The sequence below is a fragment of the Daktulosphaira vitifoliae genome, unplaced genomic scaffold (genome assembly GCF_025091365.1).
Source record: "Daktulosphaira vitifoliae isolate Bord-2020 unplaced genomic scaffold, ASM2509136v1 Scaffold_4, whole genome shotgun sequence".
Classification (NCBI taxonomy): Eukaryota; Metazoa; Arthropoda; class Insecta; order Hemiptera; family Phylloxeridae; genus Daktulosphaira; species Daktulosphaira vitifoliae.
The window spans coordinates 13,750,419-13,822,507 of record NW_026099575.1 but is presented as its reverse complement, the minus strand read 5'-3'; the positions used below and the strand labels follow the sequence as shown (position 1 = coordinate 13,822,507).

The following is a 72,089-nucleotide window of genomic DNA, read 5'->3' as shown; positions in this document are numbered from 1 at the left end:
GTCTATATTAATAAACAGGTATTAATTTTAGGTCCTGTGCTGGTTTATTTTTGTTATTTACCTTATGTGTTGGTGTCGCAACGTTTTAATCAAGTAAGTGACAAATATTATGATACTTAAAATTAAGTAACGGTAATTTTCAACTGCTTAAGTGTTTTTAGTAATAATATAAAATGTTTAAAAAAATTGCTTTTAGTTTTGATGGTAAATATAAGAAATTAATTAATTAATAAAAAAAATTATTCTTTATATGAAAATTATAAATAATTACTTAATAATTTTAATTAAAAATGTATTCTTTTTTTTAATAATAATTAGTAATTTAACTTATTATAAAGATCAAGTAATTTATAATTTATTTTTTTATTATTTAGTTAAATTCATTTGATAAGTTAAAAAAATCATTCACTTATGTGTTATAATAATTTATATTAATTTTTTCAACAAATTTTTTAAATTAAATTTTATTATCTGCATAATTTTAATTTATAGAATTTGTGGTAACATTCTACTTAAAAAAAACCTTTATTAGGCGGAAATTAAATTTAAGAAATTTAGTTTCAAAAAATGAATATTATATTTTTTTCCTAAAGTAAATAGATTTTTGATTAATATTCTAGTGAATTGAGTTATTTTATTTATTTTATCCTCAAATAGAACTTCGTGAAAGTACAAAAATTTTATATTTTCATTTCTTAAAAAAATGTATAAAATGTAATGTTAATTATTAATTACTATACAGAGTGATTGAATTATCATTAACCAATAGTACAGAATCATCGGAATCAGTATCACTAAAACAACTGTTCGACCCTCAAAAAATGTAGGTAGTTAATTTTCTATGCAAAAACACATTATACGTAATTAAAATATTAATCATTGTGTACTGAAGTCTTTGTAAATTTGAAGACTTAGTAATCTATTTCAGTTTGAAAAATATATCTGCAAAATTCTGCATAATAAGTTCTATTCAATAGAATTTGTGATAATAATTATCAAAAATTTACTGAGCATAATATACGATTCTCGCCGAATTATTTACTAAAAAAAGTCATGTCAAATATACAAAATATTTGCAAATACTATAATAAAAAAAAGGTAAACTAAAATTTATGAAATGCGATTTTAAAATTAAAACATTTTTTGCCCAACCTAAACATTTTATAATTTCCGAAATATTGGTAAAAAAATTGTTATTGACTAACATAATTTTCTAACATTAAAGTATATATACATATATGATATATGTTACCTTTAAAAAAAGTTAGTATTATTTTAAGAGATAAAAAAGTTAGGACTTAAACTGTATTTATTTAAAAGTCTAAAAAATGAATAATACAACGCAAAAAAAAAAATTATTTTTATTATTATTAGAAAAATCTAGTGTTATCGATAAATTAATTTTCTGTGAATAAATATTCAATAATTAGTAACTAAAAAGCACAAGTACCATAATAATTTCGTTTTATTTAACGAACTATGTCATATGTACACTATGCAACATTTATACAAGTGTTTAAAACTTCTATAAGAGTTTTTTTAGTTAAAAATAATTATTTATACAAAGCACATCACAGTCATAGATCATACTGAACATTTTAAATTCAGAGGGTTTTCTTTCATAAAAAACTAAACATTATATATTCAGTCATTTTTTCTTTTAAAACTGTGTAGTTTACTTTTATTGTTTTATTTGATGTATACCTATAAATTATATTTATTCAAAAAAAAAAAAATAATATAAGTAATTTATTTTTTGTCAACGACAAAAAATAAGGAGTATTCGCCTTTAAAACAATATTTGTAATGCGAGACAGTCATGTTTTATTTTTGCATACTCTGTTTGCCGTCTAAATTGTAAGTTTTAGTGATGCATCTAATGCGTTTTTATTTAAATAAAAACAGACTGTACATCCGGTACAAATTCGCGGTATAAATGATAAGAATTTTAGAAATATTTCTTACTGAATATAATGAAATGCGACACGCATAAGTAATTCATTGTGATTTTGTTGTTTATGTGTATACCGGAATCAGAATTACAATTCAGTAAGATTTGTTACAATAAAATACGTTTGTACATCGTTAGCAATCTTTATATTTTCAAGTAATATTTCCGTTAGAAACTTTCTTAGTTATTACTGTACGAAGGTCGTAGCGTACTTTGAAAGTAATAATGGAAGTGATGTTATTAATAAAATTCCAGGCAGGTCTAATTTACGTAACCTTTTTTTTTACAATAAATCCTCTTTTTATAATCATTATTTAAACAAATGACTGAATATAATATTGCTGGAAGTATTTTTTTAATACTTAAGTAACTTAACATCTTTAATTTTTTTGTACATAAAAACCTACATCATAATTTTCAAAATCATGTTAAGTGCCCTTCTAACTCAGTTATGGGCGCACTATGCATAGATATCGAAGTTCGACCCCGTTGGACTGTTGTTTGCAAGATTAACTATGTTCATTAACACAAGCACAGCTTTACAAAAAGTACGTTAAAGATAACTTAATAATAACTATAATAATAATAGTAAGATGTACGTAATTACTTAAATATAATTGTTTTTCAAAAAGTTTGATAAGACTTAAAATATCTATTTGTGTTAAAGAGTTATAAAGTCGAGCAACCCCTCTCTAAATATTCTTTGTTTCTTTTGTTCACTTCTCATATAATTTCAAAGTTTCATTTTTGTAGCACTTAGATAATCTTGTGTTATATTTTAATAATAAATTACCAAATTTATTCAAATTTTTTTCTCAATGAAAAATAATTAAATTTGCCTGCAGTTACAATCGGGACAACCTTGATTGTCACATTAGTCATTAGTTCACATTAGTCAATATTTAATTGCTGTAATCGGGAACATTTCGATATGTAGGGTTGTTAGAAAAAAAAATTAAAGTTAGGGTATTAAAAATATATTATTCAGTTGGCAAAATAATTTTGTTACCTCATTTTTTTTACTTAGGAACGCTCATGGAGGCACTTTAAAAGAAATTTCTTATAGTGCCGTTATTGGTTAGTGGCAATCGGTAGAAATTGTTAAGTCCGACACGAGTTTCATTTGAGGATTTCTTGTTGACTACAAAATAAAATAGAGTATTAAAATGTATAATGATATAATTTCATAAATTTTTAAATTAGATCATTTAAACAAAAAATTCTATTTATGGCTACGCTTAATAAAAAAAAACTTGTTTGTGCTAGGACTATATAATGGATGATTAAGATTATTAAAATAGGTAACCTCAATTATAAATAATTAAATAAATTTTCTAAATAATATTCAACAAAACAAAATTCTAACATTTCTGTGAAGTACAGATAAGCTTTGGTTCATTCAATGGTCAGTACAGTGTTAATTTTTGAAAAACTAAACTTCTCTTTGCTCAATACTATTTTTAGACAAGTTTTAAATTTGATTGCTCTAATAAAACCTAAAATGAGAGTAGTATGAGTTGTGTAATAATCCGGGAGAATGCCAATTCTGTTAGAAAAAAGTTTTTCCGTAGCTTCAGGAATTTAGTTCATCTTTTTCGCATATCATACTTTTGCAGAACCTATTAAGGCAGTCGTTATGATTCAAGAATTGTTCTACAAAAGAATTTAATTTTTGAGGCGTCGAGCAATTGGTAATTGCAGAAAATTTACTCAAAATCATTTTTTATCGTATGATCACTGGAGTTTTTAGTTTTTTAGTAATTAATAAATGTTTCCATAATACATGCTGATAATTAAAAATAATTAATATACAATTTTTATTATTATGATATCGAAAAGATTATGTAAACACTATTTGATAATTATTTTCATTATTAGCTCTAGAAATTGAATCAATCGAGTTGATTTTATTTTTTAATATTTTACAATGTACAACTTTTAATTGGAGTTAAAAATGTAGAAGAAATGTATTTAATATGCAAAGTAGAGCCGGACTGGGTGGCCATTGGCACAATAATAATGGCAGTCCAGCTCGCTTCAAAATATATTTGTATTCATCCATAACATGGAATGATGAGTAAACAAAAAAAGGTAAAAATATATTTTACAAACCGGATGACACTAATCATTGCGGCCCTCATCGTTCTATAGACAGCGGTGCAGGAGCAGATGCCCCTTACCCCCATAGACAGTCCGCCACTGATGTAAAGTAGTTAAGAAATTTAAGTTTCCTTGATGCTATCATACTGGGAAAAGTCGAACTTATAGTCCAAGATCGTTTGACATAACTACCAGACACTGGAAATAACAGATTTGTTTATTGGATGACACAATAGATAACCTATATAATGAAACGAATGATGTCTTTACCTATCATATGGTATATTTTTTTGATTAACCTGACTCTTTACCTGCCCAAAGAGGAAGATTTAAAATGACAACTTTTTCACTAAAGATTAACTTTTTTAACTTAATTTTTGAATGTGTTCCGGAAAGTCTGACACTTTTATATATATCTTAAAGTAAAGCTAAAGTAATATACTTTATCACGAAAAAAAAAATTCGGAATTTATTTTGTCTACCGGATGAAAATTGCTACCAAATTCTATTTTTGTGTGAAAATTCTCAATTTTATATGTATTATGCCATAACTTTTTGAAAAATGTATGAATCAATACAATTTTTTCATGACAGGTAGTATTTATATACATTTTTCATTCGACATACTTTTTTTTAAATTAACACGATTTTCCTTTATATATTTATATATTATAAAAAAAAAAATATATATATATATATATATGTATGTATATTCATATATTACACTTATAAATCATAAAACTTGTTATCTGGATATAAATAAGGAAATAGGAGATCATGTAGCTTTTGGAATAATCCACCAATTTTTTTTAATTAAACACTATCTACAGATTTGCATCGAAGCGTTTTTTGTGATAGTGATTTTAATCACTGTCAGATATTTTTATACTTGACCCAGCTATGCCACATCCCCACTGTGCCTCAACATCACTGTGTTAGGTTTATTTGTTTTTATATCTAAATTTTTGTTATTAATTTTAATATTAATGGACTAATGTTATACAACTATGTTATTATTATTTAAGTTTTTCAAGATACAATTTATTTCATTTTGCTTATTACTACAATATCAAATTATTTAATTTTTCCCTCCACCTGAATGATTATACATTAATTATCAATATCTTATTACAGTATACAATAATTAATGAATTCTTGTTATTTTATTTGTTTGTAAATAAATTTATTATATTAAAATAAAAATTATTATTATATTAAAGTTTACTAAATATTTGTAGTAATTATTACTTATAAGTAGTAAATATAAATTAATACCACTTACCTTCAAGTTATAAAGTGAGCAAATTATTTATACTATTTAAAGTGAGTATTGTAAAATATTAAAAGTATACTTTGCTATATTAATGTACATTACCTATTTATTAATATCATGCTCTTATCATATCTAATATTGAGTTGTTAATTTTGTTTTGTCTACAAAATGACGTATAAAATTATATTTAAATACATAAAACCAGTAGTCTTAATGTAAGAATAAATAATGTTAACAATTTTTTGTTAAAAAAAAAATTGAAATAATAAATACAAAGTTCGAGTCAAAAATCAAGATAGCTCCAACAATTTTAGCTTACATCTCAAATAAAAAACAATAATCAAATCACGTACTACGACATCTTAAAAAAAATGGTGTTGTCTCGTTTTTGTACGTACCCTTTCAATTACAAAAATTAAAAAGAACTTTATTAATAAACAAATTGATTCTATATTTGCATTTTTCGTAGATTTCTACTGATATTTTGTTTTATGCCAATTATAATTTTTAAATTCAACATCAGTTGCATTAAGATAATGAGTACAAATCTTTTTAGATAATCTGTTTTTTTTATAGACTCAAGTGAATCTAAAATCATTTAATCATTTACCTTTTCTATATATGTCAGATATTTTGAGTATTTTTAACGTAAAATCTTGAAGACAAAGAAAAAAAAAATCAAAATTATTTACAGATTTTTATTTAACCTTATATACTATTTGTTAATGTAATTATGATCATTTGTCATAAAATATTTATGTAAGTGAGTGATTTTTCATGGATTTAAGGTTGAAAATTACAATTTAATAATCATTTATTTTTAAACATACAATTATACAATATAAAGCACATTTAATGTTTGGGTGACTAAAAGCCAATTTTTTCTTAATAGAATGAGAATTTCTTTTTTTTATGAAGTTATTTAGTTTAAAAAATCCTGTATAAAATATTGGTTCAATTTTATTAAAATCACTCGTGTTAAAAAATAACTGTTTTCGCACACAACTTTTGTTATGCGCGAAATAATATAAGCCAACTATTTTGTATAGAACACATTAGCAATGAAAAAACTTTAAATTTGACGCCAGGAAACTGTTTAAATACCTTTCGGTATTAAATTCATATTAATCTCGTGACATTAATTAAGTAAGTTCTAATTAGCAAAGTATTAACCGTCAAAACATGAGTGACTGACACACGACTGAACTCGTTCACGAATAGCAACACTGACTAAACATCAAGTACATATGTACTTGAAATATTGTGAAGTATTATTATAAAATTAATCTTATAATAATATTTCACAACAAAATTGTATCGTTATTACAATGTTGTTTTAATATTATTTTTCTCTCTAGGATTATGTCGCATTCGCTGGTTTGTATTAAGTGTTATTGGTTTCTGATCATTATTATTTTTAAATTATGTTTTAGATGGCATAACTAGTAATGCCATGGACACCCCTAAAATTTCTAATTTTTAAAGTATTTTTAAGTATATACTAAAGTTTAAAGAGAGATAAGATCACGAAAAACTACTTTAACAATTCTTACTTTTAAAATGTAGAAAATAAATAGAATTAAAATATGGAAATTTAGCTAAAAGTGAAAATTAATAGAACTGTTTGTATTTTATGTGAATTCATTTTTTACGTCATAATAATTACATAAGTGATTTAAAATGAAAATGTTTTGCCACGTTTGTAAACCATTGATAGAATATAAACATACTTACATAGATTATTTCTTAACTTAAATATTTAGGTGAGTATAAAATGACATATTTTAATGATGTAATTTTTATATTTAAAAAAATCATAATAACTTTTTGAACTTCTTCTTTACTTTTAAAAATTGTTTTAACATATACATCAAAATAAAACGTTTATATTTAATATTTATTAGATTATCTTTTATTAATAATTGTTGATAGTTTTATTTACTAATAATAAATACAATATGACACTGAACTTATATTGTCTTGAATTAGTTGGGTCAAAAAAATGTTTTGTGAAATGAATGAGTTTTAATATTACTTATTGTCTTTTTTAATTAAGTTCGCTTGATGTATAGTACTTCTATTAACCTTCAATCAACACCCAATTAAATGTTATTTGTTTACAATATAAATAAAAATACATAAGAAGAGTAACGTCATTTTCTTTTCTAATTGTATTTTAATGTAGGCAATTTTTTTTTTTTTTTGTAATCAGGCAAATAGTGAATCTGCTATAAATGTCTAAGATGTATTTTTAAATAAATTTTTGGATTATTATCCATATCTTCTCTTTCCTCACCTTAATCCCAATTACTTGGGATCAGCATTTATTATTCATATAAATTATAAAATAATAAAATTCATTTAGACGATTAATATTTATCTTAAAATATCTCTTAAAGAAAACCTAGTGCACAAATATAATTGAATTAAAAATTATCTTTTAATATTATTTATGTACGTGGTTCAAATTAACTTTAAGTTGAAGTTAGTTGAGAATAAATAGTTTTGTATTCAGATTATAAAAAATACGCTTTGTTTATCATTGATTAATAAAAAACATTCCAATATATTTGCGACTTTCAAATGATTTGATTTAAATGGCATATTTAATACGAAGTTATTAAATCATTCTATCGTTAGCAAACGGCAGTTTTATAACTGAGAATACTGAGATTTTTTATGGATAAGGTATATCAAAATCACATTAACTATATTATAAAATTCAGATTGTCGTCATTTTTTTATTACATGCCATGTTTTAAAATTAAATGAATTTCAATTTCATGGAGTTAAACATATCTCACAATAGTAAGCATAGTATTAGCTATTTGAACAATATTATACTTAAATAATATTCAAGTATACAGTATTTAATTGTTCACGCAACGAAATCTAGTTTATGAAATCAAACCATTACAAAATAAATATTAAAATACTATAGTAATATACTATATAATTACTGTAGCATGAGCTTGTTGAATAGAAAATATTTTTATTTAAGAAACAAACGCAGACATTTTCAAAGTTATATTAATTTTGTAGTACTATCATTGCGTGTTTCATACCTACTTTAATACTATATACAACATTGTTAACTATAAATAAAAGGATTATACTAGTTATATTTTTTTAAACTTATGATATTTTAATTAAAACTGAAAAAGTAAAAAAAAAAGGTTTAGAAGGTTGGTGTGGCTTACAGATATGGATTACGGCGGTGTCTAGTGAGTACTATTAACGGTTTATCATTCCTAGGCCATAAGATGTTAAAAGTCATGGGCCAAACAAATTATTCATGAAAATTTCTACATAATAATATATTTTTTATATTATTTATTTGATATTTTCTGAATTTGTATCGGTTTTATACACTGTAATATTGTATGTATACAAGCCTAGAATATATTTATTTGATACTCTGGCCTCAAATGTTCTAACGGTCCTCAAAAAAAGTTTCTTCATAAAAATTTTATTTTTTTATAAAACAATATTTTTTACCATAACACGAATAAAAAAAAATACAGACGTTAAAAAATTAGTAACAATAATATAGCTTTGAGCTTATTAAAGTTATTTTACCAGTTACCAGTTAAGACTTTAAGATAAGGTTATTTTTCTATATAGACACGCATTGGTCGTGAGCCGGACGTCATGAACTCATTGCCACCTGGGCCTGCACTTGTAATTATTTACTTTACAAAATATTATTAAAAAAAAAAAATTTAATTTAGACAACATTCGAATTAAACAATTTAAAATTTTAATACATTTTTACTTAATTAAAAACATTTCTTTGTTGTTTTTCTTTAATTTATTTAAATTTTACATATTTTCATTGTTTGGTTGTTGTTTTTTAAACCGCCGATAGAAGGTTTTATACATTAATATTGTTTGTTATTTTATAATATAAAAATCAGTTTACAAGTAAAATCGTTAATTTTTAATAAAAAAATTATTTGTTATTTTTAATGTAATTATGATTTTATTCTTTCAATGACAAGCATGTATTTAATTTTCTGTAAGGATTGTAATGTTATTTCATTCTATTCCGTAAATATTTTCTTATGAAGTAATTAAAAATAAAAACAAAAAAAAAAGTACAACTTAGTATAGATCATTACCTGCAATTGTTTACACGGCCAAGTAGGTGTAAACTTTGGTGTGGTCCGCCTGCATCGAAATTCAACGATGGATAAATGATAAACGTTTAATTGGAAACATAATCGGTAGCGAACTGTCAACGGTCGTGATACTATACTATGACCGGCCGTATACTAAACGGCGTGTAGCCACAGGCCACGACAGTTGAGGTGCGCCCGCGCTGTTCACGCGATTTGGCGCATGCTGTGCTTACAATGTATGTGATGACTGTGATACGAGCAAAGGAGCAACTTTTTCGGCTACTGTTAAACATTTAAGTCATAGTTTGTCAAGCACAATTTTCACCACTATAACAATGTGTTCCTACAAAAGTGCAGAATAAAGAAAAATATTTAACACGAGTTAATTCTCTATGTTAGCCTAATAAATCACATGCTAGTAAATATCGCTTACAATATGATAAAAGAAATGTATAAGATAAAAGAAAAACGATTTCATCTAACGTCAACGGCTGTATGTCTATTATTTACTAGCGAGTGGGTCTAACTATAGAAAAAAGATAAAATGATTACATGTTATAAAGGTAAACATATATGTGTTTGAACGAGTTTAACTGTTAATATCCATCGATTTTAAAACAATAAAATACACACAATAAAATCTTTAACGATATTGAGAATAAAAATGTTGGATTTTTATATATTTTATTGGATACACTTTTCTACAATAATATTTTTTTTTAATAATGCAAAAAATCATTTTTCCAGTTAGTGATAACAAAATTTGACGTTTAATTATTGAAACTTACATCCTCAAATTATAATAGTTGTTATTTGACTTTTTTTTAATTATCTTAGACTAAGAATTGTTTGATCAAACTTATTAATAGACACAGTCATTCGTTATAAGCTTAAATAGCAGTTTTAACCTGACCAATTGTAATTACTCACTTTGCCTAAACCAATTTTATTTTTATTTTTCCATTTATAACTATAAACACATTTGATCGATTACACTTAGATCATTGGATATATAATGCAACACTTTTATGTATTCGAAAAACAATCCTATCAATTATTTTAGATAAAAGAAGTCTCTTTCTCACAATGACAATTATTAAAAAACTGTTTAATTTTGAAAAATGATAACTGCATATTATTACCACACACGATTACTGTTAAATGGTGTACTGACGTCGTTATCTCACTGTACTTTCAGTCTACTTTTACAAAAATTATGACATTTAGATTTTAAATTATAATAATTTATTATTCACTTTGAATAAATTTAATCTAGTTTAAAGTTAAATAACCCAATTTGTAATTTCTTTATACTTTGATTACAAAATTATTTTACTTATAAGTAAAATAATTTTATTTTATAAATTTTATAAATAAAATTTGAACTTAAATTAAAAATCTGAAAGGCAATAATTTAAAACTTGCGTTGAGTTGTAATTTACATAAATTACTACTTACATAACCATTTAATAGGTAAAAAGCTAATTTGTGTGATATTTCTAATTTTATTTTACAGAGACATAAATGAATTATAGTAAAAAAATTATGATTATTAACATATGAGAAAATTTTGCGGAAGGCATGATAGAATTTGTTGATTTTGATACAACATTTCATTGAGTACGTGTAAAGCTTTCGTTCTAGTGAGTAATCATTATTTTAAAATTAATCTTAAGTGATGAAGTAGTACAACATTTATTTATAAAAGTAATTAAATATTTTACTTATGGAAAGAGTTAAGTTTTAATTTTAAAACTGTATTATTGCACTTTCCATAAAATAATTTGATTATAAAGAAAAATGACTGAATAATTCCTATTAGATTAAACAAATAAATTTCATTTAATGAAAACTGCTAGAAATGTACATATTCATGAATTTATGTTGTTAATCCTGATCTTGCATGGATTAAATCATTTCTTTTTATTTTGTTTTCATAATTTTACCTTATATTTAAAAAACTAGTATAAAATATGAACATTTATTTGGGCCAAGAATTGAAATGTAAAATAATAAATATCGATCCGTACGAATTGTACTGGCAAAAACCAAATCACCTAGAAAATCAGTAAGTGAACAATTATGTAAAAATAAATTATACTTCAAATTAAAAATATTTCTTTTTATTATTCTACTGAAAAGAAAAATACTAACTTTTATCAGCAAATTTGTTCATTATCTAGTATTAAATAAAACTTTCAGAGTAGAACTTTAAAAAAAAATTAGAAAATATATATTTTTATCTTTTGATACCCATGAGAGATAATAATCTAAAATTTAGTACAAGTTTACGAAAATTTTGACATTTTAAAAGTATTTATTATTTAAGTAATGCCGTCTTTGATTGAAAGAAATGGTTTATTTAAGTAGAGGGTTTTAATTATTCCAATTACTTCTATTAAAGTTCAAAAAACATTCTAATAGTATAAGTAAACTTTTATCGCGATGGATTTCTGGAGTCAATACAAAGATTAGTAATGGAGTCAGTTATGTTTGCAATATCGAGGTTTTTCATTACACAAATCTTTTTAAGTAAAGATCATTTTTTTATTTAATTTTATTTTTAAGACAATTAATTTGGAAGAAATCGTATAGTAAATATGTAAAAACTTTACTATATATGAATCTATATATTTTTTGCATTTTATTTAGGCATATAGTAAAAATTATTATTTTTTTATATGCTAATCTCATAAGTTTGTTTGACCGTGACACTTTTAAATTTCTTTATATAAATTAAACAGAGAATTTCGACGTAAAAAGTAAAAGTAAAATTATTCAGAAATTAAAAATGAAAAATTCTTATACAATTTATGTTTATTAATGAAAGTGGCTAATTAATTAATAAAAAAAAAACTTTTAAATTTTATCTAGAGTATTATTAGTATACCTTTCTCATTTTTTAACTAAATATTTTATCCTCGAGTAGCTTGGAATTATAATGATAAATATTACAAGTGGAAATTTATTTTAGTTAGTACAAAATTATAATCGAGTATAATATTTTAAATAAAAATAGTTACATTATTTTACTTGGTTACTAAAATATTTATCAAAATTTTTAAATAGTTCTATTTAGTATACATGATATAAATAAAATACATGTCTTCAGTATTTCCTTTAAAAATTGTGCCCGTAAAATCTGAAAAACTTTTTTATATATTTGTCCTGAAGATTTTCAAACTAATCGGATCATAGAAACCATTCAATAGGTTTTCAGCTATACGTAAGAAAAAAAATGTCGTAAAACAAATACCTTTCCTATTTTATATCAAAATGAAATTGTATAAAAAATATTCGAGAACTTACTTGATAAAAAACAAGACAACATTCATAGTTTCTTGTATAATTTGATCATTATGTTTTTGAATAGATACTTTAAGATATAAATTATTGAAAATTTATGTTAAATTTTACTGTATATTACATTGACAATATATTTCAATACTCAACACATTTAATGTGTTTATAGTCTAATCGTGTAATAGGTACTTTTATTACTGCTACAAAGGATATTTAAAAGAAAAATATTAAATCATTTTACAGAACGTATAATTTTTCTATTACATAGAACTCTACAGACACATAAAATAAACTATATTTGAAAGTTATTCGTGCATTGAAGATTAAATTCAGAAAACCAAACACTAAATCTGAATTTATGTAATTTTAAACGTTTTATTGGATTTTTTTTAATTTTACCCAAGACGAATTGGTACCAGATAGTGTACTTACATCGATCTAGTAATACGATACAATTATTAAATATACTGATGTTAGAACTGAGTGTAATCGGTTAGAGTCACCTGAACCTCAAATGGACCATTCAGAGTCATCAGATAAATAAAATTTGTACGAGTAGTGATTTAATGCACACAACGTGTATAAAGAAATACCATAGAGTTCATCGACACGTAATGTAAGCGAGAAAGGATCCCGGTAGAGGGGAATAACAAAAAAGGGATTAATCTATTATGCCACCCAATGACGTCATTATGCTTCGGCCTATGACGTCATTATCAAATACTGTTGTACACAACAACCGTATACTTTATGTATATACATATAAATTTATTTAGCACAAAAGCTTCCGTGCATTGTATCGACTAACTCTGACCCACTGTAGCAAACTACGTTCTCGTTCATTGCCCTCGAAGATGCAATGGTCCAATACAAATAGACATCTAAAGTTTTCAACTGAAATATTGTACTGAACGATTTTTATCCCACTGTTATAAATATTCTACTATTAAAAGATTACTTAATTGTAATTTAATTAATTAACCAAGTAAGTTGATATAATTTGGGAGTGAATATTCTTTTGAATCACAAAACAAATGATTACCGTATACTATGTATAATATTTTAACTATTAATTTTAGCTTTTCTAAAAAGCTGAGAAGAGAATTTAGAATTTTTTTATGAGGTGCTAAGAAATTTTTTTTGAGACGAAAACTTAATTGAGTTTTTGACCTAAAAGACGTTTTTTTACTTATAAGTAAAATAATCCACTAAATTCGCCATTGTCTGAGAAGGTATTAATTAAACTATAAAGTTTTTTTAGTGTAACTGTCACCATAAATACTTTGTTACCATTGGACCAATTTTTCTTAACGAATCGCCAAGAAGATCACATGTTTAATTTAATTTAAGACGTTTCCCTTCAATTAAAAAATTTCCCCTCCTTTCCCAAAAATGTGAAAATCCCATATATTTACAATTTTGAAGTCGGGAAATTTCAATACTATTTTATACTTTTTTGGTTTACAGTAACTATAATTTTTTACACCAAAAACAGATTTTACCAGGATTAATGGCAATGGATAAAAAAAAAATATTATTTTCTTTGATTCTTTTGTCGAAATTAAAAATTTGAATTAACAAACAAATTTACAAAGCTCAAGCCAAAAATAGGTTCTCAACATTATTTTTATTTTTAAATTTTACGAGGTACAACTATTAATCACCTCGGCACAAGCCATATTAATATACTATTAGGTAAAACTAATGTCACTCACTTAGAATGTTAAAATATACGCTGCTGTAAACTTTATTTAACAGTATAAGTAAGCAGTAATATTAGGTTATTGTTTCACGTCTAAAGTTATAACTATTTTTTACAAGGAAACACATGTAAGAATTTATATTTAATTGTTTAAACATTAATTCAGATAAATGTAAAAAAAGTTTATGATAAAAATTCTTTTTTTGAAAGTACTGGTAAAACTATTAGATAAATATTTTTTTCTAACATTTTCTTCAGTTTAATAATATTAAAAAATGATAATTAAATTTTTTTCAAAGTTTTTCTTGAAGTGACTTTGTTTTAAGTGATAATTAGCAGATTAGTAACTAATTTAACAAATATAAGCTTTATTATATAAAGGTATCTATTTTGATAAAAAAATTTTTAGTGAACCGTTTTCTTAAGAAACAGTATTAAGAAAACTTAAGATCTATGGAAGACTCAGTTTTTTATTTTTTGGAATATTTCAACATATATAATTACGATGATAGCATATCTCAAGGACTATTAAATTTATATTTATATTTAATTAATGTTTTTGGTAAATTAATGTTAAGAACTTATGATGGAGTAAAGAATAATTATTACACAGATGTTAATGGAAAAAATATTTTAGTTTCAGAATTTAAAAAAGCACATAAAAAATTAGTTAAAAGTGTCATTTTTAGTAAGAATAACTGTTCTGAAATAAAAATATTATACACGATAATATATAATGTATTTTTTTGTGAACCTTTGAATTTTTATAATTATTGGAATAATTTGTTACCTGAATCATGATGTAACGAAATTTATTTTTTTTAAATCAGATTTTGACATATTTGATAGTTTAGACAACATTGTAATTGATTTTTATTAATTCATACACTTAACACTTAATGGCTTAATTCCATTAAAATTATACAGAAATAAACCTTAAGATATTTAATTTTACAATTTAAAAGTATCAACATTTTTTAGCATTAAGAAATATTATAGAAATGGAAAAATTAGTAAGCACAAAAGTAACAAACATGACAATATTATTTAATATCGTTCAACAAGTTTTTAATTCTACTTATGTTAAATTTTATCATCAACAAGTTTAACTATTATTCATACCGTTTATTAGTGTACTTATTCATGTGTACAAATGGTCTAAAAAAAATTTTACATAATATGATATAAAATTTTATATATTTTTTATTTTTTATTGAAAATATTAAGAATAATAATAATTAAAATTTTTAAATTAAATGTGAACTTCACAATAAATGTTTATGAATAATAAAATATTTTTACTCCTAAAAATTTACAACTACCCTACTTGACACAACATCTAACTTGAAAAATCGTAAATATTTGTAATTTTTAGAATGTCTTTAAATGTCTTTAGAAGTTATGCTCTTTTGGTCATCTTCAAATAGAGCCTGTTATAATTAATACTAATTTTAATTTTAAAACTTTCCATAAAACAACGAGCCTGCACAAGTCAAACTACGCAAGGAAACTTTTATTTTACTACATATAAATTATTCATATAAAAACACAGTTCAAATTATAAAAAAATTACTACAGTATTTGAACCTAAATTTTTGTCCCGAGCTCATTTGAGAAAAATGTTTTTTTCAAATTTGATACTCAACAGTTTACTGTATAATAATCAGTGACGATTTTCTGTATTTTTAGTGTGAATAATCTCTTTGATTAATAAACACAAACATAATTCATATATGTTTTATTCTAGATAGGTAATCTTATAAAAAATAACAACATACTATTTATATACTGGACATATTTTATTACTTGCATTTACGCATTAAGTATATAATACAACGGTAAAACGACATAACTTTTATTTTATAAATGATTCATATAAAACTAAATTTTGATACATCAAACCTTAAAACAAATCACATAAATCACGTATCGTAGCAATAATAATAATAATAATATTCTTGAGCACAACTAAAAGAAAATGTTAATAATAATAATTAAGTACATATTATAACAAAACGATAAAATTTTAGAATTCACGAGCGATTTCATCGGCGTGACCATGCAAAGGTACCGCGCGAGTTGTGTAAAATCGTGGCATAAATAATGTACAGATAAAACAATTTTTCTTTTTTAATAAAAAATTGATTATTATCAATCGTGTTAATAATATGATACACACGAGACACAAAATCGACAATGGTTGGCCGAAGGAACATGTTCGTAGAAATAAAATATAATAATAATAATAATAATAATACAATAATAGTTAGGGTTGGACGGAGTATTATACAGAAATTGATAAAATATTTTTAAAAATTCATAAACATTTTTTGAATGCATATGGCAACTTGCTATTTTTATGTTAAAATACTTCTATTTAACGACTAAAAATATTATGCAACTACAATAATGACCTCATACAAAATAAGACATAGCATATTGAGTAATAACTAAATATGCATCTAAAAAAGTTAACAGTTAATTTATGATAAAACAATATTATGATTATAAGGAAGCCGTTATGTTCAAAATATTTTAAGCTATGTATAACAACAAAAATTTCTTGGATTACACAAAGCTTTTTAACAGTGAATAAATCATTATTAAGCTTTTCCCGACATTATTGTATATTCAATCCATTGAACAGAATCAAAAATTGTATTATAAATTAATGGTTTTGACAATCGACCGCGATTATCATTGTAACTAAGAGTTCCTTGTAATTGCCATAAACCATTTTCAGCCAAACACATTAATGGACCACCAATTTCCATCTATAAAATGAAAAAATATATTTATTAATATACTAATTTTTATAAGCGTTAATATTCATCAAGAACAACAGTTTTTAATTTAATGCGAACATAAAAAAACTATCAATTAATAAAATTTAACGTAAAAATTAAATATTTTTAATAAATTAATATTGTTTATAAATTAATAATCAAATTTCTTTTAAAAAACTATATAGGCTAATTTAAGTCATTTAAGATCTTCAGGCGCTTAAACTTTAGATCTTTAAAATTTGATGTTTTTATTATAACCAACCTAATTAATCACAAAATAAATTCGTATTGAAAAAAAAATTACAGGTCGGTAACAACTTTTGAACCAGTACTTTGGAAGTTACTAACAGTCTTTTACCTTAACGGGAGGAGTACTGCTGAACATTGTCGGATGATATAAATAGTCATATTCTACCCCAGTATATTTTTAAATTGTTATAATTTCCGAGGCTATAAGAGATGAAAAAAAAAATTGCTTAACTAAAAAACCGAGAAATATATATAAACTAAAAAAATATATATATTCCTGAAATTTATACTTAAATAATTGAGTGGATTATGAGAAACGAATCTAAAGGATAAATGGTCATCTTCGAAGATGTATTCACAAATAATTAATAACAATGTCATTGTATTTATGAAAGTAATTGAACGATTATTTGATTGACATGTTCAGATACAAAAATAATTAAATGAGCATGTGATAAGCATAGTTTTGAAATATGAAAATTGTAGTTGAATAAAAAAAAATGATTTTGTTAAAACTTTATATCATTTAATTAAGTACATTTACGTCATTATTTTGAGTTTTGTTTATAACACTTAAAATAGACACACTGAAAATATATGGATTTGGAAAAAAGTATTTTGAACATAGTTCAATCTTTATATAAAATAAACTTACATGAGTAGATTCTGTTTCCTTAGAGTCAACACAAATTTCTCGATCTGTCAAAAAGCCATTGAAATATTTTGATGTATTACATACAGAAGAAGACATCAGGGGTTCAACTAAATTCCTCGAAAATTGTTTGAATACTAGATAAAAAAAAATTAAATATATATTATTACTATGTCTTTAATGAGATTTTAGTTAAATACTAACCACCCGGAGATTCGTAAGCCCAGCTAGCTGTGACACATGGTTGTTTATCATCGGCCATTTTATCAGGTAGACAAACAGTGTTTACTTCATCACTTAGATTATATGGACTAACCAGTTTAACTAACACAGTATCGTTTAAGAATCGCAATTTCTCGAATTTTACACCAGGGTGGCTTACAATATTCACCACAGCCCTCTTAATCGTATTTGAATCACTAGATAAACGTGTTTTACTGGCAACCGCTTCCCATTGGTCCACCGATAATGATTGATCACTGAAAATAAATAATTAATATTATTGAAAAAAATTCACATAAATCAAATAATTATACTTACATAGAATGCAAACAACTATAAGATGATAATAACCAATCTCTTTTAACTAAGCTAGCTGTACATGCTTTATGATTTTTGATATTATGCAAATAAGTGACGGATGGCCATATTTCCATAGAATGGGGATCTTTACCGCCAAAATCACCACAAACTATACAAAAAATACATAAATTATCTAGTATACGTTAATAAAATAAATAATATATTTTACTTACGATGTTTAGTAGAACATTTGATTTCGACAATACCGTCACATGGTGTCTCAGTTTGTTCTAGGAAATCAGTAAGTTTTTTGGTAGAATCTAAGGAAATGCCGTCTTTTAATTTTAAACGTAAACTAAGAGTTTCAGATGGTTTATTTTGACTATTTATCTGTTTAGATTCGGAGAATCCTAAGCTATGACAAACAAAATCGCTCCATTCATTTGACCAATTCGTGTTGCACACTTCTAAAGCAATTTCGCTTTCTTTTCTATAAATTAGATATATTTTATACTTCCACAATTGAAGAGATTGTTAACACGTTAAAAACACTTACTTAGCCATCAGTTTTGATTCATCTAACTGAATACATTGCCATTCATCACTTTGATCAGAGCACTGAGCTATGCCATCACATACTTGAGTTTTTGAAATACAATTCGATCCTGAATTACATTTAAATTGATCAGCAAAACACACTAAAACAAAACATCCAAAAAATTGTTTTATTTGAAAAATAACTAAAATAAAATAAAATATACGAAGCAGCACAGATTTTTAAGAATATTCAATTAAATTTAAAAATCACCTACCACACATTTGTTCATCCTCCCCATTTGGACACTCACTCACTCCGTTGCACCGTAATTCTTCTTTAATACAATAACCATTTGAGCATTGATAACCATTACATGTGTCTGAAAATATTTCACATGTTAGTTTAAACTTAAATTAATATAAGTGTAACTAATTAGATCATTACTATTGCAGTCTAGTTCATCAGAGTGATCATTACAATGTGACTTTCCATCACAGAAATACGATTTAGGTAAACATTGACCTCCAGTACATTGATTTTCTCCTTCTCTACATTTCCATGTTTCTATAATAGTTATAAAATTTATCAGTTGAAAAAAATTAAGAATACAGATTCATTGAATTAATTTGAAAAAAAACAAACCACATGTCTCTTCGTCGCTTCCATCTTCACAATCATTTATACCATCACAGACCAAACTTCTTTTTAAGCACTCTCCACTTTTGCACTTTAAAATAAAAATATTTAATATACACGATTAAAAATATTAACAAAATAATGATTTTACTTGAAAATTTTGGAAACAATAGTTTTCGAGACAATCTTCCTCGTCAGAATAGTCTGAGCAATCATTGTTAGAATCGCATTTTAAAGACTCGCTTATACAATAAGATCCATCGAGAGTAGTACCATTTGTACACTGCAATTGTCCTTCAGAACATTTTCCAGACTTTGACATCATTTCAAGCATATAATCGATTTTGGCCTTTTTATTTTCTTTTTCAGTTTTTGTTTTATTTCTTTTCATAAAACCATTTTCAGATGTATAAAACTCTGGATTTTTAGATGTCTTCTTATCTTTTTTTTTTGAATCTGACTTTTGCATTAATGAATCATCTAAATTTTGATCTTTTATTTCTTCAGCGGAATTGTCTTCATTATCCATAGTACTTTGTAAGGACATATTAATATTTACATTTTCGGGCACTGTTTGATCATTAGAAGTATTTTTATCAATTGAAAGAGGTTGAATTTTTTCAGAAGGTATACTTGATAACTCTGTGTCAATTATAGTTGTAGAAGCATTTATTTCACCCAATTTTGTGACCGATTCTTCTTGTAAGTTTTTACCAATTTCTGATTCTGATTTAATTTCTTCTTTGGTTGGCTCATTTTCTCTTTCTGAAAGTTCTAAGTCTTGCGGTAGCTTTGGAAGACTTAAAATACTAGATTGAGAACTGGTTAACCAGTTGTCAGTAATTGAAGATATTGTAGTCGTTTCTTCGCTTTCATGCGATAAAGATTCTTCAGAAGATGGCCATTTAGATTCATTGTTTTTGTTATTTTCATTATTCATTGATTCTGTTTTAGTTTCTAATTCAGATTCCGTAGATATGGTATAAGTGATCTCGGGTTTAATTTCATGGTGAAATTCATTATTCGAATGAGCTTTGCCTTCTCTATCAAATGAACCAATATCTGATACTTGTGGATTCTTTAAAGTAGATTTATCATTATCATCGCTAGGATTATTGTCTGAGCTTATATCAACGTCTGATAGTGATTCAAAATTTTCTGAGACTTTATTTGGTGTTTGTTGAATTTTCACATCTGAAATTGAACTTGAAACGAAAGTAGATGTAATACTTGGTACAGGTTCAGCATTTACTTCAGATAAAGAACTAAGTTCTGGCTCTGCTTTTGATTCTGAAGTAGAACTAGGCTCTGGTTCGACTTTAACATATGATGACGAATTTGGTTCTGGTTTTTTTTCGATTTCTTGCGTCAAGCTTGTCTCTGGTTTTGAACTTGTTTCAGGCTCAGAATTAGGTTCTGGTTCTGCGTTAGAGTTGGGTTCTATATTCGCTTTAGGCGCTGGTTCAGGTTCAATTTTCACATCAGACGAAGAACTAGTTCGTTCTGGTCCAGCATTCACTTCTGGTGAAGAACTGGGTTCTGGTTCTGTTTTTGTTTCTGGGGTAGAACCTGGTTCAGGTTCAGCATTCACTTCTGGTGAAGAACTGGGTTCTGGTTCTGCTTTTGTTTCTGGGGTAGAACTTGGTTCAGGTTCAGCATTCACTTCTGGTGAAGAACTGGGTTCTGGTTCTGCTTTTGTTTCTGGGGTAGAACTTGGTTCAGGTTCAGCATTCACTTCTAGTGAAGAACTGGGTTCTGGTTCTGCTTTCGTTTCTGGGATAGAACTGGGTTCTGGTTCTGCTTTTGTTTCTGGGGTAGAACTTGGTTCAGGTTCAGCATTCACTTCTGGTGAAGAACTTGGTTCTGGTTCTGGTTTCGTTTCTGTGGTAGAACTTGGTTCAGGTTCAGCATTCACTTCTGGTGATGAATAAGGTTCTTCTTCAAGATTTTGCTCAACATTAGGTTCTGGTTCTGATTTTGTTTCGGGTTCAGGTTCAGCATTTACTTCTGATAAAGAACTGGGTTCAGGTTCTGCTTTCGTTTCTGGGGTAGCACTTGGTTCAGGTTCAGCATTCACTTCTGGTAATGAATGAAGTTCTTCTTCTAGTTTATGCTCATCATTAGATTCTGGTTCTGATTTTGTTTCAGGTTCTGGCTCTGATTTTGTTTCAGGTTCAGGTTCAGATTTAGGCTCTGGTTTTGGTTCAGAACTAGAATGATTGTCTTGGTCAGAACTTACATCAACTTTTGTATCGGATAAATTAACATCATCCATATCACCGACAAAATCAGTTGCACCTTATCAATTTCGTCAAAATTAAAAATAAAACAAAATTTATTTTAAAATTGAACTTACTTTTTCTTCTACAATCCCTTAAATTTTCAGCTAAGATAAGTTCAGAAGGACAAGAACATACAAAATCTAATTTCAAATAATCATATGTACAGTAATGAGAACATTTTGCGTTATCAGTTTTGCATCTATCCGTAACATCTGTGAGACCATTTAAACATATATATTGTATAAATAAATAACTCAATATTAAGTAATTGGTTTTTAATAATTATTTTTAACATTTTAGTGATAACAACTTAATTTTTATTGTAAAGTGTTCATAGATATATAGTTTAATAGTATTAGTAAATAACTCAAATTTAAGATTATACTCACGTTCTGAATGTAATCTATGTACAGGTATTCTATAGTTGTACAAAAATCCATCACTTTCTCGTAAGTGGCTATCTAAACGATCTTTTAGTGATTCAACAGTGATAGGGTCAGGCATATCACCATCGTTATTTTCCCATCCTATTCTGTATATTGCTACTACACTTCCACGTCTAAAATAATATTTTTTTAATTTAATTAGCACATGGTGAAAACTTAAATTTACTTACGCAAATTCAATAACTTTTACATGAATAGCATCAGAATCTGTATTAAAAATTTCTTTTTCAAACAAAGCTCTTTTAAGCTAAAAAATGTTAAAATTAAAATTGCAATGCATACAAAAATAATTTTCAATTTTAATTTTAAATTATAAAATAAAATAAGTACCTCACTTTCTATTGAACTAGCTAATGTTTTAAATTCTGGTGAAGATTTATTAGCTAAACTAGGAGTAAAATCCATATTATCTATGGCAATTACACCTTGTATAGCTCTTGGAACGTACAATGTAGACATATCTGTGGTTGGAGGACTAAAAGGAATATGGCCATTGGAATTAGGTGGTGGACTAACTGAAGAAAATTGAATGGGATGATTTCCAATTCCAGCAATTCTTTCGTTGTCAGGGAAATTGCGACTTTCCACAGCAGTTTCGTTGTTAAAGATAACTCCAGCTGTTAATATTTTTGATAAAATATATTTTAAAAAGCTTATAAATTAATTCTTATTATTCTAATAACTGTATTTGATTGATTATCTATTTAAAAAATATTATATACGTAATAACTCCAAAGGGATATAAAAACAAATTAAATTTGTTTAGAATTTTTTAATAATACAAAAATGTATTAAACAATAAATTTTTATTATAATCGAAATTTTTTTTTCATTTATTATAAAATACTTGTGTTGTTTTGGATAAAAATGAATACTTAGCAATTTTTTTTATTTTTTAATTTAAGTTTAATAAAAAATATTCAACTTAAATTAAAAAATTATTTTGTAAGTATATTATATTTATCTTACTTGAAGCTAAAATTGCTACAATGACTGCTGCGGCCAATAAAATTAATCCAAAAACCCAACAAATAAATGGTTTTTTAGATTGATTAAGGTCTCTCTTATCTTTGGTTACATATAATTTTTCTCCACCCCTAAAATGTAAAAATAAATATATAAATATTAAATTAAATAAAAGTTCGCATGAAAACCTACCTTATGTATTTTTTATGCTCGTTGACGGGAATGAAATAGTCATCGTAAGAATCATTCATGTTAACTGCAGTCTCTTTTTTCTTTTTAGAGGGGACGCTAATGCCATTGCCGTTCATATTTTTACCAAACGGTTTCATATTAATCAGTTCTAAATTTACGGCTTCAGCCATTTTTTCTTTATCTAATTTTCCGTTCTCTTGTTGAACGGTACCATTATGTCCATTAACTCCATTAGTATGAGGTTTTGGTAAATCGGACTTGTCAGTCTCAAAGCTTGGGTTATCAATACCCGTACGAGGTGATTCCAAATCTTATTTAATAATTAGAATAAAATGTTTATTAAATAAAAGGAATAAAATTAATTAAAAATATTACCTTTGGAAAAGTCTGGTACATCTATGATAAGTTTTGCGTCACCAGCGGACGATGAGGTATTTGAGTTGTCTAAACCACTATCACCATTGGAGGACGTAGAAGGTGATAACCTGAGATGATCGTTCATGGTTTGGTCACCGTTGTACACAGTGGTTACAGAGTTTTCTTGCATAGTATTTTGATTATTGGCGTCACCGCCACTGGTCGTACACATGACCTTTTGATGGTCCTCGATGTTACTCAGTTTTCTGTTTTAATTATTACCATATCATAAACACCTGCGCAGAACATGTTCAAGGTTAATTAGATTTACATCTTCAATTAGTATGCTATTGCTCTACAAAGGTGGCAATATGATTTAAACGTGGATTGAATTAAAGATTTTTTTAATGTCCACCGACCGACATGTAATTAATCAAATCAAGTTGATAAATTTATGTCTATATAGTAATCAATAAAAACATTTGATCATAAAAATAAAACTAATAAACATAATTTATATTGTCATTGTGTGGTATCAATATAAAAAAGGGCAAAACAACAACCAGATTATTTATTTAAAGTTAATAATTAACCGTTTATTTTTAAAAGATAACATAGCTTGAACATTTGATTTGTACAAACGGTCAAAAATTAAACAACTGCATCGTATTAAATAACTACTGTTGCAGTGAAAGGCATTTAATATCGTACATTTATCAATTGGTATTTGAAATAAAAGAGAAAGCCAAGAAACGAAAAAGGGACCATGTCGTGAGCACTTTTGGACACTTGATTAAAAAGATACTTTAGCGCACTAATACGTGTTTTAGCTCTCACAAACTGCGTTTTGAATGTTAGAAATTTTAAGGCTGCAATTTTCACGCTTAAGTAAAAGTATATATTAGTATACTACAGAAACTACATATCAAACTATCAAACTATAATAACAAATCAATTTTTTCTTTGAAAAATTAAAAAAAAAAAAATTTACTGAAATATTCAAGCTTATATATTAATGTACGTCATGAGACATATATGAAACAAAACAATTTTAAATAAAAAATATATAATTTAGTAAAAAAATCTTTAATATTTTAGAGCATTTAATTCATTAATATATATTCAAATATTTAAATATAAACTCAAATTTGTTATAACCTGTGTAATTTATCGAAAAATTTTTAATATTTTAACAACTTATAAATGATACTGTTTCAAGGATTGTTTATGTAAATTAAAAATTTTTACTCTGTAGGGCATCATCAATCCATAAACAGCATTTCGTCAACGCATGAAATAATTTTTTTTCGAGAAGCCATTAAACTTCAATAAATATACGTACCAATACATTAGTTAAAAATAACAAGTGGTCAATTCCAGTCGGGCCATTAATAGCCATGATATTTATTTTTTATGGTAAGATAACTTGAAAAAACGTAATAAAAGTTTATTTATTTGTTGAAAATATTTTATCATCTATAGAAAGCAAAATAATTATTATAAACGCTAATAATTTCTAAATTGTTATTAACATAAATTATTACATAAATATAAGAACCAGTTATGAAGAATTTTTTTTGTAATTAAATTAGACAAGTTATTTTTGAAAAAAAAAATTATCTTGATATTATAAAAATAAAATAACATGTTATAAACTGTATCTAAACAACCAAATACATTTAAATAATTTTTTGTATTACTAGTAAAAAAACTTGATAACTCTTTATCCTTCCAACGTATATAAATTTTTTCCGTATTTCAGTGAAAAAATTTACATTAATAAACATAATGTATATGATATTAATAGTAATAGTACATTGTCATTTTTAGTCATTAATATTTATTGTTAAGTAACTTCAGAATGATGTAAATTTATGTTTATTGAAATATCTACTTTATTACAATCAAAGAGATATTACTATAACATTATCATTTGTTTTGTTTTTAACTAGGTCAGTATCATCAAAATGTTTACCGAAACATTGATTAGAGTAAATTAGAGGATGGCATGAGTAAAATCATTCAAAATCTAATTTAATCATTTTTTATTTTTTGTTAGATGTTCTGAACATAGATAGAAAACCATATTATAATAGGTTGCAAAATTAACACATCAACATTGACAGTAAATGCGTATAAAGTTAATTCTTTTAATATATTAAATTATGCAGTATACCCAGCGCACGCAAATGTTTGTCTTATTAAGGTGCAATTATGGAAGAAATTGGTAAAATAACTGCATACCCTCTCAATATTTTGTGTGCTACAATGATACTGACTTACGAAAGAAATTATTAAACTCATTTTGTTCGTGTCGAATCTCATTTCTTAAGAATTTCTGCAATCATTGCATTGACATAAATTGTCGAGAAAGACGCAAATAATAATCAGTTGATGTGATTTATGAGAAGAAAATTGGTGTAATCTTAAGGTTCAAGCCAAATAAACGTGCGAGTTACCGTTTGATAGTATCCAATACAATTAAAAGTTATCGTTGAAAGAAACTATGTAAATGTTCTTTTTACGTTATGACTTGTGTGTGAAGAAAATGAACACACTATTTAACATACTTATTACCTGCACAATGGTAGTAAACTCACAAAAACAATGCCCAATTAATATACTTATTTTACAGTCGTAAAGAATTTGAATCCAAAATCATTTAATTGTTTACAACCATATCTAAATGTTGAGATAGTAGATACTTAATACCTATAACATATTACCGGCCATAAAGAAAATACAACTCAAGCGTTACAAATAATAACAACAAAAGTGTTTCATTAACAATATAATTATGGCGCACACTACGAAGAGTAGTCTTTCTGATAATTAAATACAATGACACAACGAGATTTAAACTAAGCCGATATCAATTGCTACCTGATTAATAACATGTGTTCATCTCCGAAGAAGTTTAAAAGACTACACATCTTTAACATCATTTTGTGCATATCAGCGTCCCGTTATGTACATAATAGTTTAATGAAATCTTTAATACAAAATAGTATTATGTACCAAATAGTTAATTTTAAGTACTCGTGGTATAGATAAAATACTGATGGAGGTTATCATAGTTAACATAAAAATCAAATAATGATTGTATTCAAATATTAATCTTTGAAGAACGGATACAGTGATCGATTAGTTATAATATTTGTATTCAAAATTATTCATGTTGGTAAATCGACGAGAAACAATTTTTTTATTACAAGTACCATAAAGTACGTTCGAGTAGTAATTTATTTTGCTAACTATTACAATAACAGCGTTCATTATTTTAATAAAACGCGAATCACTAATAAATTGGAATTACATCGAGGACAGCTGTCCTTGATGGCAAAAACATTTTATTTATTTCACACGAGAACATTTTTTAAAAATTATAAAATAATATCTAAATTTTAATGCATATTTCTTTAGTTTTTGACAAAACCCAATATAGTACAATCTTTTAAAATTAAATATATTTTTATCCGACTATGGCTTAAGCTCTTCAGGTATGATATTTCGTTAATAATTTTTTTTTATTAAAAATATATATATAACTTAGAGGTAAATATAAACAGAATAGTTTTATATTGTTACTTTTTAACAAAAAAAAGTACCCATAATAACTTTTCAACTATTTTTCTCTGTTCAAAATTTCTGGCAAATTTCCAAGCAGATCAAATGAAGTTTGCTAATAATTTTGTCAAAATTCCATATTCCCCAAAAAAGGTGCTTATTCTAATTACTTTTTGGATGTTATGATAACAAAACAGACACGACCATTGAATGAGCAAATCAATTTTTTAAATTATTTGTCAAATAACTCGAAATAAATGAATTATTTTTTACATGAAAAAAGTATTTAATCATCTTCATAAATAAAATATTGAATTACACACTTTGAAAATTAATTAAAATTTCGATGTTTAAATGTCCAACATGACAATGAGGTCAAATAACAGAACAATGTAGAATAAAAATCAAACTTTGACCGTGGACTATTAAACCTCTGGAAAATGACCCCAAGAAGTCTTTGACGATACAGTTAATGAATTTTAAACTTGAATAATATTAACAGCTTTAATACACGACTTTTAAACTAATTTGATCCAAATCAACGAGAAAAGAAATAAGGATTTAGCATGTAACAACCAATATTATAATAATACAAAATAATAAAATATATTCAACAACACGACTTTATTGTATACCGCACGAAAAACCAATATCGTTGAAATTGTTAATACTTGGCACGAGTGGAAAAGCACTCGAGCGTTTTATTGTGCTACTATATACGTAAACGCAACGCTGTTTATAAAAAAGTACACATCGTAGATGACTTTCGTGGAGAATGCTACTCTTATTGCCATTTATATATAATAACACAATTTTCCACGAGTAGAGTTGGTTATGTCAAATCCGAGTTGATTAGTTATGATTACAAGACGGCTAAGAAATAATAGACACTTGAAAAAAAAACTATCATTCACGTATTTAAAATACATGAAAATAGTTCAGTTGCTCGAAAAACTATCCCCGAAATGAATACCGGTGTCATTTTAAGTGTCATTCTCGTCTCTTTATGCAGCAGTACGAAAGATATTAGTTTACTTGGCCGAGAAGCGACACGATACAAAACACTGGTATTGTTACTGATTACGGAAACCGAGCTGTGTCCCAAAGCGGATGTTAATGGCAGTTACACAATATTACTTTGTGTTAAATACGAAAAAGGGAAAAATGTCACGCGAGTTTGTGTATTATATATACATGTAAAAGTTTTAACGTTTCAAAATACATTTGTAACACGCCACAACCACATTTCTGTTATCTTGTCGTTCAATAGCTCTCTTATACGCGTTTTTGTGGTCAATATGTTATTATCCACAATGTTTTCATTATTTTCCAAAATTAATTTTTCAATTTAACACATTTTTCCTACCAACATTATTCTAACGCGCGGTGGTTATTATTTCCGTGAGACTAATTGTCACCTGTTTAATGGTTTAGTAGGTACAATACTCGTTGCATAAAAAACAACATGGACCATATGTCGTCCGACCGAATTCGATATGAGGAAATGAACTGTTTCCCGGCCGAAATTTGAGACTCGGCCGGTTTTGCTAACATTGCGCGGGTTGTTTCGAGTTTGCCTTGGTAACCCATAAAGGTTGTGGGCTTGTGCGTTTCTCGGATTAAAACGATGCGGTTGAGTTCACACATATTCGTATAGGATAATATACATAATCACGAAACAAATATCTTTTACGCTCAAGGTGTGGGAAATTTTTTTACAACGCACAACGTTTTTTAATTAGGCGTAGACTGCCAACTATCGAGTTATAAAAATAAAACCAAATTTAATAACCTACTATGCTGGCGCTCGCCGATTTTATTTTGTTAAAATTAAGATTTATTTAATATTTTATTGTATTTAATACTGAACCGGCAGGATATTATGGAATATCTACACGTTTTCGTCCTTCCCCATCGCGCTCATCCTCCCAATCATTTCATTATTTTGTCACGACGTCAATGTCGAAAACAAAATTATGTAAATAAGTATTAGTGCAGTGTACATGCACATATTCTAGTACAATATAAATACATACAAATAACAATAATGCAGTGTATAGAAACGCATATTTCGATGTTTTGTGTGGCAGAGAAAAAATTACTAACCTGGTGGTAATACAGTGGCGTTGGTGGTATGTACTTTGTATAGGATATGAGCTGAAGCGAAACCGCAGTACAAATAAATAAAATCCAATTGAAATGCTCAGACAGTCGTAAATGCAAATTAGACAAAAGAAGCGAAAAATGATTCAATCGGTTCTTTTACCCCGCAAGAGTCTTACTCGATATATTTTATTTATTTATTCATGTTTTAACAGTACCGTACAATACCTCTAAATTAGATATAATAATTTAAAACCTTGATTATTATTCATCGGGACGACACGGGCCGCATAATATTTAGCGTTGTAGGAAAATATGATTCTTCCCCCAAGCTGTCACAAAACGTTGATTGTAAAATACCGAATTAAGTTGACAGTGTTAAAATTTATTATTCCAGAAAGTTCCTCGCCACACTTGAAACCGCCGCGTATTGCGTCGACAGTTTAATTAGTCGGTTGACTACGGTGAGATAGTGTAGAAAAGTACAAGTTCTATGCGTCCAATAGCTTATCACGCTTCGTACTATTGGAGAATTGCATTTCTTTTTTGCATTATAGTTTTTAGTTGGCGCGGGCGGCATAACGCACGATATTAGAAAATAAAAAAATAGTCCATTTTTTTCTGTTCATTGAGCTGTGCAACGTGCATGATAAACGCCAAAGAGGTGGACGGTGTGTTGACGACCTCTCTGGTTAATGTATAGGACACATCCGGTCGAGTACCATTTTCAGACCGATTTGCTTTGTTGTCGATTGCTACACTTGTACCGCTACAACACTACCCGAAAACGCAATCAACAGCCGCGTAGTTTTTAATTATTGACACGATTTGTTTATTTTTGAAAAATAATTTCCGATTGTTGAACGTTAATAAAGAAACTAAACGCTCAATTTTCTAATCATCTGAATCAATAGCGAAAATGTGTGTCGATTGAAATAATTCCAGGACTTTTTAAAGTCTCGAGTAACGTCTAAGTAAATTGCTTTATATCGACCGAGAATTATCTGAGATTACAGTTTATTGGACACAAAACATGATTGTTCGTTTTGCGTTGAACGTGTACTCGAAACGTCAGGTTTTCCCATTGGAAATCAGACTAAACGGAGTAACAAGAGTCAATAAATCAAACACGTGATACCTCAGTTATCGAAGGCAGGAAAACATCCGGCAGAGAACATTTCAGAAGCAGAAACTTTACCGTACAGCCGCCATTACACAACTGTTGATTGTAACAGCCAAATACTATACGAATCGCGATAAAAGATTTAATAATTGATATTACACACTACTGCTGCCCCTTTCTAATTAAACGAGTAATTTTTTTTGTTATTAGAGTGTGAACGAATATTGTATTACTAGTAATTATTTTTTCATCGGCAAAAGAAACCTACTTGTTATTATCGGCGGTACACCGTCATAATTAAATATCGTATTAATTAATACTGTACGACGATATTAGTGTATGAATCGGTTGTGTGCACTCGCATTGCGTCGTACGAAACGTACATTTAAAACAACTGTCAAAGTGTATGCAATTGCTGTTAATTAAAATGGTAACAAGAATGTCAATTGACTTCAGTAGTCAATGGCGTAACGACTATCGGATTCGTAAAGTTTAATAGAGAGTCAGGGTTATTATGGAAAAAAATTCAATACAGTAACTATTATTCGGATTCAATCTCGTATTATTAATTTATTTTCTGTTTGCAGTACTTAATAGGAAAGTAATCCATCGAGATTCGTGGAAATCTTTATAATACAAGCGAAATAATATCCACTGGCATTGCAGTATTGTTGTACATTTGCCATTCTCTATTCAATCTAATTATTTTCTCAGTTTTCATTGTAGTGAGTTTTTTTCCAATGAAAGAGGTGAAGTCAGATTTTACCGCGTTCCGAGATTTATCGATATCGTACTCGCAGTTACCTTTCACTTTCGATATGAAAAACAAAATTGATTATCGGCTGGTTGGCAAAATGCCTTCGTTGTAAATAGCGAAACAGGTTTGCGTCCGTGTAATATATGCAAAATAAAGGAATAAAACCGGCGACGTGCAATTGTTCTAGCTATTGGTAAATATTACATAGGGTTTGCAGTACCACCAAAAACATATTATGTAGAAAAAACCGAAAGTAATTTCATTTTGACAGAGCAAAAACCCGTCGTCCTTGGTCGTACTTGGCCATAAAAAAATTCTATTTGACTTTGAAAAAGATGCGCTATACTTCAAACGCGGTCTTCTCGGAATGTTTTACGACTTCGAAGTCGTAACCGCGAATCCAATTTTGACGTATAGAAAAATTCCTTTAGCACAGTTTTTACTGCAGCCATTATCTAATATCATGTGTTTAATATAATTAACGGAAGACGACCGTACAACACGAATACATGTTATTATATGATATTATTTACATGCATGGCGAATACCTGTAAAACCGTTTTGCCAAGCGGATCGGACACATATTTTCAGAGTTATCGTCGTAATGTTATTACATGTGTATACACAATATTATTGTAGGTCGCGTGTTCATTTACACATTCTTTGGTTGTGGTTGCACAATTTACGCGAGGAAAATTATTTGTCTAGCTCAGCCAGGTGTTTGTATATACGTAAGCACGTGAGACTGTCTAGTCACGGAAAATGTTGTCGTAGCAAAACTGTGAAAAGAAACGCGGAAAATCATACGCGAACAGATCACCTGAGTAAACAGTCTCCGAAAGATGCTAACAGCAAACAGTTCATTACTTGGCGAAAACGGTTAATTAAAAAATAGCAGCTGATAAAACTTTTATGATGACACATGATCTACTATAGCGTTAAAATGTTAACAAAACCACCACTAGAGTCGCAAAATAACTTTTTCTTGATAAATTAGCTTATAAACTACAATGGAAAAAGTCAAATNAACTTTTATGATGACACATGATCTACTATAGCGTTAAAATGTTAACAAAACCACCACTAGAGTCGCAAAATAACTTTTTCTTGGTAAATTAGCTTATAAACTACAATGGAAAAAGTCAAAAAAAAAAAAAAAACACAAAAAAGATACGTAGTAATTCTCAGCGATAAACCACTTAACATTGCATTTGCTTTCAACTTGCGTTCTTATATATTGGTTTTGAGTTTTTCTCGGCTGGAAGAGATTGAAAAATCATGATAAATATATATTTTGTTACTTTTGACTCATATTCACCTACACACGAATTAATAATGAAAGGTGTCCTTTAAGGTGAACATGTTCTAATCGCTGTTTCTCTTTTAATGTCAATTTCCACTGACTGAGGATGTGTCGTGTCTGAACGTGATAAAACCCACGAAAAATCTGTTCGGTCAGGTTATGAACGATGTAAATTTAAATTGAATAGATAACAGCTATTTGATGTCTTGTGTAGTGCAAGCGAATAAAATCTATTCATTTAGCTAATCACGAACTATTAAAGAGTTTAAAAAGCAAAAAAAAAAAAATGAAAACATGATTTTTTGTGTAGTCTTCTTCAGAGACTATAAGATATGTGATTAGGTGTGGTCACGAAATTCTCATTTGTATTGGCCGGAATTCATTAAAACGGCATCGGCGACAAAAGCACATCGCACAATGCTTATATTAGGCACAAAATTAATAAAAGTATAATTAGAGTGCACTTCCCACGAGAGTCGTGAGGCAAAACAGTAAGAGTATTATGGTAATGATGATTTAAAACAATAATTCGGAAACAGTAGGTACGACTTAATGGCTGCTGAGGGACTTCAGTTGTGAAATAGAGAGCCGTTTCACACACTTCTCGTTCATGTTTTAATTTTGTATTACTTGTATTAATTAAATTTCATACTGTAAATATTTTTGAATTCGAACGTTCTAATCGTAAATGTTCAACGGTAATTTAACAATGTTGTTGAAAAACTTTTACACAATATTAATCATTTAAGATTTTACAAACTTCACTAATAGATTACTCATATTTTAACTAGCTTACGAATAAGTGTTGAGATTTATATATTTCTGTGTCTGCGATTTGATGATATAAAATATTATCCAACAACTGTGCAATATAAATTGATAGATATTTGAGTGGGTTATGATAAAAAAATCAGCCTATATATTCCATTAAAATATATAAGCAACAAAATTAAACACCAATAAAAAATATATATCATAAATACCGAGAAAAACTTGCATGATATTTTTTTTCCTGTGATAAATTATCTCAAAAGTTGTAAAACAGATCATATTTATTGATGTTTTATTTATATAAAAAAAAAATTAACGCAAATTCAACTCAATTTAACTGAAACTGCTTACGTATACTAAAAAAATAAGCGTTTATTACTATGTTGACAAGTATAATGAACGGACCGGCAATTCCATTTTGAATAAAGGTCATCATTTTGGGTATAATATTGTAATTTTTTTAACAAAACCTTTGTCCACAACAATCAACAGTTTACTTTGTGTAGATATACCTGGCAGCGTAAATGTTGTATGTACCTGAGGATGCGTCAAACGTGCTTTTGTCCATTCTAGACATACTAACGGTGTTATTATTTTCTCGAAACTACTTCAAATGTGAAACGAATTTCTATTAAACGTGAGAATAAACACAATTTAACACACACTCCGAAGAGTTCCCTATAAATTACCGTAAATGTGTTACTGGAAATCGGTGTACCCAAATGAAAAACTTGACTGACGCGACGATAGTTCTACAGGTTGAATCAAAAAACGCATCGGGCACAAAAAAATTATTATCGTCCACAAATGTAAATTAGACAACTGGGTGTAGGATTTATTTAATTTTACATTGTGCGTAAACGCGTACAGTTGAGCTCATTCATAGAGAACCGAATAAAAAACGTAACTGTGATAATCTCCTTTGGACGTGTAATTTAAATAAAGTCATTTAGACGCAAGAGATTTACAACATGATAACGTCCGCAGTGGTTTTCCCGTATATTCCACGCACACGTCTATTTGTCCGTTGCCTATTATTATTCACAAAATGATTACACGAGACGTCGTCGTCTGGGTATCCCGTTAGAGTGTACAACAATGTTGTGACCGCAGCCAGTCCGGTCGGGGGGAGAGATCGAGAAAAAAAATAAACGAGCATAATCATAATGTACAATGAGTGACGTGCGTGAACAGGCGACGGCGGGCCAGTTCCTTTGGAGTTCAGAAAGGCGCACTCGTGTCGGGCGACTCGGACCAGCATCACCTATCCGCCCGTACGCGATCTGCCACCTCCACTCATTAACCCTCGGGCAACTCGCGTCTAAGCGCACCGTCCGTTGAACTCGGGTGCAATAGCACGGAACGCGGGAGATGCTCTATGAATTAATGTTCTACACGGTTCGACGCAGCTCGTCCAATCGGATTTAAAGAATACGCGCTGCCGAAAATGTGTTCTCGATAACACGTGTCCCGTTAATCTATTGACGACCCCCGCGCCACACAATATTAGATGACCATTTTATATTGTACCCAACACACGCAACTATTGTTATTACATCTTCATCAAACCGTACCTGGCAATTAACAGGCCGACCACCGCACATGCGCTAAACACAACAATATCCCGTAGTACCGAGATTTAAAAAATGTGTCACGTGTGATCTCTCAAACACTACATGAAACGATATAAATCAAATGTTTTGGATTAACATGAATTCGACGTCGTAATCTGACAGTTACTCGGTTTACGTTTAACGAAAATCAAACACATCGGTAAACCTCGATGCTATTAACACCACAATACCCAACTGACGACAGCACAAACTGAAAATTCGAGATTTATACGCGTGTTTTTTTATTAGAACAAATAGTGGTGTTGTTGTTCTACTCGAGTCTTACACGACAATAGCCGTAAACAATAATAGCATTACATAGTACAAAAGTGTGTTAACTCACTGTTGAAATGGCCTAGTCCTTTTGGTGCGACTTTTTTTCCTTCGTAATCGAGAGTCTCTGCAATAAAAGAAAAATATAAAACAATCAGTAAAAAACCGAGTAGTTGTTAAAAAAATCCGGACAAAAGACAAATGTGCATAATAAGCGAATTTAAAATAGGAGTGTAACGTCCATAAATCTACTAAAATCTCTAGCGCGTATACAAATGTTCTAGTTAGTTGTGATTATAATCTCAAACAGTTAACGACGAGTGCTAAAAATATACTGATTACTGAACACTAAACAATGCAATAGACGACAGCCGAGATGTTTTTAAGGGCAGATCGTTTTCAACGGATTTTAACTGTTACCCAAAGCGGTCTGTGATGTAATGCCTGTTCAATACGCTTGCCATACAAACTGGTTTAGTGCATTACAAGTGTTTCCTTAGAACATAAAAAGGCCACACTGTGCTGCTGACAGCGATCACTTTCGATTTCTTCAAATCTAACATTAGAAGACCGCTATGCAAAGAAGATATATTTACAATCGATATCTCGCATCAATTAGCGTTTTAGACGGTTGACTGGAATGCAATTCGGGCGACAATACCAGTAATGATTTCCTTGTTCCCGAATCTCGATAATCAGTTGGCTATCAACTTGAAATGGTTACGGGCTTACTGGTTCTAAACGTGAGATATCTGCGCTAAATTTCTATTAAAATTTTCACAGCGCACACACCAAGGCCGCTTTTGATTAGCTATTCATTTGTAAACACGCCGAGCTCTCGAAATGTAACGTCCGTTCGAACTGGCCCGAAAATCATGAGCGTTATTTATCATGCGGTTGTTGTGGTACATTAATCATAGTTTACCACGTTCGTGTCATTAAGTGTGGCACAATGTAGTGCCGTGAATTATTCGCGGTAATGGCTCAGAGATTCGGTAGTTAATGGCACATTTAAATGGTGGGCGGGAAAATATCGTCCGAACGCCCTTGAACTTGATCAAACGCGCACTGGCGGCGGAGACGTGTCACTGGCATTGTTCTGGAGAATCACACTTTCCAACCGTTTGTTTTTGTTTGACTTTTAATCTCTGTTTTGGTTACGGCGCGACGACGACAACCGCGTTAACCGATCGCTCAGCGAACACACCAGTTACATAACGTGAAACATCTCAACCACTTGAATAAAAAAACTATCTTCGAGTCAGCATCGTGTGGGGTCTCGCAGACGGGGTACGTTTTTTCTAATCGTTTGATGGAAAGAGACGAACAGTCAGCGTTATTATGTTTATAACTCGTCGACTTTTGCCGTGGGCCAGAAGCGATTACGGCGAACGTAGGGAGTTAGAGGACACATGTAAATTATAAAACATAAAAGAATAATAACAAATACGTGTACTGGTCTATAATTTGAAACTCGGGAGCAATAGAGAGACAGACATGACGAGCAAGCATTAAGAAGGGCTGTCCTAAAATACTTCCACAATAGTGACAATAATAATAAAAATTAAAAAAACCACTCTGATTAGAGTCCTTTTCAATACATTTATACGTATTAGTGTATACGCAGGAGTTTTGCAACGCAATTAGCAATTTAAATTTTGTTGATATTTTCAAAAAGGCCTACTCGTTCGTATATGTANCAATACATTTATACGTATTAGTGTATACGCAGGAGTTTTGCAACGCAATTAGCAATTTAAATTTTGTTGATATTTTCAAAAAGGCCTACTCGTTCGTATTTGGCAACAGACCACACTGACCGTGAGTAAGTCGAATATTATAATGTAAAAATAAATTATTCAAAATAGCGCTACGTACACACAAATTACAGTGGTTAAGCTCAGGGAAGATATTGAAAAACTCCTTGTGGTTATTCGTTCAAGGCCGAACTCCTTACACAAAATTACCCATTTGCTCTAATGACGTCGTGTTTTGAAAATACTTCATTATTACCAGATAGTTGTAAACACACACACTTGCAAACAAAAGTGTTCGTGTTGCAAAATTTCAATCGGCCGTTTAAATATTTTGATAAACTTTATGAAATTTAAAAAAGAACATGCCAACGATTACAAAATTTATAAATAAACGAGCGGTAGTCACGTATGTGCCCACACTGTTGTTCTCTTTCAAACGTGCACAATCTCATTACTGTGCTTGCTTAGGGTCAACAATAAAAACAACAGTACGACAACGTTAAATAACATCATCGTTTACGAAGTACAGTGCACAACTTCTCCGAGCACCTAGACGACAAAAAATCTTCGGTAAACAGCCCGGAGCGCACGCATTCCACCGTGCGTCAATACCTTAAGTACAGGTGGTTGGATTTCTTTGACCCCTCCCCACCGCATGCACGGTCGTCCGTTCCCGTACAGCCGTCTATTCATCAGGGCGAGGCGGAGGTAAAGCCCGCGAACAGTGCTCGCGCACAATACACACGTACAAACACGCGCATACAAGCCGTTAGACAGCGCGTATATTACAGGGGATTATATTATTGTTGTGTACATGTAATAACATTAAATCTCGCTCCTTCTGCCGTTTGTTTGGGGAGCACTGCACCGAGGTACGCCGCCTTTCCTTCCGTCTCGGCTCCTTGTACGCGACGGGCGAGCGGCCGCATGACCCGATATAGGTAAACGGCCTCTGCGGCGGAGGCGGTGGCCGACACCACGCCTAAACTGGTGGATTACGTAACCGTATCAACTACGACAATTTATTATTTTTAGTACTGATAAACGTCGTCCACCGACGTCGCACCGGCAGCGATTTAGTGGACGAGGAACTCGCCGACAATTGATGAATATTGATGGTTACTACAGGTGATGGGAGCGATGCGCGTCACCCGCGGCGCGTGCAATCTCGACTACGGAGTTTTGCTGTCGTATGTTCTTCCGAGTTCAGAGTTCACGAGTTAATAATACAACATTGTTGTGATTAACGTTTGGTGATTAGAGTAAGCAAAATGATCGAGTAATTATTTTACCTAGCAGACAATTCGGAGAGGTGTTCATTTTTCTACGAATAGACAAAACGCAGCACTAATACGTCACTAAGCTCAACAAGTCCGCGGTTATTCATAAATCGCTTTGTAATGATTCGAACGTTTTTTTATCGAGTATTCGATGGAACCATTCGAATTGGTTTATTGTGTGCGGGCGGATAAAAGTAGTCTCTACAGATCTCGTTGATCGCGCGGCGTTTCGTTCTGGACACTGGTAGTTCAAAACAATGCACTCGAACCGTATTCGTGTCCCTGAAGAGCAAACAATAAATTTTCTATTCGGTCGGGGTCGACGAACCGGCGGCAAGTAAGTATAACCACCTCGGGGTGATTATCAAAAATGGACCTGTTATGACTTCGGGCTAATTATTTCCCGCCGACACATATGAACGTGCACGATAGTGTTTTAAACCGTAGAAATAGTAATTTGAGGAGAATAAGAAATCTTTGTCAAAGCGCAGCGTTGTTTTTTAGTGGATGAATCGTTTAAAAATGACACGCTGTTGCAAATTAGGGCTACAGTTTTAACCGTTCTATGCGCGCCGTATGTTTTGATATTTTCCGGTGTTGTTTTACACAATTTCGCATTTCAAACGTTTGAAATCCCAGTTTACGATTCCCGCATGTCTCTGTACGCTCTTCTCCCCAGCGCCAGGCCGTCGTTTAATTATCGTTGGCCGTCGTCAAACACAATGAACTTGGTCGGAACCCTAGACTGCCGGTCGTCCATTGTTTGGTCACATACTAACGTATAGTACTGGGAAGTAATAGTTATAATAATATTAATATTATATCCATGTACAGTGAACGCCCTGCCACAGGACGCCACCGAAGATTATCTAGTTCTTCACAGCACCAGCAGCAGCGGATCCATTTGATTTGCCGTGTGAGGACAAGTACCATGAGCGCACACGGCCGCCGCAGAGGAGAGGAGCACGTGACAGTCAATAGTTTAAGATTATCACTGTTGTATCACGGAGATCATATAGTTTAGCTGTATTGTTTTCAAAACTTGATAACAACATAATCGGAGAAAACGTTTTCGATCGGAAAAAAAAGTAAACTTTGTCAGATTCAATTCTGATACAGTGGACGTTTCAGAGGCATAAATTGCATTAAATGACACCGCAAATAGAACGCGACAGCAAAAATAATATCTCCGCCACACAGTTGAGGTAGGAAATCGATTACGAAACTGTCGTATATTATTAGAATGACACAATCGGAAATTATTAAATATTGTCTTCTTATCGGCAGAACTGGTTTTTAATAAATAATCAAATGCCGTAAAATGTTGCTTAATAATTAATTATGTCACAACAACAACAAAACCGAATACGGAACGATCGATTTCCAGGGAAATTTCTGAATAGGATAAAGTGCGCTCTACTTGTGATGTTCATTCGTGTGATCCGAACAAACACTACGTGTAAATTACGCGAATTATGTGCCAACTGTAATTATTATTGCAATAAAATTACCAGTAACACTATCGGCAGAGATAAGCCACCAACAGACAACCGTATAAATCAACAAGTGTTACGCACTTATTGCGACGTGTTTACATTGACGGCGACCGTTTTGTAGTTTAGGCGTAGGAGTATCGAGTGCGGGCGACGTGGGCCGGTGGTACAGAGATTTGGCGATTTTACATCCTCCGCACAAGGCAAACGACAGTGCCCAGCCAGTCTATCATTGTTTAAGTACCACCGGACACTTGCAAAGAGTCGACTACAAGAAAAACTGGTATCATAAAATGCGTTTAATTCGATGTGCGGCAAATAATAAGCAGCGCGTAAAAAAAACATAATTATTATTATAGGCGGAATCACGCTTTGAAACTATCAAAAAATATATATTAAAAAAACATTTGTCTCGGGTTAAACGCTATTATTGGAATCTGATTGCTCAATGCCGTTTTTTGTTTCGCCGAAAATACTCGACAACAGACAAGTCGATGGCGTTATAATTATAAACGAACCAATAACAAAACGATGATGCGCATCGTTTTGTTTTATTTCGTGATAACTATGCGGCTCTTCTTCGACCATCAAGGGTAATGTTCGTTGCCGCGAGCTCGTCGGGTCCATCGCGACCTTCGCGAGCTCGTAGGCCAATATCGTGATCGATATCTAAACATAGTTTTAACATCACGACCATCACAAGTGTGTAAATAAATCGGATAACCGTTAAAAAGTGAAAAAAAAAAAAACTTAACGCTCTACAGCCGATGAACTTTCCACTAAGACTTCCAAGTCAAAACTTGTACCCTGTTTCGAGTTAATTATCTAAATGGACTTGTGTACATAGTTAGTTTTAAACGTGACCAAATCATTTTTCATTCCAGTTGAACGGTTACTTTTGAGTTTGCAGTGCGGTTGCAAATAACCAGTAATGGCAATAAGTCATAGAACACGGTTGTTTTAATCTCAATACGACGGAAAAACAATTAAAGCTGGGCATGCGAATTTTCGAAAATAAAAAATGCGATTAGCTTAGAAACAGAAAATATTACGTCGATAATCAGCCAACAAATCACGTTGTCTTTGAAGTGTCCCAGACCAATTTATTGTTCGGCAAATTAAAATTATTGCGTCGCTGTACAAAATTCAGTCTGCACAACATTTTTGCTGCAATTGAAAACAAAGTTATTCGATGATACTGCACCGGATTATTATCAGTGGCACAGCAGCGCGTTTTTTATTTGTTTGGCGCATTACACAAACAACAACATGAAATATTACACATCATGAGTTATGATTTTATTTACAGTTACTCCATAAAATCAGCACATACATTCGTTTATTGCCAGTGAACGTCTACATATATCAACGGCATTTAACAAGTACAATGCGCTGAAAACGCTCGGAAGACACATACGGTGCGGTCTATTATTATCATTATAATTTTCCGCACACAGACAACAATATAATAACACACACTGCGCGCACGTCCAGAAAAATGTACTCGATCCAATGAATTTTAACCACAAAGATAGAAGAATTTATTTTACGGATTCGTCCGATTTTCGAATTTTTTTTATCATATTTCACAACATTAATACAGCTACATTATAATCAGTTAGAGACGCTTATCATTGGGGCCCGAACTATATGTATTTATAAAATGATTTTCGAACACGCTACCAGCCAGTACAGATTATTTTTATTATTTGGCTTGAAAACTTTGTAACGTGTTGTTATAATTTTAAGGAATTTTATCTCGAAAATATATTTCTACGTTACTATACGCGTTGTAAAATCTTATATGCGCAGATTTGACGCCTTTCAAAGTGGGGCCCAATCAAAATTTATAAATGCATATAATTCCTAAAATCATTAACACTCAAGTCATAAACAAAAAGTGGACTCGTTCGTATTTGTTCGGTTGATAAATGAATTTATCGACTTTTAACTTAACAGAATGCATTGAAGTGAATAGATACTGACTGGGGTGCCATAAAAAATTAACACATCTAAATCTTAGCAATATAAGGACGCCTTTACTTGCATTTGATTGGATTGCAAAATGTCAGTAGTACAGGTGAGGCAAAAATTGAACAACACTCGAATATGTACGCTTGTTTCGTGAGAAAAATAATAAAAGTTAATGACACTTCCATCGTTGACCAATAAGAGCTTCGAGTGATGTACGTGAAAGTGTGTAATGATAAAGCCATCGGTGTAACTATCATTAGCGAAATAAACCTTGGACTTGATTTTGACGGTCTACAGTCGTCCTGTTTGTCATTTATCACACGAGTCACATTGTTGATATTGCGGTATTGTTTTATCCATCGCCGGTTGCCTCATCAGTGCGAGTCGAACAACAACATTATGACATCGGTGTAGCATTGCCATTATTTTTGCATTAGATCCTACTCGTCAGGAAACGCCAACAACAATGGAAACGAGACGACGATTGCCTAGCGATGACTTCAACGGGCTTTGTGCGGACTAAATATCACGATACCATACGCTTCTATACGCGTTATTCAACCACCAGCATTGTATGAGTTAGTCATTGTAGTGCGGTAAACACTGATACTTTAATTTCCTCTAGGAAGTATTGTAATGCACAACAAGGACGAGCTTCTAAAAAGATTAAACGTCGTAATTTATTAGCGTCCTCGCCAGAAAAGGTGTTTTACCCTAAGAGATAAATTATTTTTTATCACATTTGCATTCACAAGATATGCATCCGAACATAACCAACGTTTAGACAAGCATTGTTGGACTTGTCGAATGAATCAACCGCAGGCTCCCATTGCAACCGCATGTGTATCGAACGAGTAGAGTTGTAAGGTCAAAGGTGTCGAACGGCTTCCACAGTATTGGCGAACCATATAACCCTACACAACTAGAAGCGATTCTTCTTCTTTCGCAATTAGTACGTTATGCGTATGACAGCGTCTGATAGGAGTTATGTCGACACAAAGGATCGAAAGCCGATCCACGAGACAAATATCATATGGACACCGTGCGCTAGGCGAATCTGCACATGGTTCAAAAGCTAAGAGGCCTCCGACGCGCAAACGTGAACCGTCGAGAAACTCGTAAAAAACATCAGAGCAATTCACGGCGTACACGTTTTGAATTTTAAACGTCTAATTACCTATCTCCGCATCTATACTTAAGGGCGGGGCATTTGTATGCGTGTTCTCGGAGCTGTCGAGGAGCTCGTTGACCTCTGCGCCGTCCATCGAATACTATTTGAACACGGTTTCCTTCCGCTTAGCGGTCTGTGGCTTCGTTCGTACACGCATCGTTATTAGGCACCATTGAATCTAATTATAAAATCTGTAATCGACTTTTCCATTTGACTGCGGCAGACGTCACACAATGTCAACTACTTTTCCGACGTAATTTGCCGGCACGTTGCAGATGTTTTAAAACTGCTGTACAGCGACATCGCCCCACGCGGCGTCGAGATGGTCGTCCGATTTAACGTTGCTATCGTGCGGATATCATACCTTGTGACCAACCCACCCCCAACAGTAATTATCATTTATACCCGTAAGGTTGAAGAAAAACGCATTGGCGCCCAGACACACTCCTTTGAGAGGAGCCACGAGAAAAATTCCATTTTTCAACGGCGACACGTATGGCTTCGTATGGACGGAAAGGGCCGATCCCTTAAGACGCACAAATGTCGCCGCCAGTTCACATTTCTGTGTCTATACCAATTCTTTACATTTACCGGACGAGCTGACGCGTCTTCGCGCCGTGTTTTCGACGTCGTATTGTTGTTGTTGATGATCCATTACAACAATCGTCCGAATCTCAACATCCGAACACCTTTCTATGGGTATTCCGTTTAAACATACTTAATTCATTATTTTAGTGCGTTATTAACTGTTGGTCGCTGTAAATTTATAGTTGGTTGAACAAGAACACGACCGATTGCCAACTCAGAAAAAATACTTGCAATGTATGAAACTTGGAATGTAAAAACAATATTGAAAACACGATTTTATTTCGAAGAAATTACAAATAAAAATTGTACAGGTACTGAAGCTGACGTTTTTATGGGTTTTCCATCGTGAATTTATTGACACTGAGTCATATATTTTTAACTAGATTATACGGTGATTTTTTTTTTTAATGGTTTTTAATAGTCATAATCATAATAAATATATTTGTAATTGAATATTTTTATACGGTTGGTGTTTTTATAAGTTCCAGGTATACGATGGGCTAGAGTGCTAAATATACTTTTTATTTCATTTTCTAAAAGTGGATCGTCACTATTTTATTATGTGTCTAATGTGTACTATTTCTCGGAATGATGTTTCTCTGGAAGATAATAAAATCATAGGTCAAGCGTGGTAATTATTTTCTGAGATGTATATGACGAGGAGTACTTCAAAAAAAGATGTTAAATAAAAGTAAAAGAGAGATAAAAGCAAAAATAAATGAACATTAAATCAGAAGATTTTGAGAGATATTTACTAAAAGAACATTTATTAAGGTCAACATCAAATGGGCGTATTTCTATGAATTATGGTAAGTCAAAAATAAAGCAGAAATGTTCTTGCGATTGGCCCAGTTTGTGTAGCAGTTTATAAATCTGTTATTTAAAAAGAGAAAAGGTAAAACCGATTTAACATTTAGTTGAAAACACTACTTAAAAAGGTGCAATTGGGAGTAAATTTTATTTATTTACCTAAACAAAGGTTAAAACCTTTATTGAGGTGTATAATTAATAGTAATGCCAATAAAACGTTTAAAAAAAATGAAACTGACACTACATAGTTCGAGTCGAATGTATCTACTTTTCTTTTTGCTACGTGTATTACTTACAGACGTATCGTTTTTCAACAATATAATTGTTCGAACGATACCAATCAGAATAAATTAAAATATTTTAATTGCGATAACTTACTGTAAATATAGTGATTTATCATCGTTAGTTAAATCTAAATAAACGCGTTCACGCAATTAAACATATTATAGATTCATAAATAGGTGTAAATTGAGTTTTAAGCAATAGATAATTAGTTTAGTTTCATAAAATTCAAGTGAAAATAATAACGAAAAAGGTATTTTAGAATAAATTACGATGGAAATATTTGCTCGTTATTATTGTTACAAAAATGAAAATGAGAAATCATAAAAATGTTCACACCTAAAAAGTATACAGGTCTAATAATATTCAAATACATTACAGTAACGATAATATTGTTGAAATACGATATAGGGATATAATAATTTTACTAGAAACTAAATTACAATTTCTAGAGTATTTTCATTATGGCCGTCAAAACAGCAGGGGAAAATGAGGGCCCGGATAAGTGTTTCAAAAGGATTGGTAATAGAAGTATCTTGTATCACCTTTGTTGCAGTCCTTTATTTCTGTGAAATTTAAAGAAATCCGAGCCCGCGCCTGTAAAAACAAATAGAGCTTTTTATTGAATCATAATGACAATGGATATTTTTCACGCTCGTCCGACCGTCTTGGCGTCACACTTTTTAAACTATAATTATTTAAAACTGGTTTGAATGCGACGATCGCGTCATAATACAAAGCTCAGACCAATTTAGAATGTAAATGGACCATTCACAAATGCAACGTATGTACTTGGGTTGGTGGTAATGACTGGCGGTAGAAAGTTTGAAATATGAATAAATGCCTTGAAAATGCGATACGTTTCGTGAAGCGCAACAGATTTGTGGCCGACGATCGACAAAAGTTTCTCGTGTTCTTTTTAGGACGTCCGGCACAATAGATTCGACAAAATCGGTTTATTCAATTGTTCTAATGTTTTTTGGCGGTATACGTTTACAACGCTCGTGGGATTTACGACACAAAATGGACTTTTCACACAATTCGATTCTATTGGGGGCAGGCTGGTACATGATGTATATACAGAGAGTATTTTATTGGACTTTTATTGCCCTCTCCGGCAAAACGCGATAGGAGAAGAAAATATTAAACTCTAACTACGTGAAAGTTTGTAGTTTAAATGACAAATCGGGCGATTTTAAGCATTCCACAGTGTATCGACAAACAAACTTCATTAGATTAGTTGCCATTTTTTGTTACACACATTTGCTTAATCAAATTAAGTACTAAAATACCCGAAGTGTAACTTTTACTTTTTCATAAACTAAATTACCGTGTCACCTCTGCGCCAATTTCAAACGCAACCGTTCGTTATTTGAAGTCACGAAGTAACCTAATAGACAAACCAAATATATTTTGCAGCGGTTACCGAGAGCAAGTTGAAATTTTCAGATGACGTTTTATTCATAAGATATTTTTGATAATTGGCACTGCTGCGCTGACCTTACGCAAAACTGGACTCAACTTGTACCTACCTACGGTCAGGTCTACCTACGCTACACTTAATAGTACAATTCTGAGCATAAGAAACACTATATATATATATATATATATATATATATTTTTTTTTTACGTGGAGTGGCATTAGTATATTATATATTGCAGAATATGTATAATAGCAACACACTATGAATTCAAGTGTAAATATTTTATATGTTAAATTATTATATGAAAAAGTACCATTAATGTAAAAGATATTAGGCTGAATGAAGTGAAAAATTATGAATAAAAATAATGTTGTGTAATATTTTTTTTAGTAATAATTGGGAAATTGAGGTGTGTACACTAAATTATTATTATTATATCATATAATACTTAATTGTGCGTGTACTGCAATTTAAATCGATTGTGTGAATATAGTAGTTGACCGATGGGTTTAGATTGCAACTGCCTACGAATTATATTCCGACGATAAAATCTTTTTTACGTTGTAGTAAAATGGCAACGGTATTTTGTAATTAAATACATTGAAAGTGATGGACAGCAACAGTCTAACGATAACGATGACGATAACGACGACGCAGATAGATGGTTAAGTATAGGAGGCATTATCGTATTACAAGATTCGCTTGCAAACACGGCCAGTGTGATAATTATTCTTATATTAAGTTACAGCTTTGCACGAGTAAACTGCCAGCGCAAGTACAGTATTTACAATCATCTACCGCAATGGAGATCACAGAGGAAAGTCGGTCGTGTACAGCGTAGAAACCGCCGTCTAAACACAACCTTAGATTATGGCAACACTAAACTACAATCCGCATTGGCTATTGGTGACAAATTTGATCTGAGCTGACATTGGCGTTGATACAGAGTAAAATTACTGGCAAGAACATATTGAATGTAAAACCCGACTCGGATTACAAAAACAATTTCAAGTCGCTTTTAGCAAAAAGAAAAGAAAGGACCATATTGCATGAACTTAACACAAAAAACTATGAATCACGTAGTGAAACGACACTGTTAACGCATCCGCCTATTTGTTTTAAATAAGCGAAAGGCCGTGCCCACGGCACGAAAGCTTCAAATTCGATTACCACTGCCGTTATTGTTTTGCAATACTGTTCTGTTGCTAATAATATTATAATGACCATTGTGTGATGCATATGATATTTATAAGAGAATTAGATTTATGTTAAAATAAACAATATTTCGACACAGCGACGAAAGCTGCAATCGTCGTGGAATAACACTCACACATGCCAACGCGTTGAATATACGTTTTTTTTTTTATCTATATGATGATATACAACATTATGATATTAGTAGAGAACATATTACGTATCAGCCGGCCAAAAGACGCTTCTCTCTTACCGTCACGACAGAGTATTTCTATGCGGAAAGCATAATAAGTACTGAATTCGATCGATTCGCGGTTGTGTGTTAAAAAAACAAGTGGCGTTATTCGTACCGCGCAATAATAAACATTATGCATTTCCAACGCAACGTCGGCTTTAGTGTATTCGATGGAACTCGCACGCGAATTGCGAAACGATTATGGTTTTTTTAACGGAGGATGCTCCAGGTCTTTACGGGTGTTGGTCGTCGGCGTGGATGTCGTGTGGCAGCGTCAGAGAAGACGTGCACAAGGCGACAATAAAGACCGTGCGCGTATCAATGGCCATTTTGGTTAGTGTTATGCAATTGCAGGCGAAGAACTAGTATGACTCGACACGTAAAAACGCAGCCGTCTCGGGGATGCCTAAGACGATCTGTATCAATTAGAAAAATCGCCTGTCAATCAATTATAGCCTGCCGATGGTGGTAATCGGTCAAGGGTAAACGAACGGTTTTTTAGAACGCCGATAAATTGCGGACGTCGACGTTTTCGTAGAAAGTTTGCAACGTCCTACACGATCGTCAGCTTTCTCTGGGTTTCTCAGCAAACACGCCCTGGGGAGGTCGGCCGAACTTTGGACACGTTTTCGTTTTTCGATAGTAAAAAAATTCCATTCACAACGTGTTGGCGGCGACGTCAGCTGCCGTTCGTCGAGAAGTAAACACTCGGATTATTTGTGTTCAACAACTGGCGAATATCGTATCATTACTGTGGCAGACAAAATCATATCGGATTGTATAGTACAGATGAACACTGACATGGTCTGTACCATTTAACTTCAATGCGACAACGACGGTCACACACAATGAACAGTTTTTTAATTCTACTCGTATGGTTTACGCCAATCACATTGTTTCCGGTAAAACGGATTCGAACCATTTTAAACGGTTCCACTCTACAAAATGGCACAATAATAACACGATATTAATATTCAAACGGTCCGTGATACGTATTCCCAATAAATAACTTGCAACAAAATATAGCACAGTTAAAAACGAGATAGACATTGCGATTCAAATGTGATGGCATAAAAAATAATAAGTGTAATCGCTTAAAAATCCCATTAGCTGGATTATGTGTTGGTCTCGGTCGGATAAAAGCCGTGAAGTGCGTACAAAACAACAACTCGTTACGGAAGATTCGTACGCCGTGTACACTGTGTAACGTGTATGACCGATTTATTTTTCAAGTTCTCGAACGTCATTGCAGAGCGACAAAACAGTCAGAATTAGTAATGGGTCGACATTAACTTTGGTTTGAAAACGAATTGACTAAATAACTGCAAAACGAGAATAATAGAGGGAGGACGGAGACGCGATTATCTCAATTTAGCCGTGAGTAATCTCTCTCGTTTTGTTTGACGGTCACCATTGATCGGTAAACAATCCATTGCATTTAGAAAGGCAACGACACTTAAACGTTACACGTCAGAGATACAGTACGAAGAGCACTTGTGACAGAAACGCCTGAGGTGTTGATCGATTTTCGCACAACTCGAACAACATTTGTCGCACTAAATCAACGGGATCGAGCAACACACGATATCATTTGCTCCGATTACAAATCGCTTTCAGTGTTTTTATTGCCGTAGGAACCTAAATGCTCTTGTTGGCGACTCGAAATAGTCTAGACAAGCTCTTGTGGTATACTTTAATTATACACATTCGAATTTTTTTTTTAAAGGAAAATACTCGTCCGTACCGACAGGTTCTGCGAATACTACTCATAATAATATTATGCAAACGCCTCGAGTAATCGGACACCCAATAAACAACTACTAATTCTCAATGTATAGTTAGTCTTATTTTGGCGATCGATTTTAATTAATTTCATTTCCACTTTCTAAGCGTTATTTAACTATTAATGTTAACGGGTTAAGGTCATTCGTAATTTTTTTTTTTGTGTGAGGCAATCCGTACAATTTTTTTGTTATGAATATTATAAATTACTAGTCATAACGGTTGGTCTAGTCCTGGCGTCGTTTCGGCGCCTTGTTTGTATATACTTAATATGTTACTGATTGTAAGCTTTTTGGATGTATTGAAAATATAACCGTTGTAAAACGACGTACTTTATCTAAAAAATAAACATACTTAAAGGAATTTATGTTTTTTTTGGTCTTCAAATAATTCACGTTTATATGTTTGGGTGCAATGAGACAATGGGGTTTTTCATGTAGCAGACGACGACTGAATNTTTTTTTTTGTTTGTTGTTTTTTTTTTTTTTTTTTTTTTTTTTTTTTTTTTTTTTTTTTTTTTTTTTTTTTTTTTTTTTTTTTTGTGGCGACACTTTATTATCAATGCTACTGGTAAGCCAAGTGCATGTGAATGATATAACCATAAAATATACACTGGAAAAGCCATTGTTCTTGGTGGTGCCCATGTCAATAACCGGCAGAGGACAACTTAGTTCAACGGGATACTTGAGACAATTTCTTTAATTTTTTAACACGATATGTCAATGCCGAAGTTTTTCTAAATGAGTTAATATTTTGTCAAGTTTAATTAATACTAAATGGTTCCAGAATATGATTCACAATGAGAACGTGAATTTGACAAGGACGTTCCTATTTTATTGTCCCACATAAAATAAACTGTACCGTTTAAATATTATAAAGGTTATATAACAATAGGCGCGACAGATATATTTTTTGGTCAGTATTTATACGTTTACAACAATATTATAATCCCACGCGGCGCGTTTTGTTACAATGTTAAATGTCGGATTTTAATTCAATTGTAATGTGAATCTTATCTCCAATCTAGACCGAATGTTTAATTATTGGATAAAACCCAATTAAAAGATGAATCTTCCGCCGATATTTCAATAAAACTATATTTTTAAGGTTATCTACAAACTACCAAATGTTTTTATTTGAAACACGGCCATAACTTGTAAAAGTCATTATTGGTTTGCTTAACATCACGCATAGGTTAATACACGGCGAAGTAGAAAAATTAATAAATTATGTAAATTACTAATTAAGGAAATTGAATTGCATGTTCGTTATATGGAAACAATTAAATTATTATATTCAATTTTTCATACAAACGATTCTTTTCATTTCAAGGTGAACGAGTATATTAATAAATTTGACTTTCTCGCATAATTAACCAACGATATTATCAACATGTTTGTAGATAAATGATACCTATGCTTACGAAGAAAGTAGTGGTTTGTACTTAAGTTAATACAGATTACACAACTGATCAATGTTTTACCATATGAGTATAATCGAATTGTAGATGCTGTGAACTAGGTATACGTTGTGCCGCCACCGTCTGGTTGAAAGTATAGGACACATGAGATATATCGGTCAATCCAGTCACGAGCCAAACGCTGTTGCCTAAAGGTGCCGTCTTGTGATATCACAAGCTTATTATCTGATGCAATCGAGACAATTTTGCCGTATCAATTTTGATAACTTAATTCAATGCTAACGATTATTATCATGTGGTCACTTACAGCCGCCCGCTTGCCGTGTGCAAAAAAATAAAAACAAGTTTGAAACCGCTAATTTTGCGACATATTGATGTTATAGTTTTTTTTTTGTCGAGCGACGACTAGAACGAGAGCATATTCTACCGAGTAGAGATGAGGACGTCGCTATGACGTTGCTCTTAGTTTTGTTTTAGACGCTTCATTATCTGTGCACGGCGAGTCACGTAACCGGACCAATAACAATATACAAATTTAATTATGCAAAACTATTTTGCAGGCAGAGAAGTGTACAAACTACATATCGAACACAATGCAGTTACGATTAAGCGTTTAAATAGGATATTCTGGGCGTGTAATTATTTCAAGTCATTATTTTTTCTCGTAGGTATTTGTCTTGTCCTTCAGACAACCTCTTCACCGGGAAATACCGACGTTTCATGAAAATTTACGTAATATCTACCCCAGGAATTAGACAAAAAACTACCAGTAATTCTACTAATTGCAACAATTAAATATTTGTATTATCATTACCACCGAGCGTCAAGAAATTAAATTGTAACCTTAGACTTATTTGTAAGCCAACAATTAATTCATTATGTTTGTACTTTAGATATACTCATNATTTGTATTATCATTACCACCGAGCGTCAAGAAATTAAATTGTAACCTTAGACTTATTTGTAAGCCAACAATTAATTCATTATTTTTGTACTTTAGATATACTCATTTTTTTTTTATATAAATTCAAAATCTTGCAGGAATAAAATAATAATAACCAATTGGCACAAACTTTTACCTGTTGTTTTTAAGCAACGCTGATAACATAATAATCACATTTGGTATTTTAGTATTCTAATGCAGTCAAAGAGAATATTTTAAAAACATATCGCGTGCTCGATAATTATATGTATACTTAATGGTATGTCTAATGTCGGGGGGTAAAACCTCATATTCAGTGTATTTAAAACATTACATTATCCAGCAAGCCGAATAATAACAAAACAATTCCCAGGTTATGTCATCGGTGGTAAATTATCACGAGGAGTTTTTTCATAAGATATTTTTTCTCGAACAATAATAACTCGAATCTGTTTTCTGCGACCTCCTTGGAGGCGATGCCTCGAGATTTCTTACCGTGAAGTTCTTCATTTCACCTAATTAAAACATTACCGCACCGTACAAACAAACAATATATAATTGTAATGATTATTCGTAATAATTTATTCATATTTATTTTTTATTAGACAAACGTTGATTCTTATCAGCTAATAAATTACAGCTACAAATACAATTTTACCCGATGAAAAGTATTTGTTGAATAAAGCACTTTCCTATGGTAATTAGGAAGACTTTCTCGGTTGAAAAATATGTATCATTTCGTGTACGGCCGAGAGATATGGTGGCGATACAAGAGAATCTATATGGCAGAATGTTCAAATTTTTTTTCATTTCACGAAAGAACACGTATGCCGTTTATTCCAAATCGAGCAAACGGAAAAAACCGTGAAGGTAAAAAGGAACGTTTCTCCGGGTCAAAACCGCATCTCCAATCATTTCCGGTGAAGGTCGAGATCATACGCGATTCCCTTCGGAGGAATAGGGTAATTCCGTCACAACTCAAACGACACGATACTCGTCGTATCAGACGACACACGTATAAATGTCAACCGTCGGTGGCCGAGAACTACTTAGATCTACCGCCGAGTAGGTCACTTCAATGGATTAGAATTCTTGCCGACCGACATTTTTACCTCGTGTCCTCCTCACGCGAGTAAGTATGCCGTACGCTGGCTGATTGACAATAAAGTGATATGTAATATCGTTGAAAATGTGAAATGCCTGTGGACTACCAACAGTCGCACGCGTACTGTTCAGCGTTCCAGAGCCGTGTAAAACGTACACATATCGCCGTAATTAAAAAATATCGACTGTCACGATTGATTGCCCAAACAAATATAAATATTTATACGAGTTACCAAAATACGCGGTCGAGTACCAAACGTGAGTGTTCCGTTAATCGTTTACTATCGCCTCTAAATATGCGTAATCAATTAATATTGTGGTAACTATCTCGACATAAAAACGTTGTGACACACTAGTAGTGCGTTAAATTTTTACATCACAACACCGAACCGGAGACTCGCGCGACAAATGATCCATGCAAGTCTACTATGTACACAAAATACATTGTTGTGTTCTTAATCGTTAATACGTCTTGGAAATGTTTAAAATATTACATAAAAAGTAATGTTCACGGGCCATTAGATACACGACTCGAACGACGACAAAATGCGATCGGCTCAAAGAGTGGTCTCCAGTGGTTGGGTCCAATGCCGGCGCAAGCACTCGTGATGAAAAAATGACAAGAGCGTGTGAATCGCTAGACGCGGAAAAAACTCCCTTCACTTTCTTCCGGATGAAAATACATAAAAAACAGCTGTCCGGGCGGCCGTTCCACTTAGCCGAATATAGGTACTTTTGAGAGATCAAAGAAACCATCTTTGAACGTGTTACTAGTGCGTTATTTTCTACGGCCGAGTGATTCTACCACAGTAATGAAACGTTAAAAATTAAAACAAGAGGCAAGGACGATGCTGCAGCTGTACTTTATTGGGAACAATGTAGTCTAGGGGTCGTCTTTAATTTTATTGACGACCACAAAATAAAAGTAGAAATAAAATCAAGATGGAGTGTCGGTGGTTTTCTATCGACCGGTCTCCCTGCAGTGTGTGTGTGTAGTGGACGACACATAGTGACGACCAACAGGAATGTTTTTTCATTCGTTTATAGCTGACGTACGCCGTACTTAATACACGGTATCATAACATTATACAAATTAAAAAACACTGTAACGCATGACAGGAATTATCGATGTCGTCGTCAATGGCGGAGGATGGGAATACGTGACCCATCGGCGCACAAGACGATTGTAGTTAATAACATTATGATTATCTATTATAAGTCGAAGGACTGTAAAGGTAAAAAAAAAAACGTTGTGCACGCTTCTAAAGAGACAATACAGGTAATAATAAAGATGATCAATAAAAAATTAATGATCTCGATAATCGTTGTAGGATTTTTGCTTGACAGCGGGTGACAGGAAGTGTACCGATGTTGTATTTATAACAAAACAATTATTATCATTGAGCCAACGGGAAACAGAGGAACCAAATGGGGACCGTGAAAACTTTGGACAAACAAAATCCTTCTCCGACCTCTACTGTAGTACACGAGTGCACAATAATACTCGACTATACTATTATATAATTGTTTGCCATGCTATCGTATATCCGTGATCTTTGACTCGAGAAAAAAATTTATGAGTACATAGAAACAATTTTTTGTAAAACAGAATTCTGATTATATAAAAAAAACTATTTGTATATATCGATTTTATTTCAAATCTACAATATGATTATTACCATTTTTATAATTTCGTTGTTTTCAGTTCTATTTTTATATTTATTATAAATATTTAATTAAAATTATAAATTTAGTTTAGTTGAATTTCAAGTTAGTCTAAAATAATGAGTAGACAAATTGAAAATAAAGAATTTTTCATTTGAAATTGTGAGACAAAATCACAATTTAATCCTAAAACATATTTTACTGATTTAAAAAATATTACTATTTAATACTTAAGGTGATTTTGAACAAAAAAACAAGTGTTGTTTAACGTAATAAAAATAAAGTGAAAATAAATGATTCGTTATTAAAAGACAAAATAATTGCCTCGATCGAATAGTAACTTAATTACATTTTATAGGTACACGTTTATTAAAAAAAATAATACTCATTTGGCATGTGTTTAATTGAAGTCTATACTTTAAATTGTTATTATTATCATTACTTTAAAAGACACAACGCCATAACAGCAAATCTAAACAAAACGAACTACCGAAGTTGTCACGTTTAGATGGTTGAAGACAAAAAAATGTATATTATGCAATTTTTATTAGGATTTATGTTATATTATACTGCACAATATTATATATGTTGTCATGCGTATTCGGACTTTCTAACGTGCCGTTTTTGTTTTAAGAAAATACTAATTACTTATAATCTAATTCACAAAATTAATAAACGTTTTTTGCGAGTAGCCTTCAACAGAATGAGAATAATGGATACACTTTTACGTACTCAAAACTATAATAGACACATCCTGAACTCGATGAGAACATTTTCTAATAATTTTGTTGTAATAAATGCGGTAATAATAACAAAAACATGTTTATTAATTTCGCCTACGTTTGGGTTTGAATTCGCCAAGGACTAAAGTACAACAATTAATTCGCAAACGAGTTTCCCACTCATACACGAAGACGAATCTCATTAAACTTTCATCTTGTCCGATCTGTAGGTCCAAGTTTTTAAAATGCACCGGCCGACACTAAACTTGACTCAAGTCCAATTAGTGGCGTACGCCAAACGTATAACAATCGTTATATATAGAGATATAATATTTTTTTAAGTTTTCAACATTATGAAGTGCGACAAGTCGTGGCACTTAAAGATTCGATTCGGGTACATAAAATTTCAACACACAATTGTCGTTTAATTTCAATCGCCCCTTGGACATACACACTAATAGTGTCATTGTAGAGCTCAAGCGCCTTCGTGTGAATACCTACGTGTGCACTGAGTGTGTGTTGCAACTAGACCGCGAACAATGCAATAGACACGCCGCGAACTTGGTCCAAATTCGATGTCTATTATTCTACCCTTTTTAAAAAGAGTTCGTGCATTTTTATTTCTGTCGACCAAAAAAAAAAAACCACTCTCGACTGCACATGATTTTACGTATAATATAATGATAAAAGTAATGGCGAATCGACAGGCAAACCAAACGTGTCGTAGGCGGAGAGGGCAATGCTCAACGTGGCCTTGGATGTTTTAACGACACCCCCTGTCTTTTTAACACAGCTATTGCTGCACTACGGTCTTGACTTTTGACATCGTTGTCGATTTTCGCTGGCGTTTAAGACAATAAAAATTACTACAGGTAGACGCGTTTGTGATTAACTGCCGACCGAGTTATGCAATACGACCGTAACAAAAATTACAGTCTAGAATGTTGTACAATTAATACAAAAAATGACCGTTTAACATACCGACTGGCCGCCGTATGGAATTCTAAAAATCACATTTGCTCGTAATAGACTATGGAGCGACAACACACCTTGTTAATCATAGATGTCACCAAAACTAATGTCGATTCGTTTCGACGGCTAATAACGGTCGAATTCCATCAGACTGCAAAACTATTGCCCTTCGGTCTCGGTCATTAAGATACTAATAGTATTAATAAAATTCGACGGCAATGACATTGAGTTTTAAAAACCGGTAAATCATTGAAAGCGAAATGGTGTTTGGCAGTCCAGTTTTTTTGTTCCGTTTTAAACGTTCAAATATTACCTGTCGCTAATTCGCTAGGAAAACCACAAAAATCGGTAAGGATAACGACAAATATGTTCAATGATGCGATACACACACCCCAGCGTTCAAGTCACCCCGAAAATAAAAAACTAGACATTTTTTAAGTACGACCAACAAATAGTATTGTAACGACCGGCGGTTAAATTTTAAATAATGTCTCATTTAATCATATCGAATTCAGTGCGTAGTTATTAATAGAGGTGACCGTGGGACCGTCCAACACCTAGTTGATAAAACGGACGATGAAGAGGTGGAAGAGAAGTATGGAAAAACTATAACGACGTGATAAAAAAAAAAAAAAAGCTATCAATATCAATTGTATTACCTGTAAGTCCCGGCGTGTTCTTCTTATTTATGTTCCTCGAGCAATTTGTCGGCACCGGTATAGGGTTAAGTATAACGATGGCAAAATAATCCAAAAAATAAAATTCGGCGCCAAAATGGATAACAAACACACGAGTTTGAATAGGATGCGGCGGCAGGTGTGCACCTGATGACTGCGCGACCGGACTGAATGTTTTGGTGTGTGTGTGTTTAATGAATATAACCGTATGGACAGGTTACGCGACGTTGGGCATGCCGACCGGGTGCGTGGTGAACGACTGACTAACAGAACAGTGCGCACCGACCACCGTTGCCATCAGCCACCACCGGACCGGTTCCGGTACAGCGATCTGGAGGTGGACAGCGAAGGTAGCAGCACCGTGTGGTGGTGTCGGCATTTAGGTGTATAACAATCCAAAGAGAGTGTAAATTAAAAAAAAAGCGATCACAGTGGTGAGTTTTGGCAATGTGTAAATACTGTGTGACTTTCGCTGTGAAGGTCCAGCTGTGCGCAATAATGGAAAAGTTTAATTATATCCAATATTGGAAAATATCTAATTTTTGAAATCACTAGACGCAAAAAATACATTTCTTAACCGTATTAGTTTGTTCAATCGTTTTAAACACATTTATTATTTCCACTGAAATAAATATTTTAATTGAGTCTTCCGGTTGCAAAAGTCCCAACAAAGTTTTTTTTTGCTCATTCAAATTAAAAATAAAACCTAGTAAATTGGAGTCGTGGCATATTACGAATAAAAGTATAGATGATATCTGTCAGTGATTAACATCACTACCGTAAAAAATAGCTCCGAAGTGAATCTGTTAGGTTTCATCATTTGTATATTAATAATTTTACAATTTCTGTGATTTAATATTTCACTAGAACACATAGTTGTTAAATATTTGCTTAATTGAAAATAACGTTATTTTTTTTAGTTCGACTGCCAATTTCACACAGTTAAACAATCGTCGGGACACATTTATTTATTTTTATGTGAAAAAACAGTCAGTCGTGTTATATGACGTAAATATCTATTTATTATTATAACCATTAAAACCTCTTTTTCTTTTTAATGAAATTTTATGAACAATTAAATTATTTACTTTACTCTTTGAACTATAGGATAATTATTTTTGTGTATTACACAGTAAAAAAACAATATTACAAAATTTCCTAACTAAGAAAATAAACTTTTCAATAAAATCTTTTGATATATTATTTTATGTCGAATACAAAAATAATTTTTCGAACAAAATGATAATGAATGTAACAACAAACGCATTGTAATCAAAAGCAAGTAAAAAAACTGAGTTCGATTTAGACTTAAATTTGCCCTTGGAAAAATGTTTTCATAAATTTTTATAATCTGCGGTTCATTTCTAGTAATATTTAAGTTAGTACGTTTTATATAATTATATAATACACTTGAATTTTTACATTTACAATAAAATAAAATTTCATTCATACTATTGTAAATTTTATGATTTTGGTATAAAGTAATGTGTTTACTTTTATTTTATTTTTACAATAAAATGGCAATATATCTTTTTTTTTAATTCTCATTTTATGATGAAAACATGTTAATATTTACTACTTAGATGTCTTTTTTCTACAAAAAATGCTTTTAATATTTAAATGATTATAGTAAATTTATTTATATTTATAATTTATTTACTTTGCGTTAATGATTCAGCATTTAAAATATATATATAATAAAAATACTTAACAGGTACTAAAACTAAATCATTTTATAATTTTTCAAAATGTTTGAGAAATTCTTAGTCTTGCTCTTTTTTGTCGCTGTTAGCTCAGAAGCGTCTAACATAGTCGAAACGCTAAATGAATTGATAAAAAGTGAAAATTGGCTAAAAATTAACCATGACATGGGTGTTATACTGAAAGAAGGATCGAATCAAACTTCTGAAGAACTCTTCCCAGCAACAGATATTGTTACTGAAAACAACGTAAGTGAAAAAGCGCGTCAATTATATTATTTGTTAAGCTGTAATTATGCTAATATTTTGGAAAAGATTTTTTCTTGGTCGTTAATGCATAACATTTATAAAATCGACGAGGTGTATAACCATTCATATAATTCATATTATACTTGCATCCCCCAAAAAATGACTACGGCCATGGAAAATTCGTTAGCATACCTGTTGTCCATTATTTACGGCAAAAACAATGTTGACACAACAATACTTGCAGCAATACAGAAAATGAAAACAATTATTAAATTAGCAAATGAAAAAAATTATAATAATATAGACAATATTTGTGTACAAATGCAAAACATTTCATATGAGTTTAAGTCGAAGTACTGTTTTCCTTTGGGTCCTTCTACATTACAGCAAATATCAGAAGAATCAAACACAAACTTAAGAGTTTTCAATACTTCTGTTGAAGACAAGTTTAAAAAGATAGTAAAAGATTTTGAAAAAACATATAATTTATTAAATATAAATAAGTATCAATTTACTCTCAACTAAACGCTAAACAATGTTTATAATTAAATACAATACTATATTATTATTTTAACGCTAGCTAATCGTGTTCTCTTAAAATAATAATTTTGTGTAAGATAATCGCTTTTGTTATTTTATACACTAACCTTTAATTTGACAATAAAATAGAGTTGAAAAAAAAACAATGTAGCAAATAAAAAGTTTTCAAACATATTTTATTGTTTATAACAAATAATTAAAATACATGTGTTTATTATATTTATTGTTATAGAGTGCGATATTACACTTTTATGCGAATAATTTCGTCCAAAATTATTTTTTAGGAAATCGCGTGTCATTGAATATTATTTGTATTTTAATTTCTCATCGCGTATAAAAATAAATGGAAGTCATTTAGTCTGTACTTTAAAATTTAATTCTATTCTTTATGTCAATTATTACAGATTTTATAGCCATTTTCATTAAGTGGGCACCATTATCCGATCTTTCCTATATGTTTATTTTGTTATCATATTTATTTAATAAATATACAATACGTTTGTTAATGAAAATTATAAACATTTTATCTATACTTTATTTCAATAAAATAAATTATTTCAAGTAAATTTGTTGAAATTATAATTTATTTTGTCTGATCTCATACTTCCTTATTTAAGAGACATTTTAGAAAAATATCTTAATTATAAAATAAAAATAAATTCCTAGTGTTTGATTAAAAATCTATGTGTGAATACAGTGATTCGAAAAACCTTACTTTTCCAAAATATAATTTAGTTATAACTGCATTTCATACTATGTATTATACAAGTGTTGATTATATCATAAAATTTTGGAAAACTTCATAAATCACTTTAACGTTTAGTTTCCTAAAATTTGTCTATTGTTAAAATATTAGTAATGCAAAATAACACAACTCATTAGCAGTACTATCGAATAATATTCTTGGGTTGTATTCTGAATCAAATACGCCAAATAGCTAATCACTTGTAATTTGCATATAAATACTAAAGAAATAGGTCTTAATAATAATTTAAGCACTTTTATACATTGTTAGGTTGGAGTATAATTTTTGATTTATAAATAACCAAATGGTGTTTACTATTAGTGGTATGGTACTTTTATGGTGTTGACATAACGATGTCGTGTTTCACAAAAAAATATGTTGAATTAATAATTTTAATAATTCGATCTACCCAACTAATGACTATTAAACTATTAAGTATTCAACTTTTATCACAGTTGATCTATTAATATTTTCTCTCAACGCAAGCAATTATATAAAAAAAAAAAGCTGAATTTAATTTCATTAATGAATTTTTTTGTCAATAGTCATCTATAATTATTTCTCATTTTATATTATAAAGAAAATTTTTTATAGTATTCTTACATTATTCAAAAGTTCATTCAGAATACTTTTTTTTGAAAGTATTATATGCATATTTGGAATACTTAAAAAAAGTAATTTAACCAATACTATATGAGTAATAAAATCCATTCGATGAAATATGTTTTAATTCAATTAATTTTAGTGTCTAGTTTCGTTATATTATTGAAAGAATAAAGTTTTAAATATAATTCTAGTATTCTAAAAAAATAAATTGTGCAACGCAAAAGTATCATAAGTTATCTGAGGATTTGGTTTTAAAAAGTTTCAGAAAAAAATATAATATCAAAACCAGTAATTCATAAAAATCTATATTTATATAGTTAAGTATCATTATGTAAGTTATGGTGAATTATTTTGGTGATCACTTGAAAAATGTTAGTGAGACACACCATCTCGAGTTATTGATCTAACAAAATTTAAATAAGTTAGTAGTATAGGCTGTCCAAGACGTGATTTGTCCTCGCGAACATCCACCATGGCGTAAATGTTGTCCCGTAAACGACAAATCATTGCAACTTCATTGAATTCATATGCTTAAAGTTTTTACACCGGTGAATTTTGAGTTCTGAGGATAGATGTCATCATGATCTTATTTGCGGCTGCTGAGATGCACTGCTAATCCGTACAATGTAGTCACGCTACGTCCCGGCTCTTGCTGAGCCGCCTATCGACAATTGCGCATAAGGCACCATAGCAATGAAAATACGGTCACGACGAATCAATCTTCTCAAAACCCCTAAAAGTATAATCGCATACGCAAGTCCTTATGAATTCCTGGTATTACATTTTGATGTTTGTTACGCGATACCGTCTAAAATATTAATTATATAAGTACTTTTCGCGAAATCTCATGATCTCCTGGTACGGAATTTTAATAAAATGACACTAAACGTAATTTAGAATTGTATTAATGTAAGCATTTCTTAGTTTGTTCGAGAATAGATCTATTCCTGTTCTAGTCGAATTTTGTTTACCAAACCAAAATTTAAAAACTTAACAAACGAATCTGCAACAATCGCAGTACACATATGTGTCCAATATTTTGTGTAAAAAAATCACTTGTTTATACCATCAAAAATAACACCGAAAAATACATGATTTTGTGATGCGGTTTGTCGAGTAAAAGTAAAGCTCTGGCCGTGTTTGAATGAAGCTTTAAGTATGTATAAAGGAAAAAACTATCACGAAAAAAATGTTATTGGGACGAGTTTATGAAAAAAAATATTAATTTCGACAAATTACACTATTAATGGTAGATCCAATTATATTCTACTATATGTATAACAAGTGGTAGTGTTATTTTAATTAGCAGTAAGCATATTATATTTTAGAAAAAATTGTTTTTGTTGTTGTATAAACATACATATTAATGCTATATTAAAACTATATTATATAACATTACACATATTTTAGTTAAATATTTTTCTGACATGTTGAGCTTATTTTGTTTGTGCTAAAAAAATTCCAAACTTTGATTTTACCATTCAGTATTTAGCGATTAATCAATTCTGTCCGTGAAAGTCATTAATTCATAACTTTTATCACACGATAGTTATAACAATACAATAATTGTAAACTTAATTGATAGATGTCCCTATAGGTTTTCAAAAAAAAAAAAAATTTTAGGCCCAAACTATTTCATGAAGCAAAGTTCTATCTTAAAATAACAAAACAATGGCGGAACTACATTTCTCGAGGTTTGCAAATACAATTTTCTGGGAGATGCTTTATTAGTAACATAACTTATTATTAACCCTGTTTTTGATAATATGGGTTCACAAAAAAAAAAATATAAATTAACATAATATTATATTGATAATTTATCGAGTCACAGTTATATTAATGTTATTACGGCAATAAATTATTATTATAATTATTACATTCAAAATAAGTACACATTATTGATCAAAAAAATTGGCAAAAATAAAATTTAGAACTGAAAGGGTTAACTGCATATATATGTCGGTGATGATAATAGAAATCATATATATTTTTATCAATTTTTTCGTCAAAGAAAAAAGCAAAAACGTAGATTAATGGGACTGTCGAATTTCTTTTTTTAATTATATTGCCGTATGTTTAGGTACGTTTTATAAATCAGTATCGTATACCGTATGCATACGGTCCAAATTGTACGTCTGGCAACACTGGACTTGTCCAGACGGGGCATATATTGTCTCAATCATTAAGATAAGCGTTGTAAATGAAATAGTGTTTTTGCAATTTTTAGAAATCGTTTTTTAAGGCTTTCAACTTCTGAATTCTGAATATAACATTTCTAATTTATTCTTTATTAAATTTCTTAATTTTTTGATATATAATTAGGAATAGAAATGCAATATAGGTTTTATCACTAAAAACAATAGATTTTAATGTTTTGATATTTTGATTTCGATGTTAAACTTTTCTTAAATTTTCTTTTATGTACTAAAATAATGTAACTTATAGCCTTACTTGGAAAAAAATACCACTTTATAAAATATTAAAACTTAAATTGAGAATGATTTTACCATAAATTGTTTGTACTGCATATCAATTGTTTATTTAAGTAGTTGACAGCAGCCAATAACTGCTAATAATACCATTCAATTTGTTCTATAGTAAGGAAAAATTATTTATTGTTTTAATTTTTTTATTAATTTTATAGAAATATCAATTTTTTCTCAATTTATTTATGTTCTTTGTGAACTATAGTTATATCTGTAACTATATTCTATAGCATGCCCGTTTATTTATAGACGTAAATTATGGACTTGAATTAATGATTACTTTTAGTTAAATCATGTGCTTTTTTACTGTTCTTAAAAATAATATAATAAGTTTCAAATTTTCAATGAGGCCCCTGAAATATAAACTAATAATTCGTGATAATCCTGCTTTTGTCTGTTTATAGTATCTCCTCTGTAACATAATTATTTGGCATTGAATTCTTAATTAAAAAAAATATATTAAATATTATTATTAATATTAGAAACTTATCGGCTAATTATAATTTGTAGCTATTTCGTAATTATTTCATATTAATATTGAAAGTACAATAAACAAAATGATTATCAAAAAATTAAGTTTTTAGTTTTCAGATATCTAAAAGAGAGCATTCTTATAAAAAATACTTTTATTTTGTATTCAAAATAAAGTATTTGAAAGAATGGTTAAAATTAAAAATAAAAAGAATACTTAAAATATGTATTTGAAATTTAATAAAAAATATATTTAAAATAAATTTTTGGATAATTAAAAAATTATAAAATATTCTCAAATATTTTGAGTATATTAAAAAAATATATACATCTTTTTAATGTAAAATAACTATTGCAATAAAAAATCAATTTTTATAAATTTTATTAACAATATTTTCAATAAATTCAATCTATATAATTCACTGGGTGTCAGAACAATTGATAGTTTCAGAACCGGATAGTTATTGAAGGTTATTTATAAAATAAGAAAGAAGAAACTAAAATGACTAAATACTATAAATATATTTTTTATGTTAAAAATTTACAAAAATAAAAGATAACATAAAAAATATTATAGATTTCTAAATAATTAAATTTTAACGATTTAGTAATATACTGTTTATACTGATATTTTCTAAATATTTTTCTAAATACTGGTGAATGATAAAGAAATATTTGCTGCACGAATAATAATAGAAAACCTTCAACAATTTTTTTCCTTAATTTTTTCTGATTGTTCAAATATAATTATCATAAACTATTAATTTACCGAATCTTAATCTTAATAGTTTATGATATTTATAGTATTTAAATATAAAAAAATGTATTCAGAATACATATTTGAATATACATTTTTTCAGATCAACGAGTTCATAACAACGTAAAATACAAAAAAAGTATTAAAATATTTTTAGTAGAATACTTTACACGACTAAAAATGAAATAATGTTGTAATATTATACAAAAATTAGAATTCAAATTTCTCTGTTAATATTTGTGTTTATTTAATTTATATTTATAATTATTCTAACATTTATTAAATGGAAAGCAATTAAACTCGTTATTTGATAGAAAGTCACTAATATCATTTTTTACATTATTCATTATTAGTTTCCTTCGTAAAGAACAAAAAATTATTATAAAAAATATCTGCTAAATTAACTTCTCATTAAGAATTTTGATAAGTCATAGATACATTGATGCTATTCATTTAAAATCTAATTGCATTCATTGAGGGCCAATCAATAAATAATTACAATGTAATGTATGCAAGAATTTTTATACTCGAATTTAATGAGACTTTGTTATAAAAAAATCATTATAACTTTGATAGCTAGTTTACTATACAAATATTTCATTACAAGGGAGTCTCTAAATTTTAATTAAAAAAATTTATAATAAAAAATAGCTAACTGCTATTTATAATATAAAATGGAAAAGTGATATAACTTAAAAACTAATATTTTTGAACAAATAATAAAAACAGTAGTGGTTTTTAATGACAAAATAAATCAGTCAGGCTTATATACACTTTATATTAACAATTTAGTAAATAACCAGTTAAGCCAAAAAATTACTAAATAATTTAAATGCGTCTAATTTTAATAGTAATAATTTGAAAACTATATACATACATATATATTTAAAATTGATCACTATTTATTTAATGTCTACTTTTATCTATTTAAAGATAAAATCAAATAGTTGATGACTGTGGCGTAGCTAGAATTTTTTAATATATTTATTTTGTTCATCATTTAATTTTAGATATGAATATTGTTTTTAAATGAAGAGGGGCATGACTCCTTTGGCCCCTTGGCTATGCCACTGAACAATGGAGTTTGAATATACTAATAATATAAAAATAAAACATGTACATATTGTTTCAATAAATTTTAATTGATTCAATTAATTATTGAGTAGTTTTTGTGTTTATTTTTATAAATATAGTATTTTGATAATTTATTTTAAAAAAGAGAGTTTTTATTTTTAACATTAAATTTATAAGATATTTTCGTTTTGAGTCAAGGTTGAGAGCAGAAAAATCATTAATTTCAAGGCTACTTAATATTTTTTTACAATTTATAAATAATTAATTAAACAATGTAGCAAATAAATTAAATGGAATTATTTTTATTTAATTATGTTTATGATATACCTGTTAGTTAAAACATAGATTGAATTAATTAATATGCAATACTTGAAATAAATCTTAAAGTTTAAAAGCTAACACTCAAGTAAGGTTGTGTTTATTAACTACTAATTAATGGTACACAGTATTGAATAATAAGAAAATATAATTATTAAAATACCAGATTTGTATTAAACAGAATTATTACGAATAAAAAAATTAATTTCATTATGTTTAAGCATATAATTTAATACATATTAAAATTAATTATTTTAGAATTATAAATTTGAAGAAAATCAAGTTCTAATTATTTCACAAAGTTGATTTAAGAACAAAAAATGACAATTAAAATTATAATATTTTTGTAAAATTAATATATTTTAATGAAATTTTTTATATGCCAATCTGAAAAGAAATTAAATATGAAATATAGCACTTCATTAATTTAACAAAATATTTTAATATAGACTACAGGGATTAGTAAGTTGGCATCGAAGATCATGTTTATCTATTGTATAAAATATTGCTAAATATAACTAAAAAAGTTGAAAATGTATCCATTTTTTTAAATTTAGCTTGCTCAAAAGTATTATAAGTCTAAAACAAATAAAATTATAAATTAATTTATAAGACAATGCATCAAGGAATCTAAAATATTTTCGATAAAATCATTTTTTCAAAAATATTTTATTTTAGTTTTCATATTAAAATTGTATTTTTTATGCTTAACAAATTTTCCGTCTATATCTAAAAAAACATTGAGATCTTCAAAAATTATGAACTAATAAAAATATTTTTTTTAAAACTATAAAGGAGTTGATAATAGTATATAATGCATATTTTCTTCCCCCCCTCTCTAAATTTTCTCTTCGTCAGAGTGGTTTCAAAAAAGGTTAATAATTTTTTTGTCGAGATATTTTTGAAAAATTTAATGACCTAAAGAGAAGTTTCAACATTTTTTATTTAGTACCATTCAATAATATACTTAAAACCCTTTTGAAACAGGTTAAATTTTAAAAATGTTTGAAGAGAAAAAGGGTGAGCTAAGGGAGGGCAATGGGGACAAGAGCCCTAAGGCACCACACATTTGAGTTGTGCCAAAAAAAATGAATAAATTTTATTTTGCATTAGATGTGTTTCGTTTTGAAATATTTTTCATACAAGTTGACGTTAATGCTTTTCTATTTACAAGACATTTTTTACCTACACTTTAAAAAGATCCTGACGTCAATTTAATAGTTATTGCTTTTACATGAAGGTTGATAACACATAAATAAATATCATTAATATTATTACTCTTTTTTTATAATATGTGTAATAACTAAATTATATGTAACTTAGAAATAGGTTAACATATTGTTTTATTATTTATTTTAGTTTTTCTTGCATTATGTATGTAGAAATTATGTAGAAGATAACACATTAATATTTATTGTTGAGTTTAGGGAATTTTATTTTGCTGGCTTTTATATAATGTTTAATATATGTAAAATCTTTCAATGAAAGTACATTAAATTTCTACCTATGTTAAATAGAGGTACCAATTATAATTTCCCGAGGACATCAAAAACAGTTTATTATTAGATTGTGTTATTTTTGTTTGCCCAATTTTCAGTTTTCATTGGACCAGTTTTGTTGAGTCAGGCATCAAATGAATCCTATTGTAATCTAGTTGAACCAATAAGTTTCAAAGAATTGAAAATCCCCTTAAATTTTTAATGTTTTTAAAAATATGCCAAAAATTGTATTATAAAGAAAAATAATATTTTCAGCAATTTTTTTTTTGTATTTAAAAACTGATATAAAATTTTTTTTAAGACATTGATTCTTATGATTTTTCTAATTTATTATCATGATAAAATGAGATCATAAGCATGTGAGTTAATTTATCAAGTCATCTTTGGAACACCAAAGAGATAGTTACTCATTTTTTAAAACCAACTCAACTTCAACTAGTTAGAAAGAATTGTTAACTTGTCCGCCTTGCTTACAATTTCGGTACATGTTTGCCATGGAGGTAACCAAATACACAACTATATATGTCTTCATAAAAATTACAATACTAAATTATCGAATATCAATTTCATACTAAATTTGATTGCTATAATAAGAATAATTTTCATATATTATACATGTATATCATACATCTTTAATTAGGATATAATTAAGGAAATAGGAGTTGACGTTACTTTTGGAATAATCCAACAATTTCTTAAAATTAAACATTATATACAGATTTGCATCAAAGCGTTTCTTATGATAGTGATTTTAATGACTGTCAAATGTCGTCTATACTTCTACCAACTAGGCCACGTCAGTAATGTGTCGCTACTCTATCGTATTGCCTATATTTCCTTTTTTTGAACTACACGAGATTAATATATTAACTTTTTAATTTATAATTAAAATAAACGCCCAACGTTTCCTTTGTGTAGACTTTTTAAACCTTTAAACTTTTTTTTTATTTCCAAGTAGATTTTATAAATTAATTTATAGTTGAATGTATTCATTACTTCATTACTAAAATTTGAGTAAAACCTAAGATATTGCTTACAAAATTAAAAAATTATAACACTTGCGAAAACACAGACATTGCGGAATTGTTATTGTTGTATTAATAATATAAATGCGTTAAGACCCTAAAAATTATACAAACGAATCGCAGTCTACAACTTATAGTTATTAGTATATAATCATTATTAAAAGGACATTATTAAGATTTAAATATTTACGAAATTTTTAACTCAATAAAATATTTTTATTATATTACAAAAATAATTGTTATTTTCAAATGTTATACCTCTAATTAAAGTTGAAGAAAAATTTTTTATTAATAAAGAAATTTAAAAAAGATATTTAACTGTATATAAATACTATGTTGTTTAAATCAGAGTTCAAAGTTAAAAAAAAATATATAACATAAAACTATAAATAATATTTAATATAGAATTATTTAAAAATTATCATTATTGAACTTCAAAATGTTAAACATTAAAAAAATAATTAACACTAAATTCAATACACGGTTATTATTTTAGCAATAGTCACTAGATTTCTCTTAAAATCATAAATATTTTTGATAAAAAAACTATTTTTGATGTCTTAAGGTTCATATATTTCATGATTTACAGCTTCCTGCATGTTGTTGATTTCTATAGTTTCCTAAATTTTTTGCAATTATAAGGCTTCTTAAAATATCCGCATTTTTATGGCTTCCTAAAATTTGTGCATTTCTATGGTTTCTTAAAATGTGTGCATTTTTATGGTTTCTTAAATTTTGTACATTTTTATGGCTTCCTAAATTTTGTGCAATTATAAGACTTCTTAAAATACCCGCATTTTTATGGCTTCCTAAATTTTGTGCATTTTTATGGCTTCCTAAATTTTGTGCATTTCTATGGTTACTTAAAATTTGTACATATCTATGGCTTCTTAAAATTTGTGTATTTTTATGGCTTCCTAAATTTCGTGCATTTCTATGGCTAAGATTGTCAATGCAATCAAAATATCAGACTTATTACTGAGTGATTAATTTAAACTTTAAGATGGTTGAATGAGTAATTATAAAAACACAAAAAACCTATTTATTATAAGATAATATTCAGAGTTTTTAGAATGAACGCTGAAAACGAATGTGAACGTGATGCGTATATATTTTCTATGTTAATATTTTTATTGAGAATAAACATTATTTAAATATTTCTTAAAAATTACCGCTAAATATTTGTAAATTTAAAAATAGAAACCCGCTTCATTACTTACTGAACCCCTGAATAATTACATCTGTTGAATGATATAAGAATGGAAAGTTTGTAATCATTATAATCCTAATTTTTTATATAAATATGTTAAAATAAACTCTACTACATATATTTTAAGCAGTGAAATACATTAAAATTTGATCTAGAAGGGAGGTTGAAAATTTATCCACAAAAAACAATTCTTTAATTTTTATTATATAATGTTAATTTTAATTTCAACATTAATTTTAATTTTGACTGGTCAATTACCAGTTTTGTAATAATACAAAATTAAAAACTCAAAAAGCAAAATTTATTACTTTTTGTTATATTATTATTTAATAATTTAGAAAAGGTGAGGAGCCGAATTGTGTTTAGCGACATTTCTATTTTTACCATAAAGCACTGTTATGAATTATACGTTGTGATTCCATTTCACCTATAATTAAAATTATATTAACTTAAAAAAAAGTAATATAAATCTGATTATTGACCAGTAAAAATTAAATTTAATCAATTTACCATTTAGTAGTAATAAAAATAATAGGTACTTATTTAACTTTTAAAAATTACTACTAAAATATAACTTTGAAAATGATTTTTTTCTTACAATAAACTTGATATTTACAATGATTCATGAAAATAAATAAAATTATTACTTAACAATAAAATTAGGTTGTTTTATCCTTAACAAATCATACTGTATATTAATGTTATTGAATAGGATTTCCTAAATATGGCAACAAATCTTCGATGGGATCACTTATGTGAAAAAACCGATTTAATATAATTCGATAGAAAGTACGCACAATCTACAGGTCTGAGTGCATAGACAATATTTGCCCAACTCTTTAACAACCAAAACTTACTAAACTAATGTTATTGTATAATAATACTTAATATAATTATACTCAGGTATTATACATATTAATATTTTAATTTAAGAGTATTACAATCAATCATGAAATATTAAAAAACCGTTGAAAAAATGTTTGACACTGGGGGAGTTGAAATACGATCCCCACTTTNTTGACACTGGGGGAGTTGAAACACGATCCCCACTTTCTCATATGCTTCAAAGCAATTATAAGCATGACAGGTATGCCGACAGTTCTTTGACTCACCGGATATTTTTAAATAGTAAAATTTTCATATCTCAATGCTAATAGCTTTTATATGTCTATGTTGAGAGGCAGACTATCCCTCTTTAGATGTGTACAGGTTTAAAATTTAGAATAATTTGGGACTATAATACTGAGGCTTGATCGCTATAGAGCGTTTTAATAATGTTTACGCTGGTAATTATTTAACGAGAAAACATTTTATAAGATCTATACCTAGCGCTGACTCTGAAAACAAGGTAATATTAACTGCTGGTCACGCCACTGAGGGACAGCCCCTCATCCAAACTCTATTTCATATTACATTTAAATAGGAGCAATATTCAAGTATTAATAATTTCTAGACTCGACTAGAAATCGAAAAACGCGTACATTTATAATATCAATAAAAGCCAATTTATATGATATGTGATTAACAACCTTAGTAAAACAATATAATGCAAGAATTAACATAATTGTATCACAAAGATAAGTTATGGAACCAGAATAAATTGAATTATTATTTTATTAATATATTTCAAAACATGTGTTAAATTTGAACACATCAACTATAATAAATAGTCGAAATATTCTCATTAGTAAATATGTTATTTACACTAAGAGTATCCTATTTTTTTTATAAAACGTTAGAAAATTTATTTAGTATTCTCAATAAGTCTTTAAGTCATTTTAATAAGATTATTTTTATTTATACACTTAATAGTATAAGAAAAATAAATTATTCTTTTAAGATTGTTTAATAATAATTATATTGCAAAAATTAAAAAAAAGTTAACTTTTAAATAATATCAACTTTGTCCTAAACATTATTAAAAATGTACAAAATATATTCATTAATTTTTTTCTATTTTTTCATTGCAATTGACTTAACTCAACAAGATGAAAATGATTTTAGAATCAAATTGATGCAAACTTATAGATCTGTACCAATAAATAATAAAGTAGGTATAAAAGATTTCAGAAATGGAGTACAAGTTCCTATTCCGATGGATCAATTATTTGAAACAACTTATCATGAAACTGTCAACAATTTAGAAGAAAAAGTACGTCGAATACATAGATCTGTATACTTACTTTTAAGTTGTAATTATGCAAACGTTTTGAAAGATATTGTAGAATTAAAGACAAAGCATTGGTCTACTTTATTTAGTACTAAAAGTAATTCAAATGAGAAAAAATCATGGAAAAAGGAATATTATTTAGGTTTTTCAACATACTCTAACAAAATAGTTAAAGAAATGC

At 29.6% G+C, this 72,089-nt stretch overlaps 2 protein-coding genes across 16 annotated transcripts in view; both read right to left on the bottom strand.

Moving 5' to 3' along the window:
- Positions 1-9,599, bottom strand: part of LOC126905684 (diacylglycerol kinase eta-like) — a 33,370-nt gene extending 23,771 nt beyond the window's left edge. Inside the window, exons 1-2 of one of the 2 annotated variants that reach the window (XM_050685642.1) lie at positions 9,446-9,599; positions 2,961-3,092 (exon numbers count right to left, since the gene is read on the bottom strand). The gene's annotated coding sequence lies outside the window, so the exon portion shown is untranslated. The remainder of the gene's footprint in view (positions 1-2,960; positions 3,093-9,445) is intronic. The other variant, XM_050685641.1, reaches the window with a different exon arrangement.
- A 6,631-nt stretch (positions 9,600-16,230) lies between these two features.
- LOC126905683 (uncharacterized) lies at positions 16,231-57,332 on the bottom strand. Of its 14 annotated transcripts, XM_050685635.1 has the most exons (21): positions 57,041-57,332; positions 35,657-35,713; positions 24,095-24,372; positions 23,720-24,029; positions 23,531-23,658; positions 22,892-23,178; positions 22,732-22,808; positions 22,505-22,674; positions 22,190-22,327; positions 21,862-22,131; positions 21,664-21,699; positions 19,985-21,555; positions 19,840-19,924; positions 19,642-19,761; positions 19,472-19,576; positions 19,216-19,357; positions 18,893-19,149; positions 18,678-18,828; positions 18,342-18,616; positions 18,141-18,274; positions 16,231-17,224 (listed from the first exon to the last, which is right to left on the bottom strand). In XM_050685635.1, exons 3-21 carry the CDS (start codon positions 24,306-24,308, stop codon positions 17,054-17,056), a joined length of 4,641 nt encoding a protein of 1,546 aa, XP_050541592.1. In that variant the 5' UTR covers positions 24,309-24,372; positions 35,657-35,713; positions 57,041-57,332; the 3' UTR covers positions 16,231-17,053. The 14 variants fall into 14 exon arrangements, with proteins under 14 accessions (XP_050541592.1, XP_050541584.1, XP_050541586.1 ...); XM_050685627.1 differs by having other exon boundaries at positions 19,985-21,402; positions 21,475-22,131; XM_050685629.1 differs by having other exon boundaries at positions 19,985-21,402; positions 21,547-22,131.
- Between the last annotated feature and the right edge of the window lie 14,757 nt (positions 57,333-72,089).

What these genes read in the sequence shown, in the direction of transcription:
- LOC126905683 (XM_050685625.1), bottom strand. Translation starts at nt 24,308, where the DNA reads ATGTGTACGACCAGTGGCGGTGACGCCAATAATCAAAATACTATGCAA. An exon ending in GTAAAAGTTATTGAATTTGC is followed by an intron (nt 22,675 to 22,731) that starts GTAAGTAAATTT and finishes ATATTATTTTAG; the next exon opens with ACGTGGAAGTGTAGTAGCAA. An exon ending in GGAGGATGAACAAATGTGTG is followed by an intron (nt 19,358 to 19,471) that starts GTAGGTGATTTT and finishes GTTTTGTTTTAG; the next exon opens with TGTGTTTTGCTGATCAATTT.